Raw genomic sequence first — 72,089 nt, 5'->3', positions numbered from 1 at the left:
ACTTTGGATATTGAGGAAACTAGTCCTCTTGATATTAAAACTAGTAAACATTTAAATTCTATTTATAAACCACCTGTCCTGTGGTTACTCCAGAGGTTTTTCCAGTTACTGATATTTCTGGTATGATTTCAAAGGAATGGAATAGGCCTGGTACTTTTTATTCCTTCGTCTAGGTTTAAAAAGTTGTGTCCTTTGCCAGCAGCCAGATTGGAGTTTTGGGGGGAAAAATCCCCCAAGTTGATGGGGCTATTTCTACTCTTGCCAAACGTACTACTATCCCTATGGAAAATAGTACTTCCTTTAAGGATCCTTTAGATAGGAAACTTGAATCTTATCTAAGGAAAGCTTATTTATATTCTGGCTATCTTCTCAGGTCTGCAATTTATATAGCTGATGTTGAATCTGCATCAACTTTCTGGTTGGAAAGCTTACTGCAACAGGAAACAGATTCTGATTTTTCTAGCATTGTTCGCTTGCTTCAACATGCTAATCATTTTATCTGTGATGCTATTTTTGATATCATCAAAATTGATGTTATATATATATGTCTTTAGCTAGAAGAGCTTTGTGGCTCAAATATTGGAATGCTGACATGGTATCCAAGTCTCTCTCTTTCCTTCCAAGGTAACAATTTATTTGGTTCTCAGTTGGATTCCATTATTTCAACTGTCACTGGGGGGAAGGGAGTTTTTTTTTTTACCTCAGGAATCTGGTTCCGATAGGAAGCCTTCTTCATGTTGGAATAAATCCAAGCCTTTTAAGAAACCAAAGCCAGCCCCCAAGTCTGCATGATGGTGCGGCCCTCAGTCTAGTTCAGCTGGTGGGAGGTAGATTAATGATTTTGGACAGAATCTGCCCAAATGTTCTGGAAAAAATTTAGATTCAAAGCATTGTCTCAAGGGTATCGAATAGGATTCAGAATAAGACCTACTGTGAGAAGATTTTTTTCTCTCATGCGTTCCAGCAAATCCAGTGAAGGCTCAGGCTTTTCTGAAGTGTGTTTCAGATCTAGAACTTTCAGGGGTAATTATACCAGTTCTGTTTCAGGAAGAGTCTGGGGTTTTATTCAAATCTATTCATTTCCCAAAGAAAGAAAAATTTATTCAGGCCAGTTCTGGATCTGAACATTTTGAACCGTTTTGTAAGAGTGCCAACTTTCAAAATGGTGACTATAAGGACTATTTTGCCTTTTGTTCAGCAAGGTCATTATATGTTCATGATAGACTTACAGGATGCATATCTTCACATTCAGATTCATCCAGATCACTATCGGTTTCTGAGATTCTCTTTTCTAGACAAGCATTATCAATTTGTTGCTCTTCTATTTGGCCTAGCAACAGCGCCAATAATTTTTATCAAAGGTTCTCGGTTCAGCGTTTCCTTATTTGGACGATATCTTAGTACTAGCTCAGTCTTTACATTCTGCAGAATCTCACACAAATCAACTAGGGTTTCTTCAAAGACATGGTTGGAGGATCAATTTACCAAAAAGTTTGATGCCTCAGACAAGGGTCACCTTTTTAGGTTTCCAGATAGAGACCGTCATGGACACTGAATCTAACAGACAAGAGACAAATAAAATTGGTTTTAGCTTGTCGGAACCTTCAGTCTGAGTAATTCCCTTCAGTGGCTATGTGCATGGAAGTTTTAGGTCTCATGACTGCAGCATCGGACACGATCCCCTTTGCTCATTTTCATAAGACCGCTCCAGCTTTGTATGCTGAATCAATGGTGCAGGGATTATACAAAGATATCACAATTAATATCCTTAAATCCCAATGTTCGACTCTCTCTGACTTGGTGGTTAGACCACTATCGTATAATTCAACAGATGCAAGTCTTTCAGGTTGGGGAGCTGTCTGGGAATCTTTGACAGCACAAGGGGTTTGGAAATCTCAAGAGGCGAGGTTACCAATCAATATTTTAGAACTCCGTGCTATTTTCAGGGCTCTTCGGGTTTGGCCTCTAAGATGAAAGAACCATTCATTTGTTTTCAGACAGACAATGTCACAACTGTGGCATATGTCAATCATCAGGGTGGGACTCACAGTCCCCTAGCTATGAAAGAAGTATCTCGTATTCTTGCTTGGGCGGAATCCAGCTCTTGTCTAATTTCTGCGGTACATATCCCAGGTGTAGACAATTGGGAAGTGGATTATCTCAGCCGTCAGACTTTACATCCGGGGGAGTGGTCACTACATCTAGATTTGTTTTTTTAAGATTATTCAGATGTGGGGTCTTCCAGAAATAGATCTGATGGCTTCCCATCTGAACAAGAAACTTCCCAGGTACCTGTCCAGGGATACTCAGGCGGAGTCAGATGCGTTAGCAGTTCCTTGGTTTTACCAACCTGCTTATAATCTTCCCACCTCTAGTTCTTCTTCCAAAAGTGATCATGGAACATTTTTTTGTGTTTCTGGTAGCACCAGCATGGCCTCACAGGTTCCGGTATGCGGATCATGTTCGGATCTCCAGTTGTCAACCTTGGCCACTTCCTTTAAGACAAGATCTGTCTCAAGGACCGTTTTTTTCCCATCAGGATCTCCAATCATTAAATTTGAAGGTATGGAAATTGAACGCTTAGTCATAGAGGTTTCTCTGACTCAGTGATTGATACTATGTTACAGGCTCGAAAATTTGTTTCTAGGAAGATTTTTTATCGAGTTTGGAAGACTTCTATTTCGTGGTGTTCTTTAAATAAATTCTCCTGGCATTCTTTTAGAATTCCTAGAATTTTACAGTTTTGTCAGGATGGTTTGGATAAAGGTTTGTCTGCAAGTTCCTTGAAGGGACAAATCTCTGCTCTGTTTTATTTTCACAGAAAGATTGCTTAACTTCCTGATATTCACCGTTTTGTTCAGGCTTTGGTCCGTATCAAGCCTGGCATTAAATCAATCTCTCCTCTTTGGAGTCTTAATTTGGTCTTGAGAGCTTTACAGGCTCCTCCTTTTGAGCATATGCATTCTTTGGATATTAAACTACTTTCTTGGAAAGTGTTGTTCCTTTTGGCTCTCTCTTCTGCTAGAAGAGTTTCTGAATTATCTGCTCTCTTTCTTGCGAGTCACCTTTTCTGATTTTTTTTCATCAAGATAAGGCAGTTTTGCAAACTTCATTTAAGTTTTTACCTAAAGTTGTGAATTCTAACATTAATAGGGAAATTGTTGTCCCCTCTTTGTGTCATAATCTTAAGAATTCTTTGGAGAGATCCTTACATTATCTGGATGTTGTAAGAGCTTTGAAATATGTTGAAGCTACTAAATATTTCAGGAAGACCTAGTCTATTTGTTGTCTTTCCTGGTTCTAGGAAAGGTCAGAAAGCTTCTGCCATTTCCTTGGCATCTTGGTTAAAGCTTTTGATTTATAAGGCTTATTTGGAGTTGGGTTAGGCCCCGCCTCAGAGAATCACAGCTCATTCTACTAGATCAGTCTCCACTTTGTGGGCTTTTAAGAATGAAGCTTCAGTTGATCAAATTTGCAAAGCAGCAACTTGGTCTTCTTTGCATACATTTACTAAATTCTACCATTTTGAATTATTTGCCTCTTCAGAAGCAGTTTTTGGTAGAACAGTTCTTCAGGCAGCCGTTTCATTTATCTGCTTATGTTTTAAGTTCTTTTCAATTATAAGAAAAACATTCTTTTGGTTGTGGATTTAATTTTTCAGCGGAAAATATTTTTATTTTATCCCTCCTTCTCTAGTGACTCTTCTGTGGAGTTCCACATCTTGGGTATTACTATCCCATACATCACTAGCTTATGAACTCTTGTCAATTACATGAAAGAAAACATAATTTATGTAAGAACTTACCTGATAAATTTATTTATTTCATATTGACAAGAGTCCATGATACCCACCATTATTATGGTGGTTATGTTTTTGTATAAAGCGCAATTATATTTCCAGTTCCTTTTTGATGCTTTCTACTCCTTTTTCTATCACCCCACTACTTGGCTATTCTTTAAACTGAATTGTGGGTGTGGTGATGGGTGTATTTAGACATTTTGAGGTTTGGGAAACATACCCCTCCTGGTAGGATTGTACATCCCTTACATCACTAGCTCATGGACTCTTGCCAATATGAAAGAAATGAATCAGGTAAGTTCTTACATAAATTATGTTTTTTATTGATGCCAATTGTGAAACTTTGTTTGCCTTAAAAAGGGACAGATTGCATTTAATTGTAAAATAAGCTTTTTTTGCAACAATATACTTTCATCACCAAAAATGCTTCTAGAAAAAAGGAAATTTATTCTTACGCAATAAATTTGTTTCTTTTTACGATACGATGAGTCTACGGATTTCATCCTTACTTGTGGGATATCGCCTCCTGTTCAGCAGGAGGCGGCAAACAGCACCACAGCAGAGCTGTATATATAGCTCCTCCCTTCCCTCCCACTCCAGTCATTCGACCAAAGTTAGGAAGAGAAAGGAAAAGCCAAGGTGCAGAGGTGACTGAAGTTTAACCAAATTAAAGACCTGCCGTGGACTCATCGTATCGTAAAAGAAACAAATTTATCAGGTAAGAATAAATTTCCTTTTCTTTTACAAGATACAATGAGTCCACAGATTTCATCCTTACTTGTGGGATACAATACCAAAGCTATAGTACACGGATGAAAGGGAGGGACAAGACAGGGCACCTAAACGGAAGGCACCACTGCTTGAAGAACCTTTTCTCCCAAAAACAGAGGCAAAAGTATCAATTCGTAAAATTTGGAAAAAGTGTGAAGAGACAACCAAGCTACAAGCTTTGCAAATCTGATTAACAGAAGCATTTTTGAATGCCCATGAAGAAGCCACAGCCCTAGTGGAATGAGCTGTAATTCGTTCAGGAGTCTGCTGTCCAGCAGTCTCATAAGCAAAAAACGGGTGATACTCTTCATCCAAAATGAGAGGTAGCCGTAGCTCTGACCCCTACGCTTCCAAGAAAAAAACAACAAACAGGGAAGACGATTGACGAGAACCCTTAGACGCCCGTAAATAAAACTTCAAAGCACGGACCACGTCCAAAGTATGTAACAGCCGTTCCTTCTTACAAGGATAAAGACAGGAAGGAACAACAATTTCCTGAGTAATAGCTTTGTTTGAAACAACCCTAGGAAGAAAACCCGGCTCAGAACGTAACACCACCTTATCTTATGGAAAATAAGATAAGGAGAATCACAATGTAATGCCGAGATAGCAACCAAAAATAAAACTTTCCAAGATAACAACTGAAAATCTATGGAATGCATAGGTTCAAACAGAACCCCTTGAAGAACATTAAGAATTAAATTCAAACTCCATGGAGGAGCAATAGGTCAAAAAACAGGCCTGATTCAAGTCAGAGCCTGACAAAAAGATTGTACCTCTGGAACATCTTGCCAGACGCTTGTGTAATAAAATAGATAAAGCAGAAATCTGTCCTGATAAGGCAAAATCCTGGGAATCCTAACCCTACTCCATGAGTAGCCCTTGGATCCACACCAAAAAAGATATTTACGCCATATCTTAAAGGTAAAGATTTCTAGGAACAGGCTTACGTGCCTGAATCAAAGAATCTATGACCGAATCAGAAAACCCTCGCTTAGATAAAATAGAGCGCTCAATCTCCAAGCAATCAGCTGCAAAGAAACTAAATTCGGATTATGGAAGGGTCCCTGAATGAGAAGGTCTTTCCTCAATTGAAGCCTCCATTGTGGCTGAGATGACATGTCCACCAGGTCTGCATAGCAAGTCCTGCGAAGCCATGCAGGAGCAAAGAGGCCAACCGATGCCCTCTCCTGTTCGACTCGAGCAATCACCTGGGGAAGGATAGCAAATGGAGGGAACACATAAGCTAGATGAAAGACCAAGGAACTGCCAAGGCATCTATCAGCTCGGGCTGGGGATCCCTGGCCCTGTATCTCGGAAGCTTAGCATCCTGATGAGACGCCATTCCAACTCCGGTCTGCCCCATCTGAGAATCAAGTTGGCAAATACTGCCGGATGGAATTCCCATTCTCCCTGATGAAAAGTTTGTCTGCTCAGATAATCTGCTACCCAGTTTACCACACCTGGGATGTGAATCGCCAACAGATAAGAGCGAGACTCCGCCCACCGAATTATCTTGACTACTTGTCATCGCCATGGAACTCCTCGTTCCTCCCTGATGAATGATATAAACAGTCATAATGTTGTCCGACTGGAGTCCCGATGAATTTGGCCGAAGTCAACTGAGGCCAAGCCTGAAGTGCATTGAATATTTCTCTCAACTCTAGAATATTGATGGGAAGGAGAGACTCCGTTCGAGTCCATACACCCTGGATCCTCGGGGAGTCCCAGACAGCTCCCCATCCTACCAGGCTGGCATCTGTTGTCACTATCACCCATGAAGGGCTGCGAAAGCATCTCCCCTGGGATAGATGATCCAGGGACAACCATCATAGAAGAGAGCCCCCTTGACTTCTGATCTAGATATATTTGAAAGACAAATTTGTACAATCTCCATTCCCCTGTCTGAGAATGTTCAGTTGCAGAGGCCTGAGATGAGACTGAGCAAACGAAATGACGTCCTCTGACTGTTCGGCATGTGTCCAGAATCTTTAAATTTACTGACCTCCGTCAAAAAGACTTTTATGGATAGAAAGTCGATCAGAGTTCACAAGAAAGGGACCCGTGTCTTGTGGAACGAACCCTTTTACAGATTTACCGTCCACCCATAAGCCCTCAGGAAGGCTAGAACAATGTCGGTATGAGACTTTGCCCTCTAGATAAGGCACCACTGTAATGCCTTGCAGTCGTAGAACCGCCAGCAGAGACCCCAGAACCTTTGTGAAATTCAGGGTGCCGTGGTCAGACCAAAATGCAGAGCCACGAACTGAAAACGTTTGCCCAGAAAGGCAAACCTCAGGAACTTGAGATGATCCCAGTGGATAAGGACATGAATATATGTATCCTCTAAATCCACGGTAGTCATAAATTGACCCTCCGGGATCAATGGAAAGCTACAAATAGTTTCCGTCTCGAAAGATGGAACTCTGAGAAACTTGGTTAGACTCTTGAGATATAGATAGGTCTGAAAGTTCCCTCTTTTGGGAACCACGAACAGATTCAAATAAAAACACCCCGTCCCTGAATTGGAACGGGACCAATTACTCCCATGGAGGAGATGTTTCTTACAGCGTAAGAACGCCTCTTCCTTTATCTGTAAGAAAACCTTCCTCTGAGGGAAGAAGTTCTGAATTCCAGCTTGTATCCCTGAGATACTATCTAATGCCCAGGGATCTTGAACATCTCTTATCTAAGCCTGGATTGGAAAAAAAAAAAAAAAAAAAGACAGTCTGCCCCCACTAGATCCGGTCCCGGATCGGGGGCCAACCCTTTATGCTGACTCGGGAGCAGCAGCTGGATATTTGGATTGTTCACCCTTGTCCAGGTAGATTTGACTTGCAAATAGATACCTACTTGTTTAGAGGAAGGGGAAGTTCCTTTAATTGTCGAAAGGCACGGAAATTACTCTGTCACCCCCTCAGATTGGATTTCTTATACCGAGGGAGGGAATGACCCTTACCTCCCGAGATGTCGGAATTAATCCCTTGTAGGGAAAAGCCAAAAACTTAAGATGTAGAGGACACATCCGCAAACCAAGATTTCAACCATAAGGCTCTGCGTGCTAAGACGGAAAAATCCGAACTCTTAGCCGCCAACTTGGTAATCTGCAAGAATTTCTTTAACTGAACTAGCCAAAATAGAACTTTAATTCCTTTTATATCTTAAAGGAAACTCCATAGCTGTGTGCTTCTGTTCCATCCTAAGTCACAAAGGAGGAATGCACACCAAGGAACAGCAGTAATGTCCTAATAAAAATGACTGTCACTTTAACTGTTAAAACTGAGGCTATGTACTTTAGTTGTATAAAAGCAAATGATATGTGCGTGCAATATTGCATAACTTAGTCACCCTTCAGGAATTTACATGCAAATCTGGGCGCCTGCCAATCTAAGGATGTAGGTGAGGAGTCAGTAAAAGGGCACCCATCGCGAAACACTTGACTAAAAAGTGTTACTCATTTGTGCCATGTTTTATTGTAAATAAACGTGTAATTTATCTGCCCTTATGAAAAGGTACTAGAGGCAAGCATTGTATTAAATATTTGCAAGTATCAGAATGCTTGAAGCATCTAATTCTGAAAGATTTCCCTTAAAACAAAGGGAACAGAACAATCTGAGAATGAGCCATATAGAATCAGGACATAACACAGAAGTAATGTGTAGGACAGGTGCCAAAAATGAATGTACTGCTTTATGCAACTGAAAAACAAACAGTTAAACCTTTCACGGTTTCATATAACTCAGGAAAGACCAGTTGACAGTTTCCATTAAGAGTTCTGTCTATACCGAAATAGGACACTGACAATAAGCATAAAAATGGAAAAATGTCCTAAATACTGCGTGCTTGTGACGTCTCACTGCCTATTTATGTGACAGAGAAAGCTGTATACACCGAGGAGACATCCGGCGTTCCGTTTGAAAAACTACCTAAACAGCGCGCACACAATGGCGCGTAACGAAGCTCTGCCCCTTCCGTGGGTGTATCGAGCTCAATCTGCAAAGACAAAATGGAGCTGCCGGAAGATCAATACTCAGCCAAATGGCGCGCAGACAATAGCATGAAACGAAGCTCCGCCCATCGTGGGTGCATCAAGCTCAATCTCCCGTGTGGACAAACATGGGAAATGGCGCCGCCGGGAAAATAAAATGAACAAAAACCAGTATTCAGCTCTCAAACCGATAGGTACAAATCTCCCTGCCGGCTGCCCTCTCAAAAGTGCCCCCAACATGTTAGTTAAATACAGTTATTGGTACTAAGAAGGCAACATCTCCCTGTCGGCTGATTATTTTTAAAAAGAAGCCGTAGTGATAAGGGGTACCGGTAGGAAAAGGAACAATCCTGTATATCTTACAAAACAGGATAACTAATTCTGTCAGTTCCGAAAGCTATCCTCTAAAAAGGATCACCCTGCCTGTCGCCATCCAAGTTTCAATAGAAAGCAAAAGTAACGGAGTATCGTGCATAAAACTGTAATCCTAAGATCCCATACCTTATTTTAGGTAATATATAGGATAACCCTCCCTGTCGGCTGTTAAACTAGAGATAAGCCGCTGGGAGTCAGAGACATGTCGCTTACAGAACTGCCTTTGAACACCACATCCCCAGTCCAGGTATATATCAATATATAGAACTTCAGTCCCTGGTACACATTAGGTAATGACCTGTAGGGAGCCCTGACAGAAACAGTTCATTTCCCCAGACATGTGAAAAGAATAAACTATAGTGCCTGATGACATGATACATGACAACCCCACACTATGTAAGAGAGGAAAGCCCTTTCCAGAGAGACTATGATCCCAAACAATTGAAAGTACAGCAATTTCTGAGGTAGTATGGCCCATAAAATTAAAGACTGCACTTACCTCTATGCTGAGCGACAGCATGAGACGTCTCACAGGATCAAGAGGTCTTCTCCCTCCAGCAGTTCTGTGGACACAGAAAGGGCCTTAGTTACCATTTGCTAAGACCATCAGACCAGAAGGGCAGCAATAGTATGGAAGGCGCAGTGAGGGTAAAACCCCACCAGTTGCCATTGCTTTAAAGCCACCTGTATCTCTACTCTAGAGACTGACAAGGAATACAGCTACACCCTGTAGTAAAATAGCACACTTTAGCACCATTTTAAAAATAAACTCTTGATTGAATAATCTAAACCAACACCTCACTTTACCAATTCCTATCACCAACACAGGCAAAAAGAATGACTGGAGTGGGAGGGTAGGGAGGAGCTATATATACACAGCTCTGCTGTGGTGCTCTTTGCCTCCTCCTGCTGACCAGGAGGCGATATCCCATAAGCAAGGATGAAATCCGTGGACTCATCGTATCTTGTAAAAGAAACAAAAAAGTTATTACGGTTTCTCTGTGGCATATACACATAGCCAGTGAGGGCTCATGCACCAATATTCAAATACCATGCCTGCTCAAAAAGCTGGTGGTGGTGGTGTGTATTGCTTCTAACATAGTTTCATACAAGCAACTATTAAACCTCTTAGAAGGTGTGGGGTTTGCATACTGGTGTACAGGCCACTAGATAAAATCTTTGCTGATGAAAGTATATTACAAACATGCTTAGGTTTCAAATGAAAATGCACATTTCATTTTTGACCTTTCCCTTTAAAAAAAAACAAAAAACACACAACTCAAAAAAACTTTCATGATTCAGATACAGCATGCAATTTTAAATAACTTTCCAATTGACTTCTATTAACAAAATGTGCACAGTCCGAGCATGTGCAAGAATTCCCAGAATATACATATATGCATTTGGGATTGGCCAGTTGCGGTCACATGATGCAGTGGGAGTGGAAAGAGATAACTGAAATTTGTCTGGGGGAAAAAAAAAAAAAAAAAAAGGATATATAATAATTTGAAATTCAGACCAAGTGCTATTGCTTTGTCTTGTAATCATGCATTTAGCCACCAATTAGCAAGCACTATCCAGGTGCTGAACCAAAGATGGATTGGCTCGTAAGCTTACATTCCTGCTTTTTAAATAAATAAAGATAAGAGAACGCAGAAAAATGGATAATAGGAGTAAATTAAAAAGTTGCTAAAATTGCATGCTCTCAATCATGATATAAAAAAAAAAAAAAAAAAAAAGCCGCAAAACATCACCATTCCAAGTAAAATATAGCAAGCTTAAAAGATTGTTCGTATTTTTGCTTTTTCAAAATGATATACCAAGTCACTTTGGAAACACAAAGCATGAAATATTGCATGTGTATTTTTATGGCTTTACACAAATTAACCAACAAGACTAGTTTATCAAGCTGGGCCACTTGAATTTGGGGGGGGGAGAGAAATACTTAACAGGAGACAAACGGGCATATTAAAAAAGGGACAGTATACAATGATTTATACCAGCTAAAAAGTATAAAATGTAAGAGAAGTTGCTTATTTAGGTGCATTTATGTATATGAAAAAGCTGGTTTGGCTCTTTGATACCACAACCCATGAAAATGGGTTGAGCTTGAAGGGAAATCAGATCTCTTTATGTATATACAAATGTTTCCTTATCTTATTTCTGTTTGTATACCAAATTGCAATACTTACAGTCCCATGATCTAAAAGGTCTCTGGGCTGAAAAGAATGCGCACCAGTACTTCCTGGTGGAATGATCTAAAGCTACTTTTACCCTGAAAACAGGGTTGCTAATGGGCATATACTGCATTATCGTATGTTACATGCACAAAATCTGAGCGAGAATTCATGGGTTAGTTCTAAAACTTCTGGGGTGCCATGGTTATATATTTAAAAAAAAAAAAAAAAAAAATTTTATATATATATATATATATATATATATATATATATATATATATATATATATATATATATATATATATATATATATATATATATATATTTTATTCTTGCAAAGCCATTGCTGTATTTTGCAGTCATTTTTAATATTGATGTGAGCCTTTAACAGGTCATGTCCAATTTTAACTTCAATAAAATAAATACATCTTGCAAAGCCATATCTGATTTACTATCAGCTTTCAATAGACAAAAAAAAAAAAAAAAAAAGTAAAATTATGTGAACCATAAAATAGGTTTAGCCAATGTCCATATGTTTTATTTTACATTTTCGGTTGACTTACAACTGGTTTAAGAGACTCCTCCATACAAAATACGGACCTTGTGTCACAATATTGCAAGTAAGCAGAAAATAAGGGTTTGGTTTTCCTCCCCATTACAGATTTAGGCACGGTAACAGGACAAAAAAAAATATAAAACCCTCATTGCCATAGAAAAAAAAACATGCACGTGTTGCAGGCTCATCTGGCAGTGAAGGAGTTAATACTGAAACTGCACAGTTGCAAACCTCATAGGAACTACATGGGAGATCTGTTGCAAAACTACAATAAATTAGCAACCCTAAAAACAGCAGCTATGGTTCTACTCTTTCCATACTTTTTAAATTAGAGAGTAAATTAATTCCATAGGCAGAAATGCAGTCTTAAATGCACATTTAATAGATGACAGCATCAGATCCTCATCCAGTGAGAGTCCCCGGAAGACAGAATCCAAGTGTTTATGAAATTAGAGTATTTTTCCTGGTTTGCAAGAATTCATTCAAAATAAAAAATATAATTTTTCTTTCAGTGTGCAATATCTAAGATCTATAAAGAAGATTAAAATTGCATTTATGTGAATGTCCAAGTCTACTTTGGAAATCTTAAGAAAAATAAAAGCTTCCTGATAAAGAGCGTGTAAGGCACGTATTAAACTGTGTTACTGTTAAAAACAGAAAATAAAATCCACACAATTCAATCGGCAACATTTAACTTGTCTGAAATGTGACCGGTCTCCACAAAACCAGTCATTTTTTGAAATTAGATTAAAAAATAAAAATTAAATAAAATCCTAACCAAAAGTTACGCATGGGACGAATATGTAGCATCAGTGTCATTGGTTGAAAGTATTCACCCCAGTACTAGAGGGATAGAAAAAAAAAAAAATTATATATAAAAAATGTTTTTTTTTTTTTACAAAAAAAAGTCTCATATGTGGCTTTCATCTTCTTTCAATACATCATCTGAATTTTGAGGAAGGACTGAAAGTTCATTATTTGCTTTTAGCTCAGACTCCGTCTTTCCTTCTTGACTTTTCAGTCTTTTCTCCTCAGCTTTCTGCTCTTTTGCAGTAAGCCTATAGTGAATGGTCATTCCAACAAAGAGGTAGGCAGAAGCAACTAGCAGGACAATGCCACAAGCTTGATAGGTGTACTTGTAGTCACCATAAATATCATTTAATCGCCCTAAAAAAGCAAACACACAAAGAATGAGTAAATAAAAAAAATATGGAACACACCACACATCGAAATCTAGAAGCGTTAGAAAGTGAAACATTTATGTTCTGCTATCAGATTGCCTCACATTATGGCAATAATATTTTCCCCCATAAGAACTCAAAAGGCACTATTTTACAGCAAGAAGATGTTAAAGGGATAGTCTAGTATAAATTAAACTTCCATTATTCAGATAGGACTTTTAATTTTAATCAACGTTCCAATTTACTTTTATCATTAAATTTGCTTTATTCTCTTGGTATTCTTAGTTTAAACTAAAAACATAGGTAGGCTCATATGCCAATTTCTAAGCCTTTGAGGGCTGCCTCTTATCACATGCTTTTTAAATCTCTTTTCAACACAAAGACAGAAAGTACACGTGGGCCATATAGATAACACTGTGTTCAGGCACAGGGGGTTATTTAAGATTTAGCACAAAACAATGCTAAATTTAAAGACAATAGATAATAAACAGTCAGTCATGTGATCAGGGGCTGGAAGAAGGTTCTTAAATACAAGGTAATCACAGAGAAAAAGTATATTAATATAAAACTGTTTATGCAAAACTGGGGAATGGGTAATAAAGGGATTATCTATCTTTTAAAACAACAACAATTCTATGGTAGACTGTCCCTTTGTCTGCATTACATGGATCTTAACCCCAACCAGGGACAGGCTTGAGAACACTGGATTAATGCGTATTCCACAGTATTTAATGACATGATTAGACCTACAAAATACATACCCATCTATTAGATCTATACAGACACACACTCCAAACCATCAAAAAGGTACACTAAACACCTTGTAATTAGAAGATATTTATATGGTCTTGCTACAGACTAAAACAGCCAAGAGCTTAACCCCCCCCCCACACACTACAATTATTATTTTTTTTAACAGCTGGCCAAATACCACCCACACTTGCCTTATTTGAAGGAGCCAATCCAAATTGGTTAATAAAAAGGTGACAAGGCTAGCCATGATTAACTTAAAGGGACAGTCTAAGGGATTATCTCTTTTAAAACAATACAAATTCTGGTGTAGACTCTACACCAGAATTTTTATTGTTTTAAAAGATAGATAATCCCTTTATTACCCATTCCCTAGTTTTTGCATAACAGTTATATTAATATACTTTTTACATCTGTGATTACCTTGCAACAAAACCTCTGCAAACTGCCCCCTTATTTCAGTTGTTTTGAGAGACTTTTTTTTTGAGAGGCATTTTAGCCAATCAGTGCTGGCTCCTAGGTAACTTCATGTGCGTGAGCTTAATGTTTTCTATATGAAACATGAACTAATGCCCTCTAGTGGTAAAAAAAAAAAAACTGTCAAAATGCATTTACATTAGAGGCGGCCTTCAAGGTCTAAGAAATTAGCATATGTACCTCCTAGGTTTAGCTTTTTTTGTGTTTAAATAGTTTTTATTGGCATAAGGTTCACTGGGTTACAACAAATCAAAATACAGTTTCTTAACATAACAGACAAATAAGTAGAGTTACATTATCATCAAATTGAGCATTGTCAAATATCAGTAAACCAATGGCCCAGCTTTTTTGTGGGTGTCAAGGGAGGGGGAGGTAAAATAAGTGAGAAATGAAAAAAGAAAATTATAAAGTTTTAGAAAAAAGAAGAGGGAAAGACAATCTGAATTGAGTGAGTTATAATACTACTACGTAGCTCAACAGTTTGTCAAAGGAGAACGGTGGGAATTAGATTGTTTAATCCCGTAAAGAGAGGTTATAGGGGAAGGAGAGTCAAGTCATACATCAACAAGTTTATATCATTAAAATTGAAAGCTATAGCGATGGTCTTATGGCCTAACTAGCAACTAACAGTTTGCATATTCATCTTTCAAACCCAATAACTCATTCAAATTGTTCGTATTCTTGTGCTATAATTATTTTAAGGGGTATTATGGAGTCTTCGCTCCCAGATAAACTGCACATTAGTTATCTCTTGTTTACCTAGGTAACAGTAGTGCATTTTTTCTAATAGTATCACGTGATTGACCTCCGCTACCCATTGGGCTATTGTGGGAGTTTCTACTGACTTCCATAACCTGTGGATTAATCTCTTAGCACATGTCAACATTATCAGAAATAATTTTTTCCTATAGGCACAAGGGATTTTTGGTGCATGGTTAAGGAGGATGGCATGTGGATTTAGCGCGATTTCTGTGTTTAGCGTTTTGCTCATATTTTGTGTCACTTGTTGCCAGAACATGGTTAAGCTCGGACAAGACCACCAAATGTGTGTCATGGTGCCCATCTCACCGCATCTTCTCCAACAACTAGACGAGGCCGTCGGCTAGATAGCTCGTAGGCGATGTGGGGTTAAATACCAACGGGCCATGATTTTATAGTTTAATTCTGATAATAATTGGGAGGTTCCTAGGTTTAGCTTTTAACTAAGAAAACAAAGCAAAACTTGGTGATAAAAGTAAATTGGAAAGACGTTTAAAATTACATGTCTTATCTGAATCATGAAAGTTTATTTTGGACTAGACTGTCCACTTAAACTGAATTGCTTTGCAGCTGGTTATCGAATAATCTAAGGCCAATTAGAGTTAGCCTTGATATGTCTGCAGTGTGTATTTTCAGTTACATTACAGGAAATGGAAAAGTGATTTTGCTATGCATAATTAAAATTGCTAAGTGTTTACTTTCCCTTTAAGGCCAACCTAAAACCAACAGCTCCCCCCTCCATAATTGTTAAAACCCACTAAGAGGGGGGTGGGGGTGACAAGCACACAGCCTTCTGGAGTTAACCACATCTTGTTTTCTATAAGTTAGATTGTCAAATACATAAAAGTTGAGGTAAGTTACCTAGCAATGGTGGTCCCAGTAGCACAGGGCAGCACTCCACAATGGTCACCAATCCAACAGCACTTGAAAATCGTTGTGCCCCAACCAGATCCATCAAGGTTTCAAAGAGGACAGAGCTTAGCCATCCAAAAGCAAATCCAAAAAAGCCAGCATAAAGACAGAAGCCAGTGAAGTCTGTGGACAGGGGTGCCAGGAGGTGGCATACTCCATTCAGTGCCACAGATGCAGCAAAGAAATACTGGATCCTAGGTCTTACCAATTTGGTGTTGGCTACAAGTCCCATGGATGGTCTTGAAACCATATCCACAAATGCAAGGATAGAAAGCAGAAAGGCAGCAGACTCTGGAGATATCTGCTTGCTCTTGGCATAGTTGCTAAGGAAAACCAATGGTGCAAAAAGTCCAAAAAACATAATCATGTGTCCAGATAAGTACAGCAAGAAGCCTCTATGAGTGAACAGAGTTAGGTCTAAGAACTTGTTGATTGTCTGGAAGAATGTTGGTTTAGTTTTCGCCTTTCCATCTATAAGGTCTTTATTGGCATCACCATCTTCTTTAGACTGGCATTTTCCAGCCTCCTCAAGCACCTCTTTAGTTATTTTCTTTTTTGAATCAACTGGCTTTGGTCCTATTGGGCGCATCAAAGATCCCGCCACACAGCAGTTAAAGAGGAGTCCACCAAGGATTAGGAAGCTCCCTCTCCAGCCAAAGATGCTATAGAAGTATTGATTAAGTGGGGCCAACGTAGAAAGAAACACAGGGCTACCTGCCATAGCCAATCCATTGGCTATGGGTCTTTTCTTGAAAAAATATTTCCCAATCATGGTTAATGCTGGATTCAAGTTGAAAGCCAGACCAAATCCTGTTTAAAAATAAAATATATGTTTATTGAAGTAGTAGAGGTCTTCTCTCACACACTTTATAATTATAAAAATGGTATTCACATTTTAAATACACGCCATAAATAATATTTATGAATAAACCAGCTTTTTAAAAAAAATAAAAATAAATCTGTAAATACCTAAAATAAAAGCAAACTGAGCCACAGGTTTCAAGTTGCACTTTGGCTGAGAATGCTACCCAAACAATTTGATGCCATGTCAACCAAAGACAGGAGTTTCAGGTTATTTAAAAAGTGTTTAATTTAAAATTGAACAACCAATACAAAATAAAGTGTATTTTGTGCCTGAATATACAATAACTATACCTTTTACAGTGTTCTAGTCTCCTGCTTTACATCATTTAAAATGTATAGTACAATTTTAGGTTGTAAAGAAAGTTTCCGGCCAAGGATACATACCTCCAATGACACCTATGCAAAAATATAGTTCGGACACAGTGTTACAGAAAGAAGAGCCAATTAATCCAGTTCCAGCAAGAATACCACCAAAGATCATTACCGGACGACTCCCGTATTTGTTCACCAAGACACTACTTATGGGTCCTAGATTGGGGGAGGGGGAAAGAAAAGTGAAGATAGTTCTTGAAAACACAGCACTACCATACTTAGCTTAAAAGAAAAAGTTGAATTTAATGACAGTTACACGAGATAGAAGATAGAGACACACACTCCACTGTATCTCCCACTTGAATGTGAAGAGTTATACATGTCCATGCAGCAGTTTTAATACTTTGCAATATGATACAATTTTGTGTTTTTATAAAAGGTAATCTAATCAAAAGGGACAGTTATACACAAGAATTTTTATTTTTTAAAAATAGATAATCCCTTTACCCATTCCCTAGTTTTGCAAAACCAACAGTTATATAAATACACTTTTTACCTATGATTACCTTGTATCTAAGCCTCTGCAAACTGCCCCCTTATTTCAGTTCTTTTGACAGACATCCATTTTAGCCAATCAGAGCTGGCTCATTGGTACTCCACGTGCATGAGCACAGTGTAATCTATATGACACATGAACACCCTCTAGTGAAAAACTGTCAAAATGCCCTGAGATAAGAGATGGCCTTCAAGGGCTGAGAAATTAGCATATGAACCTCCTAGGTTTAGCTTTCAACTAAGAATACCAAGAGAACAAAGCCAAATTGGTGATAAAAGTAAATTGGAAAATGGTTTAAAATTACATTCTCTATCTGAATCATGAACGTTTGTGCATGTTTGGATAGCTTAAAGGGACAGTCTAGTCCAAAACAAAGTGAGGGGGGGGAACCCACACATAACTAGAGTTAAAGAATTTCTGCAACAATAACTGAAAACATTAGCTACATTTTTAGCTAGGAGTACAAAATGCTTTAGTTGTTTAAAAATGACATGAAAACCTATTTATGTTTTTATTCTCTTTGTATCCGTTACTGACGTGACAATGCACTACCAAGTGTGATTTAAAAACATTGTTTGAAGCAGCTCTCAGCCCCCGGCGCCTACCTGTTTATGGGATTCAAGAAAGGTTACTAAATGCAATATATAAAACACACAATATGCAGCAGGAGAGCACTCACAAAAAAAAAAAATCATAGTTAAACAAAAACAGGCTTGCACTCGCTGGACATTAAAAGATAAACAGGTGCCTTTAATGTGACGTTTCGGGGGAATGTATACCTTCATCGGTAATTGAATCCAAGGAGGAATGGTCAAAGGTCACCTTTTAAAAATGTATAACTAGAACATAGCAGGAACACATGGATGGGATGCTATTGGTCATGAGGTCAGAAAACTTGTATAGCTTCATTACAATCTTGCATCATTTAGGTTAATAGAGAACAAGCTAACAGGAAACGGATGTTGAATTTACATGGGTGACGCAAGGTCAAACAATCAGTGTATCTATGTTGAGTAACAGGAGAGGGGGGTGGGTGTATGTAAATGCATTAAATTATTTTGTTTGTTGCATCAAAGAGAGCATAATAAAGAGTTAAACGTCCCTTAAATATAGCTACACGTTACACACAGAGGCACACTGTAGCAAAGTCTGCTCTAGAAAGGTGTTGCACCCATGCACCTGAGCTGGGCCTGTCTGATGATTGTCATGATAGTTATGTGCATAGCTGCCAATCAGCCATGTTCAGCTCGAGAGGAAGTGCAATGCTGCTCCAGAGAATACTTTAACTATGTATTTAACAAAAGTTACATAGATACACAGTAATGCAATAGTAACTTTTTTTTTTTTTTTTTTTTTTTTTTTTAAAAAGAGCATTTAACTATTGAGCTTTTATGTCCTTTAAATTTTTTTTATTAAATTAAAACACCTTGTAATTGCAAGATATTTGTTGTGTTACTATCAGCCATGTCTTAAAGGGACATGAAAACCAAAAATGTTCATTCATGATTCAGATAGAGATTACCATTTTAAACATTCCAATTTACTTATTATTTAATTTGCTTAATTTTTTAGGTATCCTTTGTTGAAAAAAAAAAAAATTGCAATCCACATGGGTGAGCCAATCACACCAGGCATCTATGTGCAGCCACCATTCAGCAGCTACTGAGCCTATTTAGATATGCTTTTCAACAAAGGATATCAAGAGAATGAAGCAAACAAATTAGGTAATATAAAATAAATTGGAAAGTTGGTATAAAAATTGCATGCTCTTTCTGAATCATGAAAGAAAAAATAAAAATGTGGGTTTCATGTTCCCTTAAATTGTTTAAAAAGGATGTTTAAAAATACTTAGCCACCCCACCCATTTGCCTTATTTGGAGGAGCCAATCTGAGCTTTAGTCCACAGACAAGGTAGTTAGTCAGTTAGTATTTAAAAAAAAAAAAAAAAAAAAAAAAGTTTAGCAGTGGTTATCCAATGAAGTCAATTAGGGACTGATATGCCGCAGGGTTAGCCTGGAAAAGTCAGCAGCATTTCAACTTCTTAACATTAGGAATTGATCCATTTTCAGAGCCAAATTCCATGAAAAGAAAAATGGGGAAAATTGCAAAGTTGTTTCATTATGCATAACTAACATTTTTATATAAAAATATCAAGGCGTTTACTGTCCCTTTAAAACGCACCACTTGCAGAATTGTAAGTATAGTATCACTATAGTAGGCTGCAGACAGTTATCACATAAGACATTATACTCCGTAATGACTCAGTTTGTTGACAGAGCGTGGGGGGGGCTGCAGATTGAGGTAGGATTTATTTAGATTGTATACACATATCTTTAGTATATATCTCTACACACCTTTTTCTGTTTGACTACATGGTCAGACACTTACAGTGCCTAAAGTACCGAGTCATTTTAGCTTTAGGAACAGCCCATGACCCTAGGTCATAAACATTCTTCTGACACACACCATACAATCACAACGCAGTCTCCTAAATTGTATATAAAACTCGTTAACCCTTTCTAAGGCTGTATTTTGCTTTTGTTCCAACAGCTGCATACACTGCACCCTAAAACGATTCTACTGCTATTATACACTGTTATTAAAAGGGGCATGAAAACTATTTCTTTCCTGATTCACATAGAGCAGTGATGGCCAACTCGAGAACCTTTAGAGATTCTGAAGCTACATTTCCCATGATGCTTAGGCACTCTGCAGCCTAGTTTAGCATCATGGATGCTAAGTTTAGCCATCACTTAAGATGGCGCATGGAATTTTAAACACTATTCTAATTTACTTCTATTATCAAATGTTGTTCTTTTGAAATCTTTTGTTGAAAAGCAGGCATGCAAGCTCAGGAGTGTGCATGAGACTGGAGCACTATAGCAGTACTTCTCGTGCCATGCAGTGCTACAGACACCTAAGTAACTAACAAAGTATACAAAAAGGGAAGAAAGTTTGGTAATAGAAGTAATTTGCAAAAAAAAGTTGTTAAAAATTGCATGCTCTACATACATCATCAATACTGAAGACTCAGGCTTACCTCCAGCATACATAACAGCCAACATGATCGAAGAAATCCATGACACTTCACTGCTTGTTGCTCCAAAGATCTGCTCTATGTCCTTGAAAAAGACAGTAATGGATTTGGGAAAGGCATAGGAAAAGCCAATAGACACAAAGGCTCCGACAACAACCACCCAGCCCCAACCACCTTCTGGCGGGGTATAACCCACAGGTCCTCCAACTGCAGGTGCCATTGTCACGCGATAGAAAGTCTACACACAGCAAGTACCTGGAGAGAAAAATAAGGTTGTTTAAAGAGAATTCCATATTAAAATGCTTAAGCAGAAAGAAAAGCTTTAGTTGCAAACATAAGACTTACAAAAAGGGATAAAAGTCAATTACAAACACACACACACCAGACCACCCCCCCACCCCGTCAAATACTGTATTTATGTGAAACACATGGGCAAACCACCAAGCAAAGGAATACAAAACACACCAGGGGGGCAGCAAATACCCATTGAAGGAGCAAAACTATGCCCTACTGAAAAGTGAAGTGGGGACGAAATCTTAACGTGCCATAAAACAGGTTGAGATCTGTGCATACCCTAAAAAGGGATAATTAAAGGGACACTGAACCCAATTTTTTTATTTTGTGATTCAGATAGAGCATACAATCTTAAGCAACTTTCTAAATTTACTCCTATTATCAAATGTTCTTCATTCTCTTGGTATCTTTATTTGAAATGCAAGAAAGTTTAGATGCCGGACCATTTTTGGTGAACAACCCGGGTTGTTCTTACTGATGGGTGGATAAATTCATCCACCAATAAAAAAGTGCTATCCACAGTTCTGAAAAAAAAAAAAAAAAAAAAAAAGCTTAGATGCCTTTTTCAAATAAAGATAGCAAGAGAACGAAGAAAAATTAATAGGAGTAAATTAGAAAGTTGCTTAAAATTGCATGCTCTGTCTGAATCACAAAAGAAAAAAAAAACAGAATTTATGCTTACCTGATAAATTACTTTCTCCAACGGTGTGTCCGGTCCACGGCGTCATCCTTACTTGTGGGATATTCTCTTCCCCAACAGGAAATGGCAAAGAGTCCCAGCAAAGCAGGCCATATAGTCCCTCCTAGGCTCCGCCCACCCCAGTCATTCGACCGACGGACAGGAGGAAATATATATAGGAGAAACCATATGGTACCGTGGTGACTGTAGTTAGAGAAAATAATTCATCAGACCTGATTAAAAAACCAGGGCGGGCCGTGGACCGGACACACCGTTGGAGAAAGTAATTTATCAGGTAAGCATAAATTCTGTTTTCTCCAACATTGGTGTGTCCGGTCCACGGCGTCATCCTTACTTGTGGGAACCAATACCAAAGCTTTAGGACACGGATGAAGGGAGGGAGCAAATCAGGTTACTACCTAAACGGAAGGCACCACAGCTTGCAAAACCTTTCTCCCAAAAATAGCCTCCGAAGAAGCAAAAGTATCAAATTTGTAAAATTTGGCAAAAGTGTGCAGTGAAGACCAAGTCGCTGCCTTACATATCTGGTCAACAGAAGCCTCGTTCTTGAAGGCCCATGTGGAAGCCACAGCCCTAGTGGAGTGAGCTGTGATTCTTTCAGGAGGCTGCCGTCCGGCAGTCTCATAATGTCTGCTAAAATCATCTTCCTCTCACAAACAGAAATCTTCATCCTTTTCTGTTTCAGAGTAAATAGTACATACCAGCACTATTTTAAAATAACAAACACTTGATAGAAGAATAAAAACTACATTTAAACACCAAAAAACTCTTAACCATCTCCGTGGAGATGTTGCCTGTGCAACGGCAAAGAGAATGACTGGGGTGGGCGGAGCCTAGGAGGGACTATATGGCCAGCTTTGCTGGGACTCTTTGCCATTTCCTGTTGGGGAAGAGAATATCCCACAAGTAAGGATGACGCCGTGGACCGGACACACCAATGTTGGAGAAATTGGGTTACATGTCCCTTTAAGTAAAAATAGTTTGCATAAAAAAAAAAAAAAAAGTTGGGAAGTATTTTAAAATAATTTTCAAAAATAAGCAAAATTCATTAAGGACCAGTAAACAGTAGATTTGCATAGTCAACAAATGCAAGATAAGACAATACAATAGCATTTACTCTGAATGCTAGTGTACAATGTCCCAAAAAAAAAAAAAAAAAAAAAAAAAAAAAAAGTTTTAAATACACAGCTCCAGAGAAGCAGTGCATTACCAGGTGCTAACTGAACATACCTGGCAACCCAATGACAAGAGGTACGAGTGTGTAGCCACTAGCATGTGCATTTGTTTCACAAACAAATGACTAATATGGCCACACAGCATTTGGCCATTTATGGCACCGGGTTTATTAGTGTGAAAGTGCAACACATGAATAAATCCGGCACTGGAAATAGCCAAACGATGTTGCCATATTTAATATTAGTTTGTTAAGCAAATGAACATTCCTAGCAGCCACTGATCCCCAGCTAGCTCCCAGTAGTGAACGGTTGTTACAGCCTGCTTACGTATGCTGTACAACAAAAAAAGCATACTAAAGTACATTTAAAATAAAAAGTAAATTGAAACACCTCTTAACGAACAGCGCCATATCCTGTACGACAATGCTGCTGATAGTTGGTGGTGTGGGAGGGGCCTGCTACACTGCAGAAAAAAAAATGCAGCAAGCAGGGGGGACGGCAAGGTGGGGTAAATAACACCACACACACACACCATACTGGCAGGCAGTCTGCCAGTACTTAAAGGGACAGTTCACCCCAAAAATTTCTCCCCTTTAAAATATTCAATGATCCTTTTAACCTGCTAGAGTATTAAATTGGTTACAAGTAACTCCTTTACTCCTATTTCAGCATTTGAAATAGCCGATTTAGCCTGTGGTAACGCCACCTACACTGAACAAATTAATACTGGAGTATAGGCTATTGAATAGCCTAAGTATACACAGCCAGCAGAAGAGATTACACTCTCAGTGGGATGCAGGCTAGTTAAGTAATAAATGATAATTTTCCATTGTTCTCTATGTATTGGGCTTTGGTGTTCCAGCCAAATAAAAGATAAGGAAGCAAGTCTGTTTACACAAACTTAGAACATAATGAGATCTGATATCACCTTTAAGTTCAACCCATTGTAATAGGCTGTGGTTTCAAAGCACAAAATCAGCTACTTCATATACACAAATAAGCATGGAAATGGAATTTCTCAAATATTTTATACTATGCAGTTGGTATAACAAGTCATTTAAAATACATTAATGGAAAAACAATTTTACAGTGTACTGTCCCTTTAAAGGGACACTGAACCCACATTTTTTTTCTTTCGTGATTCAGATAGAGCATGTAATGTTAAGCAACTTTCTAATGTACTCCTATTATCAATTTTTCTTCATTATCTTGCTATCTTTATTTGAAAAACAGAATTTATGTTTACCTGATAAATTACTTTCTCCAACGGTGTGTCCGGTACACGGCGTCATCCTTACTTGTGGGATATTCTCCTCCCCAACAGGAAATGGCAAAGAGCCCAGCAAAGCTGGTCACATGATCCCTCCTAGGCTCCGCCTTCCCCAGTCATTCGACCGACGTAAAGGAGGAATATTTGCATAGGAGAAATCATATGATACCGTGGTGACTGTAGTTAGAGAAAATAAATCATCAGACCCGATTAAAAAACCAGGGCGGGCCGTGGACCGGACACACCGTTGGATAAATTAATTTATCAGGTAAACATAAATTCTGTTTTCTCCAACATAGGTGTGTCCGGTCCACGGCGTCATCCTTACTTGTGGGAACCAATACCAAAGCTTTAGGACACGGATGATGGGAGGGAGCAAATCAGGTCACCTAGATGGAAGGCACCACGGCTTGCAAAACCTTTCCCCCAAAAATAGCCTCAGAAGAAGCAAAAGTATCAAATTTGTAAAATTTAGTAAAAGTGTGCAGTGAAGACCAAGTCGCTGCCTTACATATCTGATCAACAGAAGCCTCGTTCTTGAAGGCCCATGTGGAAGCCACGGCCCTAGTGGAATGAGCTGCGATTCTTTCAGGAGGCTGCCGTCCGGCAGTCTCATAAGCCAATCTGATGATGCTTTTAAGCCAAAAAGAGAGAGAGAGGTAGAAGTTGCTTTTTGACCTCTCCTTTTACCAGAATAAACAACAAACAAGGAAGATGTTTGTCTGAAATCCTTTGTAGCCTCTAAATAGAATTTTAGAGCACGAACTACATCCAAATTGTGCAACAAACGTTCCTTCTTTGAAACTGGATTCGGACACAAAGAAGGCACGACTATCTCCTGGTTAATATTTTTGTTAGAAACAACTTTCGGAAGAAAACCAGGCTTAGTACGCAAAACCACCTTATCTGCATGGAACACCAGATAAGGAGGAGAACACTGCAGAGCAGATAACTCTGAAACTCTTCTAGCAGAAGAAATTGCAACCAAAAACAAAACTTTCCAAGATAATAACTTGATATCAACGGAATGTAGGGGTTCAAACGGAACCCCCTGAAGAACTGAAAGAACTAAATTAAGACTCCAAGGAGGAGTCAAAGGTTTGTAAACAGGCTTGATTCTAACCAGAGCCTGAACAAAAGCTTGAACATCTGGCACAGCCGCCAGCTTTTTGTGAAGTAAAACAGATAAAGCAGAAATCTGTCCCTGCAAAGAACTTGCAGATAATCCTTTCTCCAAACATTCTTGAAGAAAGGATAGAATCTTAGGAATTTTTATCTTGTTCCATGGGAATCCTTTAGATTCACACCAACAGATATATTTTTTCCATATTTTATGGTAGATTTTTCTAGTTACAGGCTTTCTGGCCTGAACAAAAGTATCAATGACAGAATCTGAGAACCCTCGCTTTGATAAAATCAAGCGTTCAATCTCCAAGCAGTCCGTTGGAGTGAGGCCAGATTCGGATGTTCGAACGGACCTTGAACAAGAAGGTCCTGTCTCAAAGGTAGCTTCCATGGTGGAGCCGATGACATATTCACCAGATCTGCATACCAAGTCCTGCGTGGCCACGCAGGAGCTATCAAGATCACAGATACCCTCTCCTGTTTGATCCTGGCTACCAGCCTGGGAATGAGAGGAAACGGTGGGAACACATAAGCTAGGTTGAAGCTCCAAGGTGCTACTAGTGCATCCACTAGTCGCCTTGGGATCCCTGGATCTGGACCCGTAGCAAGGAACCTTGAAGTTCTGATGAGACGCCATCAGATCCATGTCTGGAATGCCCCACAATTGAATTATTTGGGCAAAGATTTCCGGATGGAGTTCCCACTCCCCCGGATGAAATGTCTGACGACTCAGAAAATCCGCTTCCCAATTTTCCACTCCTGGGATGTGGATTGCAGACAAGTGGCAGGAGTGAGTCTCCGCCCATTGAATTATTTTGGTCACTTCTTCCATCGCCAGGGAACTCCTTGTTCCCCCCTGATGGTTGATATACGCAACAGTCGTCATGTTGTCTGATTGAAACCGTATGAATTTGGCCTTTGCTAGCTGAGGCCAAGCCTTGAGAGCATTGAATATCGCTCTCAGTTCCAGAATATTTATCGGGAGAAGAGATTCTTCCCGAGACCAAAGACCCTGAGCTTTCAGGGGTTCCCAGACCGCGCCCCAGCCCACCAGACTGGCGTAGGTTGTGACAATGACCCACTCTGGTCTGCGGAAGCTCATCCCTTGTGACAGGTTGTCCAGGGTCAGCCACCAACGGAGTGAATCTCGTCTCCGACGATACAAGTAGATCAGAGGACCAAAGTCTGTATAATCCCCATTCCACTGACTGAGCATGCACAGTTGTAATGGTCTTACATGAATTCGCGCAAAAGGAACTATGTCCATTGCCGTGACCATCAAACCTATTACTTCCATGCACTGCGCTATGGAAGGAAGAAGAACAGAATGAAGTACTTGACAAGAGCTTAGAAGTTTTGATTTTCTGGCCTCTGTCAGAAAAAACAGAATTTATGCTTACCTGATAAATTACTTTCTCCAACGGTGTGTCCGGTCCACGGCGTCATCCTTACTTGTGGGATATTCTCTTCCCCAACAGGAAATGGCAAAGAGCCCAGCAAAGCTGGTCACATGATCCCTCCTAGGCTCCGCCTACCCCAGTCATTCGACCGACGTTAAGGAGGAATATTTGCATAGGAGAAACCATATGGTACCGTGGTGACTGTAGTTAAAGAAAATAAATTATCAGACCTGATTAAAAAAACCAGGGCGGGCCGTGGACCGGACACACCGTTGGAGAAAGTAATTTATCAGGTAAACATAAATTCTGTTTTCTCCAACATAGGTGTGTCCGGTCCACGGCGTCATCCTTACTTGTGGGAACCAATACCAAAGCTTTAGGACATGGATGAAGGGAGGGAGCAAATCAGGTCACCTAAATGGAAGGCACCACGGTTTGCAAAACCTTTCTCCCAAAAATAGCCTCAGAAGAAGCAAAAGTATCAAACTTGTAAAATTTGGTAAAAGTGTGCAGTGAAGACCAAGTCGCTGCCCTACATATCTGATCAACAGAAGCCTCGTTCTTGAAGGCCCATGTGGAAGCCACAGCCCTAGTGGAATGAGCTGTGATTCTTTCGGGAGGTTGCCGTCCGGCAGTCTCGTAAGCCAATCTGATGATGCTTTTAATCCAAAAAGAGAGAGAGGTAGAAGTTGCTTTTTGACCTCTCCTTTTACCGGAATAAACAACAAACAAGGAAGATGTTTGTCTAAAATCCTTTGTAGCATCTAAATAGAATTTTAGAGCGCGAACAACATCCAAATTGTGCAACAAACGTTCCTTCTTTGAAACTGGTTTCGGACACAGAGAAGGTACGATAATCTCCTGGTTAATGTTTTTGTTAGAAACAACTTTTGGAAGAAAACCAGGTTTAGTACGTAAAACCACCTTATCTGCATGGAACACCAGATAAGGAGGAGAACACTGCAGAGCAGATAATTCTGAAACTCTTCTAGCAGAAGAAATTGCAACTAAAAACAAAACTTTCCAAGATAATAACTTAATATCAACGGAATGTAAGGGTTCAAACGGAACCCCCTGAAGAACTGAAAGAACTAAATTGAGACTCCAAGGAGGAGTCAAAGGTTTGTAAACAGGCTTAATTCTAACCAGAGCCTGAACAAAGGCTTGAACATCTGGCACAGCTGCCAGCTTTTTGTGAAGTAACACAGACAAGGCAGAAATCTGTCCCTTCAGGGAACTTGCAGATAATCCTTTTTCCAATCCATCTTGAAGGAAGGATAGAATCTTAGGAATCTTAACCTTGTCCCAAGGGAATCCTTTAGAATCACACCAACAGATATATTTTTTCCAAATTTTGTGGTAAATCTTTCTAGTTACAGGCTTTCTGGCCTGAACAAGAGTATCGATAACAGAATCTGAGAACCCTCGCTTCGATAAGATCAAGCGTTCAATCTCCAAGCAGTCAGCTGGAGTGAAACCAGGTTCGGATGTTCGAACGGACCCTGAACAAGAAGGTCTCGTCTCAAAGGTAGCTTCCAAGGTGGAGCCGATGACATATTCACCAGATCTGCATACCAAGTCCTGCGTGGCCACGCAGGAGCTATCAAGATCACCGACGCCCTCTCCTGATTGATCCTGGCTACCAGCCTGGGGATGAGAGGAAACGGCGGGAACACATAAGCTAGTTTGAAGGTCCAAGGTGCTACTAGTGCATCCACTAGAGCCGCCTTGGGATCCCTGGATCTGGACCCGTAGCAAGGAACTTTGAAGTTCTGACGAGAGGCCATCAGATCCATGTCTGGAATGCCCCACAGCTGAGTGACTTGGGCAAAGATTTCCGGATGGAGTTCCCACTCCCCCGGATGCAATGTCTGACGACTCAGAAAATCCGCTTCCCAATTTTCCACTCCTGGGATGTGGATAGCAGACAGGTGGCAGGAGTGAGACTCCGCCCATAGAATGATTTTGGTCACTTCTTCCATCGCTAGGGAACTCCTTGTTCCCCCCTGATGGTTGATGTACGCAACAGTTGTCATGTTGTCTGATTGAAACCGTATGAACTTGGCCCTCGCTAGCTGAGGCCAAGCCTTGAGAGCATTGAATATCGCTCTCAGTTCCAGAATATTTATCGGTAGAAGAGATTCTTCCCGAGACCAAAGACCCTGAGCTTTCAGGGATCCCCAGACCGCGCCCCAGCCCATCAGACTGGCGTCGGTCGTGACAATGACCCACTCTGGTCTGCGGAATGTCATCCCTTGTGACAGGTTGTCCAGGGACAGCCACCAACGGAGTGAGTCTCTGGTCCTCTGATTTACTTGTATCTTCGGAGACAAGTCTGTATGATCCCCATTCCACTGACTGAGCATGCACAGTTGTAATGGTCTTAGATGAATGCGCGCAAAAGGAACTATGTCCATTGCCGCTACCATCAACCCGATCACTTCCATGCACTGAGCTATGGAAGGAAGAGGAACGGAATGAAGTATCCGACAAGAGTCTAGAAGCTTTGTTTTTCTGGCCTCTGTCAGAAATATCCTCATTTCTAAGGAGTCTATTGTTCCCAAGAAGGGAACCCTTGTTGACGGAGATAGAGAACTCTTTTCCACGTTCACTTTCCATCCGTGAGATCTGAGAAAGGCCAGGACTATGTCCGTGTGAGCCTTTGCTTGAGGAAGGGACGACGCTTGAATCAGAATGTCGTCCAAGTAAGGTACTACAGCAATGCCCCTTGGTCTTAGCACAGCTAGAAGGGACCCTAGTACCTTTGTGAAAATCCTTGGAGCAGTGGCTAATCCGAAAGGAAGCGCCACGAACTGGTAATGCTTGTCCAGGAATGCGAACCTTAGGAACCGATGATGTTCCTTGTGGATAGGAATATGTAGATACGCATCCTTTAAATCCACCGTGGTCATGAATTGACCTTCCTGGATGGAAGGAAGAATAGTTCGAATGGTTTCCATCTTGAACGATGGAACCTTGAGAAACTTGTTTAAGATCTTGAGATCCAAGATTGGTCTGAACGTTCCCTCTTTTTTGGGAACTATGAACAGATTGGAGTAGAACCCCATCCCTTGTTCTCTTAATGGAACAGGATGAATCACTCCCATTTTTAACAGGTCTTCTACACAACGTAAGAATGCCTGTCTTTTTATGTGGTCTGAAGACAACTGAGACCTGTGGAACCTCCCCCTTGGGGGAAGCCCCTTGAATTCCAGAAGATAACCTTGGGAGACTATTTCTAGCGCCCAAGGATCCAGAACATCTCTTGCCCAAGCCTGAGCGAAGAGAGAGAGTCTGCCCCCCACCAGATCCGGTCCCGGATCGGGGGCCAACATTTCATGCTGTCTTGGTAGCAGTGGCAGGTTTCTTGGCCTGCTTTCCCTTGTTCCAGCCTTGCATTGGTCTCCAAGCTGGCTTGGCTTGAGAAGTATTACCCTCTTGCTTAGAGGACGTAGCACTTTGGGCTGGTCCGTTTCTACGAAAGGGACGAAAATTAGGTTTATTTTTTGCCTTGAAAGGCCGATCCTGAGGAAGGGCGTGGCCCTTACCCCCAGTGATATCAGAGATAATCTCTTTCAAGTCAGGGCCAAACAGCGTTTTCCCCTTGAAAGGAATGTTAAGTAGCTTGTTCTTGGAAGACGCATCAGCCGACCAAGATTTCAACCAAAGCGCTCTGCGCGCCACAATAGCAAACCCAGAATTCTTAGCCGCTAACCTAGCCAATTGCAAAGTGGCGTCTAGGGTAAAAGAATTAGCCAATTTGAGAGCATTGATTCTGTCCATAATCTCCTCATAAGGAGGAGAATCACTATCGACCGCCTTTATCAGCTCATCGAACCAGAAACATGCGGCTGTAGCGACAGGGACAACGCATGAAATTGGTTGTAGAAGGTAACCCTGCTGAACAAACATCTTTTTAAGCAAACCTTCTAATTTTTTATCCATAGGATCTTTGAAAGCACAACTATCCTCTATGGGTATAGTGGTGCGTTTGTTTAAAGTGGAAACCGCTCCCTCGACCTTGGGGACTGTCTGCCATAAGTCCTTTCTGGGGTCGACCATAGGAAACAATTTTTTAAATATGGGGGGAGGGACGAAAGGAATACCGGGCCTTTCCCATTCTTTATTAACAATGTCCGCCACCCGCTTGGGTATAGGAAAAGCTTCTGGGAGCCCCGGCACCTCTAGGAACTTGTCCATTTTACATAGTTTCTCTGGGATGACCAACTTGTCACAATCATCCAGAGTGGATAATACCTCCTTAAGCAGAATGCGGAGATGTTCCAACTTAAATTTAAATGTAATCACATCAGGTTCAGCTTGTTGAGAAATGTTCCCTGAATCAGTAATTTCTCCCTCAGACAAAACCTCCCTGGCCCCATCAGACTGGGTTAGGGGCCCTTCAGAAACATTATTACCAGCGTCGTCATGCTCTTCAGTATCTAAAACAGAGCAGTCGCGCTTACGCTGATAAGTGTTCATTTTGGCTAAAATGTTTTTGACAGAATTATCCATTACAGCCCTTAATTGTTGCATAGTAAGGAGTATTGGCGCGCTAGATGTACTAGGGGCCTCCTGAGTGGGCAAGACTTGTGTAGACGAAGGAGGGAATGATGCAGTACCATGCTTACTCCCCTCACTTGAGGAATCATCTTGGGCATCATTTTCTCTAAATTTTGTGTCACATAAATCACATCTATTTAAATGAGAAGGAACCTTGGCTTCCCCACATTCAGAACACAGTCTATCTGGTAGTTCAGACATGTTAAACAGGCATAAACTTGATAACAAAGTACAAAAAACGTTTTAAAATAAAACCGTTACTGTCACTTTAAATTTTAAACTGAACACACTTTATTACTGCAATTGCGAAAAAGTATGAAGGAATTGTTCAAAATTCACCAAAATTTCACCACAGTGTCTTAAAGCCTTAAAAGTATTGCACACCAAATTTGGAAGCTTTAACCCTTAAAATAACAGAACCGGAGCCGTTTTTATATTTAACCCCTTTACAGTCCCTGGTATCTGCTTTGCTGAGACCCAACCAAGCCCAAAGGGGAATACGATACCAAATGACGCCTTCAGAAAGTCTTTTCTATGTATCAGAGCTCCTCACACATGCATCTGCATGTCATGCTTCTCAAAAACAAGTGCGCAATACAGGCGCGAAAATGAGACTCTGCCTATGATTAGGGAAAGCCCCTAGAAAATAAGGTGTCCAATACAGTGCCTGCCGGTTATTTTACAAAATTCCCAAGATTAAAATAATTCCTCAAGGCTATGGAGTATAAAATATGTTTATATATAAATCGATTTAGCCCAGAAAATGTCTACAGTCTTAAAAAGCCCTTGTGAAGCCCTTTTTTTCTGTCTGTAATAAAAATGGCTTACCGGATCCCATAGGGAAAATGACAGCTTCCAGCATTACATCGTCTTGTTAGAATGTGTCATACCTCAAGCAGCAAAAGTCTGCTCACTGTTTCCCCCAACTGAAGTTAATTCCTCTCAACAGTCCTGTGTGGAAACAGCCATCGATTTTAGTAACGGTTGCTAAAATTATTTTCCTCTTACAAACAGAAATCTTCATCTCTTTTCTGTTTCAGAGTAAATAGTACATACCAGCACTATTTTAAAATAACAAACTCTTGATTGAATAATAAAAACTACAGTTAAACACTAAAAAACTCTAAGCCATCTCCGTGGAGATGTTGCCTGTACAACTGCAAATAGAATGACTGGGGAAGGCGGAGCCTAGGAGGGATCATGTGACCAGCTTTGCTGGGCTCTTTGCCATTTCCTGTTGGGGAAGAGAATATCCCACAAGTAAGGATGACGCCGTGGACCGGACACACCTATGTTGGAGAAAACAACTGCGCATTAGTGGCGCGAAAATGAGGCTCTGCCTATGATTAGAGAAGGCCCCCAGTGAAAAAGGTGTCCAATACAGTGCCTGCCGTTTCTTTAACATAATTCCCAAGAATAAAATAACTCCTCAAAGCTATAAACTATTAAAAATGCTTATAAATCAATCGTTTTAGCCCAGAAAAATGTCTACCAGTCTTTAAAGCCCTTGTGAAGCCCTTTATTCTTATTTAATAAAAATGGCTTACCGGATCCCATAGGGAAAATGACAGCTTCCAGCATTACCAAGTCTTGTTAGAAATGTGTCATACCTCAAGCAGCAAAAGTCTGCTCACTGTTTCCCCCAACTGAAGTTAATTCCTCTCAACAGTCCTGTGTGGAAACAGCCATCGATTTTAGTAACGGTTGCTAAAATCATTTTCCTCTTACAAACAGAAATCTTCATCTCTTTTCTGTTTGAGTAAATAGTACATACCAGCACTATTTTAAAATAACAAACTCTTGATTGAAGAATAAAAACTACATTTAAACACCAAAAAACTCAACCATCTCCGTGGAGATGTTGCCTGTGCAACGGCAAAGAGAATGACTGGGGAAGGCGGAGCCTAGGAGGGATCATGTGACCAGCTTTGCTGGGCTCTTTGCCATTTCCTGTTGGGGAGGAGAATATCCCACAAGTAAGGATGACGCCGTGGACCGGACACACCTATGTTGGAGAAAAGAAGGCATCTAAGCTTTTGTGGTTTATTTGATCGCATTTGGTGGTGAAAATAGTTGCATGAAATCGGCTTAGATCAATACTTTGTGTTTGGGGAAAAAAAAAAAACACACACACAAAGGCTCTATTTCTGTTTCAATGGAGTGATGGTAAACATGCTCTGGCCTTTTGGGGAAGTTTTAGTCTGAAATGCCCAGTCCTTAAGGGGTTAAATTGCTCTATAATGAAAGTTTAATTTTGACTTATGTCCCTTTAAACCATAAATGCAAGATGGGAGTGGAGCAAAACCCTTGGCACCCAGTTAAAAGATAAACAGCAGTGATGTCATCCTTCAAAGGGGACAAGAAAGTCAATTAAACTTTAGCGATTCGGAAAGAGCATGCAGTTTTATGAGACTTTCCAATTTACTTAAATAAATTTGTCAGGGGAAAAAAAAAAAAAAAAAAAATAATATTACCATTCATTTGAAGTTTAGACTAAGTGCTTTAAAGGGATACTGAACCCATTTTCTTTCACGATTCAGATACCCAATTTTTTTCTTTTTGTAATTCAGACAGAGCATGCAATTTTAAGCAACTTTCTAATTTACTCCTATTATCAATTTTTCTTCGTTCTCTTGCTATCTTTATTTGAAAAAGGCATCTAGGGCTTTTTTGGTTCAGACCTCTTGACACCGGACAGCACTTTATTGGTGGATGAATTTATCCACCCATCAGCAAGAACAACCCAGGTTGTTCACCAAAAATGGGCCGGCACCTAAACCTACATTCTTGCATTTCAAATGAAGAAAATTTGATAATAGGATTAAATTAGAAAGTTGCTTAAAATTCCATGCTCTTTATGAAATCAATGCCCACAGCTTATTAGATACAGAGCTGCCATCGCAATTGCAGTGTGCACAAACGAGAAGTGGAGCGAACAGATGCCCCCATAAAATAGTAAGAACAGCATTTATATAAATCCCCAAGTGACTTTTTTTTTTTTTTTTTTTTTAAGCATAAAGTTAGCGACTCTAGTAGTTATCTATATTAGTATCAGGCCTCTAAAACTGTATAAATTACCATCACTTTAAGACCTACCTAGGTGTCTGGTGCATTACATGTCAGGAAATAGTGCCACCACCTAGTGCTCTTGCAAAAGTTACCAATTGAATGAAGAAAATTTGATAGAAGTGCATTAGAAAGTTGTTTAAAAATGACTAGTTTTTCTAAATTGTGAAAGACACCAACTGATTTGGAGGGGAGGACTAAACCACATATCACTGTAGAATGTGTTAAGGATGGAATAAACATTTCCAGTTTTCCTATCACCGACTACCAGGCTTATTTCAATAGTTTTTGTCTACATAGATAAATGGCATTTTCAGAGAATATATATATATATATATATATATATATATATATATATATATATATATCCCTTTTGTAAACCATTATTAATCCTAACCAATTTGGTTTGGTAATCTCTAACTCAGAGCTTTAATCTGCATTTGCTGAACCTGGTCATCTTATGAACTAATGCCACTGATCAGACTTGTGATTCCTGTAAACTAGGCCTACTTTGTACATCATGAGTGCACAGCAAGCCTAGGTGACTGGCTGATCTACCGTTCACTGTTAAAGGGACATTATACACTAGATTTTTCTTTGCATAATTTTTTTTAGATGATCCATTTATATAGCCCATAAAGGTTTTCTTTTGTTGTTTTTTTCTAATGGATGGTTAGGAGTCTGTAAATCAGCAATTTTATTTAAAAATAAACAAAACTAAGCCCCAACGTTTGATAATACCAACATATACCTACTCCAGCTTGCTTCTGTTCGTGTAAAGGGTCTTTTCATATGAAAAGGGGGAGTGTCTGCATTTCCCACTTTCAGTGGGTGTTCCAGTTTAGCTCTGTTGAAAAGGTTACTGGAAGTTTCTAAGTAAGTTTTTAAACGGTTTTATACTGGATTTTTATAGCAGTATCTGTGCATATTCTTTATAGTAGTGTCTATTACATGTAGTTATATGAAAATTGGTGTATACTGTCCCTTTTAAAGGGTAGATCTGGTTTTTATTCATTTCCTGGCTGCATAATTATTGTAAATCTTCCCTCCCTTCCTCAATAGAGCCGAGTAACCGCCAGGCAGTATACAAACTGCTCTGCACGTCTGACACGTAGAATTCTTTGTAACAAAGCAGTGTCATCATGACATCACACAGATGCCACTTCTGGGAGCTCAGTTGTAAAGCCCTTACGTCTGAAGACTGACTAACTTTAGCTTTCTTTTGAAGGGAAGGGGGGGGTGTGGAAAATGATGATTCAGTCACACTGATGTATTTAACCGGAACAGTGAGTGAGGTTTCATTATTGGGTTGAATAAAATTAAAGGAATAAGGAAGAACACTTAAACTGTAACAAGTGTGCAATTTTATGTACTAAATTTCCTTGATGTAACTAAGGTTTCTCTAGTTTTATAAGCATGCAATTGTACCTCTACTAAGGTCAGTTAGGGATAGTTATAAATAAGTTACTTGTCTCAGTTTTTAATGTCCCTCTTTTTTTAAAGGGGTGTTAAAAGTCAAATGTCACATAAGTTTAAAAATACTTAAAAATTTACATTTTTGTTCCCGTTAATTTTGCTTCTTTAAAGGGACAGTAAAGTCATAATTAAAGGACCAGTAAACATAGTAGATTTGCATATTCAACAGATGCAAGATAAGACAATAGCATTTACTCTGAATTTCAAATGAGTAGTAGATTCTTTTCTAACACATTTCAAAGTTATGTATATTTCCACTCCCCCTGTACCATGTGATAGCAATCAGCCAATCACAAATGCATATACGTATAGTCTGAATTTATGCAAATGCTCAGTAGGAGCTGGTGACTCAAAAAGTGTAAATATAAAAGAATGTGCACATTTTTTTTTATAGAAGTAAATTGGAAAGTCGTTTAAAATGACATGCTGTATCTGAATCATGAAAATTTAATAAAACCTTAGTGTCCCTTTAAACATTCCTGATTTAGACCGTGCTTCCTTCTGTAGTTACCCTTTGCTGATTTAATTATCTACGAAAGCTCAGTTTTAGAGGCCTGATGTTCGCTCCATTCCCTTGTTTTTCCTGGTTTTTGCACACTGCAATTGCGATGGAAGCTCTGTATGCAACAAGCTGTGAATTTCTCAAAACGGTTTGGAAAACAGCACACCTGTCCTTTGTCTTATGGGGCACGGAATAAAGGACCTGCCACGCCCCAAATCAGCAAAAAAAAGTTATTCCAGCCTCAAAAAAAAAAAAAAAAAAAAAAAAAAAAAAACAAAAAAAAACACACACACACACCTTTGTTTCACATAGGGTCCATGGAAAAGAAAATACAACGTTTCAGGCCTGCTATAGGCCCTTAGTCATGTAGTCTAATGAGCTGTGGGCATTGATTTCTTTAAAATAAAAATTGCAAATGCATTGCTGGAACGCTGAAAAGATCCACAATGTAGTGAATGCATGCGGAAAAAAAAAAAAAAATTCTAAATGAAAAACATGCCAAAACTATTATTGGACAACACAGCAGATAGACACACACAAAACAAAAAACACAACTTAGTGGCGGGGCTGCAGCGCACAACACATTCAGAGCGGTTTGTTTTAAACTAACAGTAAATTGGATTATTGAAACTCATTAATGTCTGCAGCTGCATCGATTGCACAGCCTTTTTGATTTTACCATCACTTTAAAGATTACAATGAGAGCGAAGCATATTTGTTAATCGAAAAAAAAATAAAAAATTTAAAGGGACAGTCAACACCAGAATTTTTGTTGATTATTACACATTCCCTAGTTTTGCATAACCAAGTTATAATAATACACGTTTTACCTCTGTAATTACCTTGTATCTAAGCTTCTGCTGACTGCCCCATTAATTCAGTTCTTTTGACAGACTTGCATTTTAGCCAATCAGTGCTCACTCCTAGGTCACTTCACGTGCTTGAGCTCAATGTTAACTATATGAAACCGATGAACTAATGCCCTCTAGTGGTCAAAATGCATTAAGATTAGAGGCAATCTTCAAGGTCTAAGAAATTAGCATATGAACCTCCTAAATTTAGCTTTCAACTAAGAATACCAACAGAACAAAGCAAAATTGGTGATAAAAGTAAATTGGGAAGTTGTTAAAATTACAGTCCCTATTTAAATCATGAGTTTCTTTGGGATTTTTGGGACTTGACTGTCCCTTTAAGTTATGTGCTCTAAACTGCAGTCTCAAAACAAGTTTTACATTAGGTGCTATTTACCAGTAACAAATTATTCTAACCCCAAGATTTATCGGCTGGCTACTAAATTTTGAATGTATTACATGGAAGCCTAAGTCACTTCTGTGTATTAACCCTTTCGTGACTGGTACATAAAGTCTACATCGGAACAACCGTTACGCTAAACAAATTGAAATCATGCGATCGTGAGATTTCAATTATGGGATCGGGTCTGGAGGGCGTCCCTATGACGCTAGGAACGCCCTCCAGACCACGATCAAATCCTGCAAGCGCAGTAGGCGCTTGTATTCCGCCATAACGGCTTTAAAGCCCAGCACCGTTGTTATGGAACGGCATCAAAAAGGTTAAAGAGGGCAACTTAAAGTGAATGTAAATTTTTACTGTTTTGAAAACATAATTTATGCTTACCTGATAAATTCCTTTCTCCTGTAGTGTAGTCAGTCCACGGGTCATCATTACTTATGGGATATTAACTCCTCCCCAACAGGAAGTGCAAGAGGATCACCCAAGCAGAGCTGCTATATAGCTCCTCCCCTCTACGTCACACCCAGTCATTCGACCGAGAACCAAACGAGAAAGGAGAAACTATAGGGTGCAGTGGTGACTGGAGTATAATTTAAATTTAGACCTGCCATAAAAAACAGGGCGGGCCGTGGACTGACTACACTACAGGAGAAAGGAATTTATCAGGTAAGCATAAATTATGTTTTCTCCTGTTAAGTGTAGTCAGTCCACAGGTCATCATTACTTATGGGATACCAATACCAAAGCTAAAGTACACGGATGACGGGAGGGACAGGCAGGATCTTTATACGGAAGGAACCACTGCCTGAAGAACCTTTCTCCCAAAAACAGCCTCTGAAGAAGCAAAAGTGTCAAATTTGTAAAATTTGGAAAAAGTATGAAGAGAAGACCAAGTTGCAGCCTTGCAAATCTGTTCAACAGAGGCCTCATTCTTAAAGGCCCAAGTGGAAGCCACAGCTCTAGTAGAATGAGCTGTAATTCTTTCAGGAGGCTGCTGTCCAGCAGTCTCATAGGCTAAACGTATTATGCTACGAAGCCAGAAAGAGAGAGAGGTAGCAGAAGCTTTTTGACCTCTCCTCTGTCCAGAATAAACGACAAACAGGGAAGAAGTTTGACGAAAATCTTTAGTTGCCTGTAAATAAAATTTCAGAGCACGGACTACGTCCAGATTGTGTAGAAGCCGTTCCTTCTTTGAAGAAGGGTTAGGGCACAGTGATGGAACAACAATCTCTTGATTGATATTCTTGTTAGTAACTACCTTAGGTAAGAACCCAGGTTTAGTACACAGAACTACCTTATCTGAATGAAAAATCAGATAAGGAGAATCACAATGTAAAGCTGATAACTCAGAGACTCTACGGGCCGAGGAAATAGCCATTAAAAACAGAACCTTCCAAGATAACTTGATATCAATGGAATGAAGGGGTTCAAACGGAACACCCTGTAAAACGTTAAGAACTAAGTTTAAGCTCCACGGTGGAGCTACAGTTTTAAACACAGGCTTAATCCTAGCCAAAGCCTGACAAAAAGCCTGAACGTCTGGAACTTCTGACAGACGTTTGTGTAAAAGGATGGACAGCACTGAAATCTGTCCCTTTAAAGAACTTGCAGATAAACCCTTTTCTAAACCCTCTTGTAGAAAAGACAATATCCTAGGAATCCTAACCTTACTCCATGAGTAACTCTTGGATTCACACCAGTGTAAGTATTTACGCCAAATCTTATGGTAAATCTTTCTGGTAACAGGTTTCCTAGCCTGTATTAAAGTATCGATTACTGACTCCGAAAATCCACGCTTTGATAAAATCAAGCGTTCAATTTCCATGCAGTCAGCTTCAGAGAAATTAGATTTTGATGTTTGAAAGGACCCTGAATTAGAAGGTCCTGTCTCAGAGGCAGAGACCAAGGTGGACAGGATGACATGTCCACTAGATCTGCATACCAGGTCCTGCGTGGCCACGCAGGCGCTATTAGAATCACCAATGCTTTCTCCTGTTTGATCCTGGCAATCAAACGAGGAAGCATCGGAAATGGTGGAAACACATAAGCCATCCCGAAGGTCCAAGGTGCTGTCAAAGCATCTACCAGGACCGCTCCCGGGTCCCTGGACCCGTAGCAAGGAAGCTTGGCGTTCTGGCGAGATGCCATGAGATCCATATCTGGTTTGCCCCAACGCCGAAGTATTTGGGCAAAGACCTCCGGATGAAGTTCCCACTCCCCCGGATGAAAAGTCTGACGGCTTAGGAAATCCGCCTCCCAGTTCTCCACTCCTGGAATGTGGATCGCTGACAGGTGGCAAGAGTGAGACTCTGCCCAGCGAATTATCTTTGATACTTCCATCATCGCTAGGGAACTTCTTGTCCCTCCTTGATGGTTGATGTAAGCTACAGTCGTGATGTTGTCCGACTGAAACCTGATGAACCTCCGAGTTATTAACTGAGGCCAAGCCAGAAGGGCATTGAGAACTGCTCTCAATTCCAGAATGTTTATTGGAAGGAGACTCTCCTCCTGAGTCCATGATCCCTGAGCCTTCAGGGAATTCCAGACAGCGCCCCAACCTAGTAGGCTGGCGTCTGTTGTTACAATTGTCCAGTCTGGCCTGCTGAAGGGCATCCCCCTGGACAGATGTGGCCGAGAAAGCCACCATAGAAGAGAATTTCTGGTCTCTTGATCCAGATTCAGAGTAGGGGACAAATCTGACTTAGCATGCACAATTGCAGCGGTCTGAGATGAAGGCGTGCAAAGGGTACTATGTCCATTGCCGCTACCATTAAGCCGATTACCTCCATGCATTGAGCCACTGACGGGTGTTGAATGGAATGAAGGACACGGCAAGCATTTTGAAGCTTTGTTAACCTGTCTTCTGTCAGGTAAATCTTCATTTCTACAGAATCTATAAGAGTCCCCAAGAAGGGAACTCTTGTGAGTGGTAAGAGAGAACTCTTTTCTTCGTTCACTTTCCACCCATGCGACCTTAGAAATGCCAGTACTAACTCTGTATGAGACTTGGCAGTTTGAAAGCTTGACGCTTGTATCAGAATGTCTAGGTACGGAGCCACCGAAATTCCTTGCGGTCTTAGTACCGCCAGAAGAGAGCCCAGAACCTTTGTGAAGATTCTTGGAGCCGTAGCCAACCCGAATGGAAGAGCTACAAACTGGTAATGCCTGTCTAGGAAGGCAAACCTTAGATACCGGAAATGTTCTTTGTGAATCGGTATGTGAAGGTAAGCATCCTTTAAATCCACTGTGGTCATGTACTGACCTCTTTGGATCATGGGTAAGATTGTCCGAATAGTTTCCATTTTGAACGATGGAACTCTTAGGAATTTGTTTAGGATCTTTAAATCCAAGATTGGTTTGAAGGTTCCCTCTTTCTTGGGAACCACGAATAGATTTGAGTAAAACCCTTGTCCGTGTTCCGACCGCGGAACCGGATGGATCACTCCCATTAGTAAAAGATCTTGTACACAGCGTAGAAACGCCTCTTTATCTGGTTTGTTGACAACCTTGAAAGATGAAATCTCCCTTTTGGGGGAGAGGCTTTGAAGTCCAGAAGATATCCCTGAGATATGATCTCTAACACCCAGGGATCCTGGACATCTCTTGCCCAAGCCTGGGCGAAGAGCGAAAGTCTGCCCCCCACTAGATCCATTCCCGGATCGGGGGCCCTCACTTCATGCTGTCTTAGGGGCAGCAGCAGGTTTTCTGGCCTGCTTGCCCTTGTTCCAGGTCTGGTTAGGTTTCCAGCCTTGTCTGTAGCGAGCAACAGCTCCTTCCTGTTTTGGAGCAGAGGAAGTTGATGCTGCTCCTGCCTTGAAGTTACGAAAGGCACGAAAATTAGACTGTCTAGCCCTAGGTTTGGCTCTGTCTTGAGGCAGGGCATGGCCTTTACCTCCTGTAATAACAGAATTTATGTTTACCTGATAAATTACTTTCTCCAACGGTGTGTCCGGTCCACGGCGTCATCCTTACTTGTGGGATATTCTCTTCCCCAACAGGAAATGGCAAAGAGCCCAGCAAAGCTGGTCACATGATCCCTCCTAGGCTCCGCCTACCCCAGTCATTCGACCGACGTTAAGGAGGAATATTTGCATAGGAGAAACCATATGGTACCGTGGTGACTGTAGTTAAAGAAAATAAAATATCAGACCTGATTAAAAAAACCAGGGCGGGCCGTGGACCGGACACACCGTTGGAGAAAGTAATTTATCAGGTAAACATAAATTCTGTTTTCTCCAACATAGGTGTGTCCGGTCCACGGCGTCATCCTTACTTGTGGGAACCAATACCAAAGCTTTAGGACACGGATGAAGGGAGGGAGCAAATCAGGTCACCTAAATGGAAGGCACCACGGCTTGCAAAACCTTTCTCCCAAAAATAGCCTCAGAAGAAGCAAAAGTATCAAACTTGTAAAATTTGGTAAAAGTGTGCAGTGAAGACCAAGTCGCTGCCCTACATATCTGATCAACAGAAGCCTCGTTCTTGAAGGCCCATGTGGAAGCCACAGCCCTAGTGGAATGAGCTGTGATTCTTTCGGGAGGCTGCCGTCCGGCAGTCTCGTAAGCCAATCTGATGATGCTTTTAATCCAAAAAGAGAGAGAGGTAGAAGTTGCTTTTTGACCTCTCCTTTTACCTGAATAAACAACAAACAAGGAAGATGTTTGTCTAAAATCCTTTGTAGCATCTAAATAGAATTTTAGAGCGCGAACAACATCCAAATTGTGCAACAAACGTTCCTTCTTTGAAACTGGTTTTGGACACAGAGAAGGTACGATAATCTCCTGGTTAATGTTTTTGTTAGAAACAACTTTTGGAAGAAAACCAGGTTTAGTACGTAAAACCACCTTATCTGCATGGAACACCAGATAAGGAGGAGAACACTGCAGAGCAGATAATTCTGAGACTCTTCTAGCAGAAGAAATCGCAACTAAAAACAAAACTTTCCAAGATAATAACTTAATATCAACGGAATGTAAGGGTTCAAACGGAACCCCCTGAAGAACTGAAAGAACTAAATTGAGACTCCAAGGAGGAGTCAAAGGTTTGTAAACAGGCTTGATTCTAACCAGAGCCTGAACAAAGGCTTGAACATCTGGCACAGCTGCCAGCTTTTTGTGAAGTAATACCGACAAGGCAGAAATCTGTCCCTTCAGGGAACTAGCAGATAATCCTTTGTCCAATCCTTCTTGAAGGAAGGATAGAATCCTAGGAATCTTAACCTTGTCCCAAGGGAATCCTTTAGATTCACACCAACAGATATATTTTTTCCAAATTTTGTGGTAAATCTTTCTAGTCACAGGCTTTCTGGCCTGAACAAGAGTATCGATAACAGAATCTGAGAATCCTCGCTTCGATAAAATCAAGCGTTCAATCTCCAAGCAGTCAGCTGGAGTGAAACCAGATTCGGATGTTCGAACGGACCCTGAACAAGAAGGTCTCGTCTCAAAGGTAGCTTCCAAGGTGGAGCCGATGACATATTCACCAGATCTGCATACCAAGTCCTGCGTGGCCACGCAGGAGCTATCAAGATCACCGACGCCCTCTCCTGCTTGACCCTGGCTATCAGCCTGGGGATGAGAGGAAATGGCGGGAACACATAAGCTAGTTTGAAGGTCCAAGGTGCTACTAGTGCATCCACTAGAGCCGCCTTGGGATCCCTGGATCTGGCCCCGTAGCAAGGAACTTTGAAGTTCTGACGAGAGGCCATCAGATCCATGTCTGGAATGCCCCACAGGTGAGTGACTTGGGCAAAGATTTCCGGATGGAGTTCCCACTCCCCCGGATGCAATGTCTGCCGACTCAGAAAATCCGCTTCCCAATTTTCCACTCCTGGGATGTGGATAGCAGACAGGTGGCAGGAGTGAGACTCCGCCCAGAGAATAATTTTGGTTACTTCTTCCATCGCTAGGGAACTTCTTGTTCCCCCCTGATGGTTGATGTACGCAACAGTCGTCATGTTGTCTGATTGAAACCGTATGAACCTGGTCCTCGCAAGCTGGGGCCAGGCCTGGAGAGCATTGAATATCGCTCTCAGTTCCAGACTATTTATCGGTAGAAGAGATTCTTCCCGAGACCAAAGACCCTGAGCTTTCAGGGATCCCCAGACCGCGCCCCAGCCTATCAGACTGGCGTCGGTCGTGACAATGACCCACTCTGGTCTGTGGAACATCATCCCTTGAGACAGATTGTCCAGGGACAGCCACCAACGGAGTGAGTCTCTGGTCCTCTGATTTACTTGTATCTTCGGAGACAAGTCTGTATAGTCCCCATTCCACTGACTGAGCATGCACAGTTGTAATGGTCTTAGATGAATGCGCGCAAAAGGAACTATGTCCATCGCCGCCACCATCAAACCGATCACTTCCATGCACTGAGCTATGGAAGGAAGAGTAACGGAATGAAGTATCCGACAAGAGTCCAGAAGTTTTGTTTTTCTGGCCTCTGTTAGAAAGATCCTCATTTCTAAGGAGTCTATAATTGTTCCCAAGAAGGGAACCCTTGTTGACGGGGATAGAGAACTCTTTTCCACGTTCACTTTCCAGCCGTGAGATCTGAGAAAGGCCAGGACAATGTCCGTGTGAGCCTTTGCTTGAGGAAGGGACGACGCTTGAATCAGAATGTCGTCCAGGTAAGGTACTACTGCAATGCCCCTTGGTCTTAGCACCGCTAGAAGGGACCCTAGTACCTTTGTGAAAATCCTTGGAGCAGTGGCTAATCCGAAAGGAAGCGCCACGAACTGGTAATGTTTGTCCAGGAATGCAAACCTTAGGAACCGATGATGTTCCTTGTGGATAGGAATATGTAGATACGCATCCTTTAAATCCACCGTGGTCATGAATTGACCTTCCTGGATGGAAGGAAGGATAGTTCGAATGGTTTCCATCTTGAACGATGGGACCTTGAGAAATTTGTTTAAGATCTTGAGATCTAGGATTGGTCTGAACGTTCCCTCTTTTTTGGGAACTATGAACAGATTGGAGTAGAACCCCATCCCTTGTTCTCTTAATGGAACAGGATGAATCACTCCCATTTTTAACAGGTCTTCTACACAATGTAAGAACGCCTGTCTTTTTATGTGGTCTGAAGACAACTGCGACCAGTGGAACCTCCCCCTTGGGGGAAGTCCCTTGAATTCCAGAAGATAACCCTGGGAGACTATTTCTAGCGCCCAAGGATCCAGAACATCTCTTGCCCAAGCCTGAGCGAAGAGAGAGAGTCTGCCCCCCACCAGATCCGGTCCCGGATCGGGGGCCAATATTTCATGCTGTCTTGGTAGCAGTGGCAGGTTTCTTGGCCTGCTTTCCCTTGTTCCAGCCTTGCATTGGTCTCCAAGCTGGCTTGGCCTGAGAAGTATTAACCTCTTGCTTAGAGGACGTAGCACCTTGGGCTGGTCCGTTTTTACGAAAGGGACGAAAATTAGGTCTATTTTTTGCCTTGAAAGGCCGATCCTGAGGAAGGGCGTGGCCCTTACCCCCAGTGATATCAGAGATAATCTCTTTCAAGTCAGGACCAAACAACGTTTTCCCCTTGAAAGGAATGTTTAGTAGCTTGTTCTTGGAAGACGCATCAGCCGACCAAGATTTCAACCAAAGCGCTCTGCGCGCCACAATAGCAAACCCAGAGTTCTTAGCCGCTAACTTAGCCAATTGCAAAGAGGCGTCTAGAGAGAAAGAATTAGCCAATTTGAGAGCATTGATTCTGTCCATAATCTCCTCATAAGGAGGAGAGTCACTATCGAGCACCTTAAGCAGTTCATCGAACCAGAAATATGCGGCAGTAGTGACAGGGACAATGCATGAAATGGGTTGTAGAAGGTAACCCTGCTGAACAAACATCTTTTTAAGCAAACCTTCTAATTTTTTATCCATAGGATCTTTGAAAGCACAACTATCCTCTATTGGAATAGTGGTGCGTTTGTTTAAAGTAGAAACCGCTCCCTCGACCTTGGGGACTGACTGCCATAAGTCCTTTCTGGGGTCGACCATAGGAAACAATTTTTTAAATATGGGGGGAGGGACGAAAGGAATACCGGGCCTTTCCCATTCTTTATTAACAATGTCCGCCACCCGCTTGGGTATAGGAAAAGCTTCTGGGAGCCCCGGCACCTCTAGGAACTTGTCCATTTTACATAGTTTCTCTGGGATGACTAAATTTTCACAATCATCCAGAGTGGATAATACCTCCTTAAGCAAAATGCGGAGATGTTCCAATTTAAATTTAAATGTAATCACATCAGATTCAGCCTGCTGAGAAATGTTCCCTAAATCAGTAATTTCTCCCTCAGACAAAACCTCCCTGGCCCCCTCAGATTGGGTTAGGGGCCCTTCAGAGATATTAATATCAGCGTCGTCATGCTCTTCAGTAACTAAAACAGAGCAGCCACGCTTACGCTGACAAGGGTTCATTTTGGCTAAAATGTTTTTGACAGAATTATCCATTACAGCCGTTAATTGTTGCATAGTAAGGAGTATTGGCGCGCTAGATGTACTAGGGGCCTCCTGAGTGGGCAAGACTCGTGTAGACGAAGGAGGGAATGATGCAGTACCATGCTTACTCCCCTCACTTGAGGAATCATCTTGGGCATCATTGTCATTATCACATAAATCACATTTATTTAAATGAATAGGAATTCTGGCTTCCCCACATTCAGAACACAGTCTATCTGGTAGTTCAGACATGTTAAACAGGCATAAACTTGATCAGAAAGTACAAAAAACGTTTTAAAATAAAACCGTTACTGTCACTTTAAATTTTAAACTGAACACACTTTATTACTGCAATTGCGAAAAAACATGAAGGAATTGTTCAAAATTCACCAAATTTTCACCACAGCGTCTTAAAGCCTTGAAAATATTGCACACCAATTTTGGAAGCTTTAACCCTTAAAATAACGGAACCGGAGCCGTTTTAAGCTTTAAACCCCTTTACAGTCCCTGGTATCTGCTTTGCTGAGACCCAACCAAACCCAAAGGGGAATACGATACCAAATGACGCCTTCAGAAGTCTTTTATAAGTATCAGAGCTCCTCTCACATGCGACTGCATGCCATGCCTCTCAAAAACAAGTGCGCAACACCGGCGCGAAAATGAGACTCTGCCTATGCTTGGGGAAAGCCCCTAAAGAATAAGGTGTCTAAAACAGTGCCTGCCGATATTATTATATCAAAATACCCAGATAAAATGATTCCTCAAGGCTAAATATGTGTTAATAATCAATCGATTTAGCCCAAAAAAAAGTCTACAGTTTAAATAAGCCCTTGTGAAGCCCTTATTTACAATCGTAATAAACATGGCTTACCGGATCCCATAGGGAAAATGACAGCTTCCAGCATTACATCGTCTTGTTAGAATGTGTCATACCTCAAGCAGCAAGAGACTGCAAACTGTTCCCCCAACCGAAGTTAATTGCTCTCAACAGTCCTGTGTGGAACAGCCATGGATTTTAGTTACGGTTGCTAAAATCATTTTCCTCATACAAACAGAATTCTTCATCTCTTTTCTGTTTCTGAGTAAATAGTACGTACCAGCACTATTTGAAAATAACAAACTCTTGATTGAATAATGAAAAACTACAGTTAAACACTAAAAAACTCTAAGCCATCTCCGTGGAGATGTTGCCTGTACAACGGCAAAGAGAATGACTGGGGTAGGCGGAGCCTAGGAGGGATCATGTGACCAGCTTTGCTGGGCTCTTTGCCATTTCCTGTTGGGGAAGAGAATATCCCACAAGTAAGGATGACGCCGTGGACCGGACACACCTATGTTGGAGAAATCAACGATAATTTCTTTCAAACCGGGCCCAAATAAAGTCTGCCCCTTGAAAGGTATGTTAAGTAATTTAGATTTAGAAGTAACATCAGCTGACCAGGATTTTAGCCACAGTGCTCTGCGTGCCTGAATGGCGAATCCGGAATTCTTAGCCGCAAGTTTAGTTAAATGTACTACGGCATCAGAAATAAAAGAATTAGCTAGCTTAAGGGTTTTAAGCTTGTTTGAAATCTCATCTATTGGCGCTGAGTCAAGGGTCTCTTCCAGAGACTCGAACCAAAATGCGGCCGCAGCCGTGACAGGCGCAATACATGCAAGGGGTTGCAATATAAAACCTTGTTGAACAAACATTTTCTTAAGGTAACCCTCTAACTTTTTATCCATTGGATCTGAAAAGGCACAGCTATCCTCCACCGGGATAGTGGTACGCTTAGCCAGAGTAGAAACTGCTCCCTCCACCTTAGGGACCGTCTGCCATAAGTCCCGTGTGGTGGCGTGTATTGGAAACATTTTTCTAAATATAGGAGGGGGGGAAAAAGGGTACACCGGGCCTATCCCACTCCTTGGTAATAATCTCTGTAAGCCTCTTAGGTATAGGAAAGACGTCAGTACTAGTATCTATCCAGCCTACATAATTTCTCTGGGATTGCAACCGTGTTACAATCATTCAGAGCCGCTAATACCTCCCCTAGCAATACACGGAGGTTTTCTAGCTTAAACTTAAAATTTGAAATATCTGAATCCAGTCTATTTGGATCAGATCAGTCACCCGCAGAATGAAGCTCTCCGTCCTCATGTTCTGCAAATTGTGACGCAGTATCTGACATGGCCCTAGTATTATCAGCGCACTCCGTTCTCACCCCAGAGTGATCTCGCTTACCCCTAAGTTCTGGCAATTTAGACAAAACTTCAGTCATAACATTAGCCATGTCCTGTAGAGTGATTTGTAATGGCCGCCCTGATGTACTTGGCGTTACAATATCACGCACCTCCCGAGCGGGAGATGCAGGTACTGACACGTGAGGCAAGTTAGTCGGCATAACTTTCCCCTCGTTGTCTGGTGAATGATGTTCAACATGTACAGATTGATTTTTATTTAAAGTAGCATCAATGCAATTAGTACATAAGTTTCTATTGGGCTCCACCTTGGCTTTTGCACATATAGCACAGAGATATTCCTCTGAGTCAGACATGCTTAACACACTAGCAATTAGACTAGCAAGCTTGGAAATACCTTTCAACTAAATTTACAAGTAATATGTAAAACGTACTGTGCCTTTAAGAAGCACAGAAAAAACTATGACAGTTGAATAACAATGAACCGGATTAGTTATAAACCAAATTTTTCCCAGTAAAAGCATAAAATTAGCAAAGGATTGCACACATTAGCAATGGATGACTAACCCTTAATATCAGAAAAAAACGTATAACATTAAAATATAAGCGTTTTTATTACAGTCAAAGCACAATCTCACAGGTCTGCTGCGAGTGATTACCTCCCTCAAAATAAGTTTTGAAGACCCCTAAGCTCTGTAGAGACGTTCCGGATCATGCAGGGAGAGAAGATAGACTTGTGACTGAATTTCTGATGCGTAGCAGAAGCGCCAAAATAGGCCCCTCCCACTCACACACAACAGTGAGGGAAGCTCAGAGAAACTGTCTTTAATTTAAAATAAACGACAGCCATGTGGAAAATAACGCCCAAAACAAATTCTCACCAAGTACCTCAGATAATTAAACGATTTAACATGCCAGCAAACGTTTAAAATCTAATTATATGAAATGTCATTAAAAAGCCTGCTGCTGGGGGGGCGGAGCTTGGCCGTTCTGGGAAATGGCTGCGTGAAGAAATAGCTCCTAGGCCCTAAGTCTCTAAACCCAGCAGCCATCCACGACCTCAACCTCTATGAACCCTTAACTGCAATGGTGATGGTCCCCTGACCCTGGTGCAACACTCCAACGGCTGCAAACCCCTAAGAATCGGACCGTGCGCGCTCATATCATCAGGCGCCGCACGGGTCTGAGGGAGACATCGCGCCCCTGGGCCTTATTAACATCAGGGCCGGGCCCGATTAGATAAGAAACTACGCACGGACCTAACAGCCGCTGTTCCCCACCAAAGACCTTCTAAAATCGCCGCCGCGATCACAGCCTCTTACCGCCTCACAAGATTGGAGCGCGTTCAGGGCGCAGTGCACGCTTCTTGGCCACGAGGTGAGATAACCTACAGTGGGGGCCGCGAAAACTAACATCCCAAGCTACTTACCGCTCTGCTGCTTAGACACCCATCGCAACTCAGGGGGGCTAGGCGAGCAGACACCTCCCAGGGGAAAACATAGTTTAATATCTGCAGCGGGAGAAAGGACACCCCCGCCACATTCAGATAAGCGGTGAGATAGCAGGCACTATAAAGTCACATCGTACAAATACCGCCAGCGATCAGATCAGTATATGGGGCTTGCATCACACAACTCACAACAGCCTCTGTGAAGCTCCCACGCTGCACACATCTTGGGGTTACATCTTCTTACCACAACAAGCAGCACCACCCTTCACTCCCAAGACAGCCACAACTCCTGGAAAGTCTCAGTGCTGCGCTGCTGTAGGAGCAGATCACTTGATTATAACTTCTGGCTGTGTATAGAGGGAACCAGCCCAAACCTCAACCTAAACATATTTGAACTTTTACCTATACCTCCAACCCATAATAACCCAAAAAGGGCACACTCTCACCACTAGCACCAACTCCCACCATTCCATATAAATATGCCAGGGAAAAAAACAGCCAAGCTGGATAACGTCTTACAACCTAGAACTATGCAGCAGTTCCTAAAACAGCCTGAATCCACTCCAAAACAAGCTCAACACATCTCTGACAGCACCATGATCGCCCCCAACCCCCAGCCTGGGGCCCAGGTTGCTAACCCCGACCCTGCTCCTGCCAATAATTCATCAATCACTAAAGAAGATCTAAAATCTTTATGCACCAAAGATGATTTCAAAGAGATGCTCACTGAAGTAAAGGGCTGGTATGGTGACCTCAAAAGGGACTTAACAAGGGTGACGCAGAGAGTTACCAACTTAGAAGAAAATCACAATACCACCAGTAACGACATCACTCATATGTCCCGCCTCCTATATGATCAAGAAGAAACCATATACAATCTGCTAGAGAAGGTTGAAGATCTCGACAACAGGGGCAGGAGGAACAACCTGAGAGTGCGGGGAATTCCGGAATCTATTCACCCAGGAGCCCTGGAGGGTTGCCTTCAAGCTTTGTTCCGCACGTTAAAAGGGGATGAAAATGCTCCAGAGGTAGCGATTGAAAGAGCACACAGAGCCCTCAGGGCAAAGCCACCACCTAAAGCACCTCCCAGAGATGTAATCCTAAAGCTACTGCATTTCAAAGACAAGGAAGACATTCTAAAACACTCAAGACAGAAACCAGACTTCACACATGCAGGCATCCGCATCCAGATCTTTACAGACCTGAGCCCTTCAACACTCCAGAAATGGAGGGACTTGAACCATATAACCACAGTGCTCAGAGAGAGGAAGATCGCCTACCGCTGGGGATTCCCGGTCAGCATCATCGCCACCAAAGGCAACACCACGGCTATCTACAAAACCCAAGATGATTTACCTCACTTTTGTGAGGCCCTGCAGATACACATCCAGACAGATGTCTCAACAAAAGATGGCACAGCCTCGAGGCTTCCTTCGGGGAGCCGGACGAGATCTACACCCACAACCTCTGTTGAGCGGGGCTCCCATAAACACCCCTCGCTAGTGACTGTTGCCGATGATGTGGAAGAGCCACATCAACAAATGGACTGCTCGCTCCTACAGCCCAGGTCAGGGAACAGCTCCTGAATCCAGGCGACAGGTCGTATGTGATATAATGTAATGTAATGTTACTCTTAAAGTTTACTTTTTCAAATGCTGGGTTTATTGACGGGGATACTACCCTACTTGTCTAGTTACTCATTGTCATTGATCACTGTTTGTATAGTTTTATAGAGTTGAATATACTTATCTAACATTAGCTCACACGGCAGAGTAGCCGAATTGTAAGTATATTATAACTGTTTGCAACTTTACTCTCCCCCCCACCCTTTCTAAACCTCCCCCTCCTCCTCCCTTCCTACCCCCCTCCACTCCTCCTATCTCCGACCCACCTTCCTCCTACCATTGCACATCGAAGCAGAGAGACCTAGAAACTACACACCCCACAGACTTACAAAAGAGTAGCGTGCGTAAGGTAGCCAGACTTTGTCCAGCCCCAGGCACACTCGCACACAAACAGACAGATAGCGAATACTTGCCGTGCCCTGATACTGCCTAATTAGATTCATTATACCTCAGCAACATGCAGCCGCACCCTATTAGATTCATAACAATTAATGCAAAAGGGCTCAATAGCCCTGAAAAGAGATCAATTGCTTTCACACAGTTACATAGGGCCGGAGGGGACATTATCTGTATCCAAGAGACACATTTCAAAAAAGGGAGGGAACCCAGAAACATCCCACAAAGATATAACACCTTTTACCTCGCTTCGGGCTGCTCAAAAAAAGGCGGAGTGGGCATTTTCGTTAAAAATACGATCCCTTTCCAACCAACCCAGGTTCTTAAAGACCCCAACGGAACATACTTGTTAGTGGTGGGAACGCTGTTTGGCTCTTACATCACAATAGCCAAACCAGGGTCAGCACACCACATTCAAACAGCTGACACAATTAATACTGTAACATACAAGGGGCATATTAGTTCTAGCAGGCGACTTTAATCTCCCATTGGTCCCTTCCCACGACACCTCATCAGGGAAAACTAATATCCCACACAGAGTAATCAAAACCGTCAATTCGCAACTTCGCTCATTAAAACTACACGACATATGGAGGACATTACACCCAGACACCAGAGACTACACCTTCTTCTCACACCCACACCATGTCTACACCAGAATTGACTACCTCATAACTGACCAATTGGGCCTTTCTCTGGTCAACAAAGCTGATATACTGCCAATCACTTGGTCAGATCATGCACCTGTGCAATGCACATTTGAGTGGCCAGATGTTCCCATAAAGCCATATAAGTGGAGACTTGACGAACACACATTAGACAATCCTTTGCATAAACTGGCAATTGACACAACCCTAAGACACTACTTTAACGAAAACCCTTTGGACGCCCTACCCACTTCCTTGACTTGGGAAGCACACAAATGTGTGGCGAGGGGCGAATTCATAAGGCTTAAAGCCATAGAAACCAAACAAAAACAGACAATTTTTAAACTCGTCCCTATCTCAGATACGTTACTGGGAAACTGAACTAAAAAAGAACCCCTCATCTCCCACTATCTTAAAATCCCTAAACACAGTAAAGATAGATTTGAATAACCATCTTATCAAAGAATACCAGAGAAGGGCATCAATGCTTCGAGATGAATGACAGAATAGGCTCCTCACTAGCTAAGGCGCTGAAGCGCAAACAATTAAGCACACACATATACTCGTTAACAGATGCATCGGGACATATTCAAAAAGAGAGTGAGAAAATAGCCGAGACATTCCGACGATATTATGAGACACTGTACAACATCACGAACAACAGCACACAATCAAAAATAGACACATACCTAAGAGACATACATCTTCCCACACTCTCTCAAGAGGACTCTGAGCAACTTGACAGACCGATAACAACTGACGAGGTTAAACTAGCCATCAAGAGCATGCCAAATGGAAAGAGCCCCGGGCCCGACGGACTGGGGGTAAAATACTACAAAGACTTCATACATCACTTACTAACCCCTCTCACACTCCTGTTTAATTCACTGTTAAAAGAGGGCGGCTTCACAGAACAAATGCTTGAAGCAAACATCACTGTCCTCCCCAAACAGGGTAAGACCCCGGATAGGCCAGAGAACTTCCGCCCGATCTCGCTCCTTAGCGTGGACGTAAAAATCTACGCAAAGGTATTAGCTAACAGAATCAATCGGATCTTGCCCACGCTGATACACCCAGACCAAGTGGGTTTCGTACCCGGGAGAGAGGAGCGCGATAACACACTGAAGGCGTTACAGCTCGTATCTCACGCGCAGCATCAGCATACACCCCTTATACTGGTCTCGACGGACGCCGAAAAGGCGTTCGACCGAGTTCACTGGGCCTTTCTAAAAGCGGTACTGGCTAGAATGAAGTTTAGCGATACCTTCATTAAACAGATTTTTACTCTCTATGAAAACCCCTCCGCTAGGGTAAAAGTTAATGGCCTTCTATCAGACAGATTTCATATTAGAAATGGGACCAGGCAGGGATGCCCACTTTCGCCGATTCTCTTTGCTATTTCAATCGAGGCATTGGCGCAGAAAATTAGAGAAGACCCCCAAATATCGGGAATTAAAACTAAATCAAACATACACAAATTGGCTCTATACGCCGACGACGTCCTCTTGACACTTACTGACATAGAGACTTCCCTCCCTAGGGTAATAGACACTTTTAGTGAGTATGGACAACTATCCAACTTCCACCTTAATGTAGCCAAATCAGAAATATTGAACATCACATACAACATAGAAGACTTGACTACAACATTAGGTGCTTGCCCCCTGAGACTCAAACGAGACAGCCTGAAGTATCTGGGGATTTACATCTCCCCGGATGCTCAGACTGTATTCCGAGAAAATTACAAGAGCTTAGAAACCACGCTGATGGCAGATCTGTCTAGATGGAAGAATAAATCCATCTCTTGGCTAGGACGAATAAATGTCGTCAAAATGAACGTGCTACCCCGACTGCTTTATATCCTCCAAACAACACCAATCCCCCTTCCAAGGAACTTTCTGCAAAAAATGCAAAATTTAATCGAACAATATATCTGGGGAGGGATCAGACCAAGGGTTGCCAGGAGAACTCTGTACTTACCTAGGGACAGGGGGGGCTTGGGGGTCCCAAACATACTAACATATAAACAAGCAATCACACTGGGTAGATTGCTGGACTGGTGCTCGAATGACCCCAACAAAGAATGGATACGACTGGACTGCGATATTTTAAACACAACCAACGCAGGCCTAGGTGCCTGGCTACTAGAAAAGGATAGGCACACAGCCACAAAAACGTATCCCCTCTTGGCAGATTTCTATTCCACCTGGGACAAGATAATAAACACCACCATGCATATAACAACTAAACATTCCCCACTAACCCCTACTTATCACAATGCTGCACTACCATGGAATTACCCTGATAATAGAGCCACCGCTGACACTCCCTTAAATAACTACGTCATCAAGTCACTGACAGACGGACACAAGCTCAAGACATTAGCGGACATCCTGATGGACCATCCTCATTTGGAGATGAACTGGTACTCCCACATGCGGTTAAACCACTACATTGCGACACATAAACACAGACCTTGCTTCACCAGGGCGCCCACCACCTTCGAGACCTTGTGCCTGAAGGACTCACCAACTGCTCATGCAATCTCACTACTCTATAAACTACTACTGTCTGATGACGCCCAGACGCCCCCTTCCTACACGAAAATGTGGGAAAAGGAATGGCAAACTGAGATTGACCATGGGGACTGGCAGAGCGCCTTTTTAGTGACCAAGTCAGCCTCAATCTCCATGAGAGTGCAGGAATCCAGTTTCAAATGCCTAGCAAGGTGGTATCTCACGCCCAGCAGGCTACAGCAGATTTATAAACAGGCCTCAGGCAAATGCTGGAGGGACTGTGGCGCAACTGGCACACCAACACACATATGGTGGGAATGCCCCAAGCTAGATGATTTTTGGGTTGGCGTCCTTAATCACATGGAACTAGTTCTGGGGAAACCTCTGCAGAATAGCCCAAAAACATTACTATACCTCTCATTGCCCAAATTGCCTAGTAAAGCCAGTAGAGCACTATTACTGATTATGCTGAATGGAGCCAAATTGCTGATCCCAAGGCATTGGAAATCCAGCACCACTCCGACATTTAAGGAATGGCAAGAACAAGTAGATACGCTGCTACACCTAGAAAGATATCACCACATTCAGCATGGGACTGTGGACACACACGAGATGATGTTGGAAAACTGGGCGACACACAGACAACGGACAGTGTAGGGAAACTCTGACTTCTGCACGGACCTCTGATCCATCCACTGACCCCCACCCCCCTCCCCCATCCTTTCCCCTCCCTCATACTTACCTATCCCCCCCACCTAATCTTCATGAGATCTGCACAAACGAATCCCAAACAATTTCCCCCTTCTCTTTCCCCCCCCCCCCTCCACTCTCTGCCTCCCACTCTCTGGTGATCCTAGATTATGTATATATAACTTAGTAGGAATGGCCGTAAAACACCAGGAAAAGTGCACTGCTGGACTTTTGGACTTTTTAACATACAAGTGCACATTGACCTGTGTTCTGATCTTTTTGGAGCTAAAACTCCATATGTTTTATGAGTGGCCAGTAATTTATCATGCTTAGGGGAGCCAGGGGGAGTATGGTTTTCACATGTTATTGTTAGACATCGCAATTTTGCAATGTATTGACCTCATAACTATGTTTTCACATGCATTTCTGAAAAACTTGTAACCTTTTGAATACCTTTCAATAAAGCTTTTTTGAAAAAAAAAAAAAAAAAAAACTGCAAGTTAGGCTAAAAGTAATATGCATACAGTATTGTCCCAGTGAAGTGCCATTCCCCAGAATACTGAAGTGTAAACATATATACATATCAGCCTGATACCAGTTGCTAATACTGCATTTAAGGCTGAAACTTACATTATATCGGTATTGGCAGTATTTTCTCAGTCAGTTCCGTTCCTTAGAAAATAATATACTGCAACATACCTCTTTGCAGGTGAACCTGCCCGCTGTCCCCTGATCTGAAGTTTACCTCACTCCTCAGAATGGCCGAGAACAGCAAAATGAATCTTAGTTACGTCCGCTAAGATCATACAAAACTCAGGTAGATTCTTCTTCAAATTCTGCCTGAGAAGAAACAACACACTCCGGTGCTGTTTAAAATAACAAACTTTTGATTGAAGATATAAAAAACTAAGTATAATCACCACAGTCCTCTCACACATCCTATCTATTAGTTGGGTGCAAGAGAATGACTGAGTGTGACGTAGAGGGGAGGAGCTATATAGCAGCTCTGCTTGGGTGATCCTCTTGCACTTCCTTTTGGGGAGGAGTTAATATCCCATAAGTAATGATGACTCGTGGACTGACTACACTTAACAGGAGAAAGTATAATTATATAGCCAATAAGTATATTAACCATACCGTCACTTTTATTTTTTCATAAAATGTGTAATATAATTTTTATATTCATTTCTAAATATCGTTGTTTGACTATACCTGCTCCTCCCACTCTCAACTTCCTTATTCTCTTCAATAATACGTATACAGCGGTCCCACCCGCTGTTTACGTAGTGGCAAGCAATGCGCGCTCCCGTCTCAGTTAAACAATGCGCATGCGTCAAAACCCAATTCCACTGTCAATCAACATAGTATTCAGTGAATCAGTACATTCACTGAATACTATCGTTGGGTAGCGAAGCAAACGTTCTCATCCTCCATCCCGTAATATTGCAAGTATATTTACTTACCGAGCGGTATAGTATCTCTATAATGAATGAACTCCGTGAAGTTTTCTATTGCGCATGCGCTAAATGTGAACGAGCTTATGATAAGAATGGTGGAAGAGCTGTCTAGCGCAAGCGCAATACGGATGCGTGACGACATAGAAATGGGTTGGGTCCCCCCGTGGTTAAAGCTGTCATTGGTTATAAGGATAGTGCATAGAAATTACAATGAATGATAGCAAATGCCGGGCGGAGGATTATAATGACGGGTGCAAGGCTATAAACATAAAAATTCACGGTAATTAGTATTATTTCAAAACTTTGATGAATTAAAGTCATGTTATTTAAACATCACTGTTATGCCGAACTATAGAGAGGAAGCAGAGTTTACATTCACTTTAAGTCAAAATTAAAGTTTATTTGAAACATAAGAGAATAATCTCCCCCCCCCCCCCCCCCCTCTCAATTTTATATGCACACTGAGGCTCTAGCTCATACTGAGCATATGTAACGTGCGTTTGGCTGATGGCTGTCACATGATACAGGGGGAAGAACAAGATGTTTTAACTTTTACATTTTCCAGAAATTATTTTCCTGCTCATTTCAAAGTGCTATTGCATTGGCTTTTTAGTGTGTATCTAGCATTATAAGCAGAGTTTTTCTTAAGGTCTGCATTTTTTTGTCCCACACTCCTTAGAAACGGCAAAAAGCCAACTAGGGCTGCAACTAACTATTATTTCCACAATCTATTAATCGGCCGATTAATCGGATAAAAAAAAAAAAAGAGAATCAATAATAGTTTTCTAGGTTTTAAATAAAATCCACATAATGGAGTGTTACAAATATAAACTTCAGACTAAAACTTTACATTAACACAACTGTTTCTTCAATTTTTAAGCAGCAGAGCACAGTTTTATAATAAAACAAAACCACAAACTGTTTGAAAAGAGGTAGAACTAGAAAGAGACTATCACTGTTAATAACATTCTGTTATTCACTCTTTCAGAAACTTTGCATTCAAATGTCCACATGCTTCTGGCTAAGGCTGGTTCTCTGTTTGCAGCTATATTTCCTGCAGCAGAGAAAAGGCTGTTGAGGTGTATAAGTAGGGTTTTGCCAATTTCACCAAAGTGGGATGTTTATCTTTGTTAGCTCTTCACCAATGCTAAGTGTTTTCTACTTTGGCAAGGGGCCTCTCAATAAAGTAACCCTTGACTTCATTCTAACATAAAAATATCTTGAATATCTATATGCAATGGTAAATAACCAGCAATAAGGTTAGGGGAAATATCTAGTCCGCTCTAAAAATAACGAATATATACTTATAAAGGTTGAAAAACCAACTAATCGATTATGAGATTCGTTGACAACTATTTTCATAATCGATTATGACGATTAGTTGTTGCAGCTCTAAAGCCAACCCTAACTTTGGAAGAAGAAAAAAAAAACCCACACACTGGAAAACCAACTAGCATGTTTAGTCAATTTGCATTATTTAAACCAATAGTGAAACCCAATTTCAATATAACTGCATGTAATAGATACTACTATAAAAAAAAAAAATATGCACAGATACGGATCTAAAAATACAGTATAAAAATCTTACTTAGAAACTCCCAGTTTAGCACTGTTGATGAGCTTAGGCTGGGACACCCAGTGAAAAGGGATGAAGAGAAAGCAGATCTCCCCCCTCTCCTGCATATGAAGAAAGAAAAAATAGATTGCACAAACAGGAGCATGCAGGAATATGTAGACTTCAGTCTACATCTCATGCTTTGGGGCTTGGTTACAAGTCTGAAAATCAGCACAATGTTACAAAAAAAAAACACAAAACTGCAAGATGGGCTATATAAATTTATATACAAAACCTTTTTTCAAAGAAAAAAAAAGAATCTAGTGTACAATGTCCATTTAAAAAGGTTAGATTTTGTTTTTTGGCCTCTCTACACAAAAGCAACAGGTGCTTCTTAGTTGCTAAAACTATCAAAAATGGTAAATGATGCAGACTTTCAATCCAATGGGTTAATAAAGCAGCGAGCTATGTTAACATGCCCACTTACTCTCTGCTAATAGGAGTCAAGATATTTAATCTTGCTGGCCTGTCATTAAAATAAATCACTATATTAACTTAAAACATTTACTAGAAACAGCAGGATTAGCTGACCAAATAGTAAATAGCCCCAAAGAATGTGTAGCACATAGGACATTTGTTAGCAGTGAAGATAGTCCTTAGTGGGCATATCTAAAGGTGAAAATGAATGATCCAGCAGCCTCAGAGATCTAAAATAGATCACACAAGATAAGGTCAAAAGGAAGCAGTGTCAAGGTAAAATAAAATGTAAACTTATTTCTCCTCAGGAAAATTTAAACATTGTCCATTCAGTAAAGAATTTACCAGCATCTTGTTCAGTGTATTGTAACATTTTCTCCCCTTTAAATTGTCCGAATTATCCATTTTACCTACTGGAGTATATTAAAGTGAATGCAAAGTCATGCCTATTACTTAACGCAATATTGTTAAGCTATTCAAATAAGGGGGAGTTTAATTCATCAATTTTAACAATCTTGGCAATAAATCCAAAAATATACCTTTTAAACTATTTTTATGCAGCACTTCCTCCACCCGCCATGTTGCCCCTCATTATTGAAATGAATGACAGCTACTCTAGCTAATCCGCGTTTCGCCCCCGGGGCGTTCAACCCCTTTTTCGATATGTCATGCGCTTCTTCAGCGCATGTGTTTGAAAATGTTATCCCATACCAGAAGCAATACGTGTTCATGGAACGTGCATGCGCTTCTGCAAAAAAAAAAAAATTATCTGAGCAATTATTTAGGCTAAAGAGCAAAGATGGGTGTAATTTATGTTTTGTTTGGATTCATGAATTTAATAGATCGAAATTATGTGCATGCTCAGAAAAAAAAAAAAAAAGCTGAACGGGTGCGCGCTTCACACATACGTATAGTACGGTTGGGACCGCTCTATATGTCACATGTGAAGAATAAGGAAGTGCCGGGTGGGAGGAGGACGATAGAAATCGGAAAAAAAGTAAGTAATTCAAATATATAATCAATCAATTTTTCTAACAGACAGGGGGAAAAAATAAAAATAAAAAGCGGTTATGATACAGATGGGTAAAACAGTAATAAGGAGGCAGCTGATGTATTTATATATCTATATAAAATTATTAATACATTCACTTTAACTTACAAGCCAAAAGAAAGACAGCAATCATTGTTAACTTACAAATAGATCCTTTACTTTTATTTTTGGTTTTGAAATGGATGTCAATTGCGGTATCCCCACTTATACAGAAAGCTTCAATATATAATTATTGGTTTTAGAAAATCATTTTAAACAGAGCTAGCATAAGAAAGTACACTCCATGTGGGAGGTAGGAGAGATAAGTAATAGAATGTGAATTTTCAATTGTTCTTAGTATTAGGCTTTTAAAATGTCTGTGAAAGATGTTCCAGAGTAACGGATTCAAGTTTCAAACAGGGAACAGAGCTTTACAATTGGTTTCCTCATGCTTTCTCAGTCCTAATTGCTTCTTTGGACAAGATTTGGTTTTCAGTGTGAAGGGGAAAAAAAAATAAATTAGGCAAGTGCACAATGGCAGTGGGAAACCAGAACAAACTGTCTACTGTTCTTATAAGCACTAAGTCTTGTGACAAGGACAAACTTGCCAATGGCAACTTAAAGCTACAGAGCTGGGAAAGATCTTACCAGCAATCAAGACACAGCTTGGGAGCCGTTTCTGCAGTAATTTTACCAAAGGCAAATCAGGACTGAAATACCAGCATATGTTATTGTGCAGACAATTAACCCTGCCCCATTGACAAAAAAAAAAAAAAAAGTGCTTTACTTATGATGTACTTGCAATATCTGCCTTTTGGCTGGGCTGTCCCTCTCTTAAAAGGGATGCTCTAGTTTTTTGTATTTTAACTATGCAAATGCTTGCTGTTAACAGGTTTAGTGTATTCCTGCAAAGCGATTAATCTTGTGTTTCCATCCAGAGGCATTTCTATGTATGAGCAGGACACAAAAAGTGACTGACAATCAAATACTCCTTACTACCTCACTGGGCGTATCCAGTGTTAAAAAAAAAAAAAAAAAAATAAAAAAAAAAACACACACCACGCGATTTAAATAGGGCATTTTAAACAACTTTAAAATTTACTTTTATCACCAAATTTGCTTTGTTCTCTTGGTATTCTTAGTTGAAAGCTAAACCTAGGAGGTTTATATGATAATTTCTTAGACCTTGAAGGCCGCCTCCAAGATGAATGCATTTTGACCACTAGAGGGCATTAGTTCATGTGTTTCATATAGATAACATTGAGCTCATGCACGTGAATTTACCAAAGAGTGAGAACTGACTGGCTAAAATGCAAGTCTGTCAAAAGAACTGAAATAAAAGGGCAGTCTGCAGATGCTTAGATACAAGGTACTTGAATTATTACAACTGTGTTGACTATGCAAAACTGGGGAATGAGTAATTAAGGGATTACCGGTATCTATCTTTTAAAACAACAAAAATTCTGGTGTTGATTGTCCCTTTAAATTTTAGTAAGAAATGAGTGTGCCTGAACTATGCATAGAGTAACAACTGAACTTGATTATGAACAGTTTTTCCCTACATATTAGTAACCATCTCAGTTACACATTTAATAATCTTCCATATCAGAGTGACAATGTATTTTAGCTCCCTAAACAAAAAAAATATAGAAATTCTTACAACTCCCTCCTCCCCCCACAGTGGGAGTGTAATGTTGTCAGCTGGTTCTTGTTTACATTTATGTACCAATTAATGCAGTATTGAAATTCTCAGTATAGGTGGTGGTTCAAGTGGAAAAGGCAACTACATCAAATGGCAAAATAAAGGGAAAATTTGTAATCAATAAAAATACTGGGATGACCCTTAACATGGTTTTAACATGTGGAGCTGTTTGCCAGCATCTGACCAGCTGTAAAGGGAGGCCTTGCTTTTCTACGCATGTAACAGGTGCCATCACAAAACAAGGTTATGTCCCTAATAAAGAGGTCACATGAAAAGACAGTTATACACTGCTACAACACGAATTTAAAGGGATCTAGGGAACTGGAAAACCCTCAAGTTAAATACCGGGGGGGGGGGGGGGGGGGGGGGGATCATTGACCCCTGTAAAGGAATTAGTCAGTGCCAAAGCAGCACTGGGAGCTAGTTGAACACATCCCTTAAGTCTGACATGAGGCATGTGTGCACAGCCACCAATCAGAAGCTAGCTCCCAGTAATGCATTGCTGCTCCTGAGCCTACCTAGATTTGCTTTAAAAAAAAAAAAAAAAAAGTCTGAAAACATAACTGAAAATTCTCTGAATAATGAAAGTTTATTTTTGACCTTCATGTCCCTTTAATACTCTACACACCACTTGCCACATACGCAAGCAGTTTATTGATGCAATTTTGTGACAGTAATTCAAGATCTTTGCCCCAGCACCTGATGTTTACAGACAACTAGAAGAGGGAGTTTATGGAATTGTTTAGTATTAAAACAAGTTAGCAAACCTGTGTTTATATTTATTGGCCATTAAACAAATCCAATTGGAAGCTTTTGTATTGACACCTTGAATGTGGCCAATTAACACTTTATTCTCCTCCTCTAACAATTTTTATTCAGATGATTGAGAATTTACTATGAAATAAGATTTCAAGGGGCATAAGGAAGCAATAAAATGCTATGTGATCTACAGCCATCATAAATTTAAGGCACATTTATGAAACATTCCTATCAAAATGCTTGCACGTGTGGGCATATTTCTTTTGTAGAATTACATACATGGGATATAAAACTCAGTAAATATAGTCTCTACACATTAAACATGTCACAAATTACATGAAAATGTATTTGTGTGACAGTTAATCTCATTTTCTTTACGAAAATAGACATTTTTGTAAAAGCATCCTGTGCATCCCCATGCAGGACTTTAACTATGTGTTTAGCCTATTAGTATATAGGCTCACTAAAGCAATAAGTATATTCTCTAAAAAGGTGAAGAAAAAAAAAAAAAATACAAAATAAAAATGGGGCTTAGGAGGAGAGATTAAAGTTCTATCATATGCATAGTAAAATGTGTTCCTCCAGAACACAGAATTGAATGACTAATATGGCAACAAGGGGTTAAAAGCCTAGACAGCAATATTTCCACAGAACTGTCCTTTCACACCCGTCAGTTACCAGGCGACAAAGACGCTTTTCCATAAGCCTGTCATGCAGCAGCACGCGCACACCAGGCACACGTTTTTAACAGCTGATCTTACGTTTGCAGGAAAAACAAAAATTGCACAACAGGAGTGGGAGGAAAAAAAAAACACCCACACCACGTTATTCTTGGTTAAGCTATACAATGAAGTGTAGCGTGTTTTGCCCCATTAAAACAAATATATTTTGACAAGATAAATGTCAAAAACATATAAAGCTAAAACTTTTGAAAACATATCTATGTAGGTACAATTGTAAATGCACCGTTTGCAAAATTTTGACGTATAATTTGTATAAGATACAGGAAGTATTATCAAAGGACTTACATCCCTAACCTTCAAGTCAAGAAGTTTTAAAGAGATAACATAAGTTGCGCATAAAATCAGAAAAGCTTTTAAAGGGACACTCAGGTTAAATTAAATTTTCATGATTCAGATACAGCATGTAATTTTAAACAACTTTCCAATTTACTTCCATTTAAAAAAAAAAAAAAAAAAAGTTCAGTCTTTTATATTTACACTTTTTGAGTCACCAGATCCTACTGCGCATTTGCAAGAATTCACAGACTATAAGTATATGCATTTGTGATTGGCTGATTGCTATCACATGGTACAAGGGGAGTGGAAATATACATAACTTTCAAATTTGTTATATATAAAAAAAAAATAAAAAAAAAATCTACTACTCATTTGAAGTTCAACTTCAGACTAAGTGCTATTGCATTGTCTTGTTATCTTGCATTTGTTGATTATGCAAATCTAATGTGTTGACTGGCCTTTAAAGATATGCAGCTCAGTTTCAAAGAGTGGCCTCTAAATTGAAATGCGCATGGGTGCATTTAAGTTCTGAATAGAAGCATTTTTGCAATATACATGTATTAGCAAAAAACGCTTCTAATAAAAGCTGTAGCCGTTTCAAAAGTGTATAAATATGTACCGTGCACCAGCATTAAACACAGCACTTGCTCAGAGAGGCCAAGGTGCTTGCACCATCTGGTAATGATACAATTTGTTAATTGCTGACATGATACAAGCCCCACTGGTGATCTGAGAAGCTGCAGAATTTAAAAACGCTGGTGCACTAAGAAACTCTAGCTATGTGTCACATGCACAAGAAAAACGTCAACATAACACTAAAACAGTTATTAACTTCGACTAGAAACATTTTTGCTAATTCATGTATATTGCAAATTTGTTTCTATTCAGATATATCATACGCCTATGTGCATTTCAACTTTGAACGGAATGTCCCTTTAAAATACTAAGATGTTAAATATAAATGTTTTCACATGCTCAATAGGAGTTGGTGCCTCAAAGTGTACATGTAAAAAGGACTGCACAATTTGATAATGAAAAGTAAATTGGAAAGTCTCTTAACAGCATGCTACTTCTGAATCTAAATAGTTTAAAAGGATGGTAAATCCTAGAGTTTTTTTAAAAAAAAACAAAAAAAAAACAAACACCTCACTGTCATACAGCTAGCACGGGTATTGGCAAAAAAGTGGAAACATCACCTCGTTGGAAAGAGGGGAAATATATATATATATATATATATATATATATATATATATATATATCTGTGTAAACCCCGAAACGTTAACACTAAGTGTTTTGGTTGACCCACTACTGAAAAGTCCTGCGAGTGCTTTCTTCCACTGAGGTATACATTTTCTATGAAAAAAAAAAACAAACAAAAAAAAAACACAAGATATCTATCTATCTATCTATCGATAGATATAGATAGATATATACATACACACATATACATACACACATATACATACACACACAATAAATAATATTGTAGGTCACATATTTCTAACAATGATAAATACTAGCGTTTTTTGAAACGCTAGGATTTAACAACACTATTTTGACTAGTGTCCCTTTAAAAGGACACTCAAGTCAAAATTAAACTTTCAAGATTCAGAGAGCAGGAAATTTTAAACAACATTCCAATTTACTTCCATTAACAAAATGTGCAGTCTTTTTTACAATTTCATTTGAGTCACGATTTCCTTCTGAGCATGTGAAAGAATGCACATATATGCATTATTTGTGATTGGTTGATGGCTGTTACATGATACAGGGAGGGAATGGAAATAGACATAAAAACTTTATAAATTTGTCAGGGGAAAAAATATAAATTATAATTTACAATTCACTTGAAGTTTAGACTAAGTGCTTTAAAGGGATACTGAACACATGTTCTTTCATGATTAAGATAGAGCATGCAATTTAAAGCAATACATAAAAAATATGCTTATGAGCCAGCTCATTTTTGGTTGAGGACCATGGATAGCACTTGCTGATTGGTGGCTGCATTTAGCCATCAATCAGCAAGCACTACCCAGGGTGCTGAACCAAAGATGAGCCGACTTGTAAGCTTACATTCCTTCATTTTCAAATAAAGATACCAAGAGAGCAAAGAAAGATAATAGGAGTAAGTTAGAAAGTTGCATGTTCAGCATCCCTTTAACTAGTATGTTTATTACAAAACATCTGAAGCTACAGTACTCAGTTTGGTAAAACTTGCCTTAGATAAAGACCTCACCGTTTTCTCTAGTGAGGCGATAGATATATATATATTTTTCTTCTTCTCTCTCTCTCTCATTAGGGGGAGATAAAAGGCGGTTTAAAATCCTCCACTACGCACAAAATATAGAAAGAAATAACTCATTGTGTAATTCATTAACAAATCTAGGCAGGCCCAGAGGCTTGTTTTCCCACAGAAAACCTCTGAATTACATTGTTTCCAATGCAGCAAAGGATTCTGGGTAAGATATGCCAATTAAGTACACAAAAAAAAATATATATATAAAAATATATAAATTTAAAGGCATTTTATATAAGCAAAATCCTACATGTTTTAACACATGCCAAAGGCAACCCCATTAAAAAGCAGTGTACTGTAAAATGTTCTGCTGTAATGTGTTCCCCATTATCCATTTTACCTGCTGGAGTAAATTAAATTGCTTACAAATAACTTCCTTAGCTTTATTTTGTCATTTGAAATTCCTAATTTGCAGGTTTTATCCCCATCTTTACTGAACATTTCAATATGTAAATTATTCCCCATGGAAAAGCTATGCAAACAACCAGGATAATGTATTGCACTCACAGAGAGTGGTTGTAGAGATAAGAACTCAAATATTTATTTTCAAATTAAAGTTGATATCGCTGGTAAAACTAAACCCATTTAAATGGCTTGTGGTAACAGAGATAAAAAAAAAATGCTAGTTCATATATAAGAATGGAACAAATGTCCAATTCATTTTATACTCTTCAGCTGGTATACTATCCCTTTAAGCTTCCCATGTCAGAATGAATAAATATATATATATATATATATATATATATATTTTCATATAAAAAGGGATGTTTACAACATCACTAAATTCAGAGCAGGCAGGCTTAATAAACCAAGTCATCAGATACACTACGTGGTGTGATCATTCTGATGCAATTCAAAAGGAAGTACCACGTTACCTGCATTAAACAATCAAACACCTCATGAATGTTTAAGGCTATTATTTCACAAAGTGAACAAACTGCTTTGAAACAACGTTGATAAGTGTAGTACTGAGTGGGTTTAAATTATCTACAGAATATATTTAGAAAGAAAAACTGCAACACCAGGAATATACGTAGCCAAGATGTAGCATCACTGTATAGTGTAGAGGGCATTGAAGGTTTTAGATGCAATGGATCCCTGTAGGGCAGGAACATTCTTTCAAGGCCACAGAGAATGTGAATGTCTGGCTTCAATACTGAACATTGAATTGGAGATTATATATATATATATATATATATATATATATATATATATATATATATATATATTTTATTGCATAATAGTGTGTGTGTGTACTATCCTACCTACACATATTTGTATAAAATGTAATTCTGGACAACTACAGCCCATGCTTTTTGATCTCTGTGTTGACAAGTTAAAGCTGTAAAAACTGGAGATACTTGATACCTAGAATTTGTAGCCCTAGAAAGCTAAACACCAATTTCAATCTAGATTGTGCCCTATAAACTGCATTAGAGAAATAAAGAGGAGCAGTACAAGACCCAGCATGGGAAACCTGCCCGCAGTCTAATGAATGGGCTCTTTATTTACAGCACTGCTGGCTCAAGCTACAGAGACGAACACATAGCTAAGAGTTCAAGCCCTAAAAGGTGAAGGTGTTGGTGCTGCAACAACCTGGTTTAAAGTCAAAGTAATAAACTACACATTAGAAAAACCTGATATTTTTATATCTTGTAATTCATGAGGACAAGGAAGCGAGATGATCCACGGTCCCCAATCCCCACAAACCTTTCCTTGCACGCTCCTATAAGGTGTCGTGTACTACTCGTCGCCCACACGTAAGGTTGCCACACGTGCCCAAATTAAGTCCACCATAGTTTTGGGTAACGGGTATCGCGTCATTCATTATAAGAACTATTATCACATTCGTTTTTAAAACAACATCACGGATAAAATACATTCACCAATAGGTTCCTACAGTATAGCCATACAGTCCGTGCTATCCCACCCTGGAACAGCACCCCCCCATATGCGACCAAGCTGTGCAATTCGACATCCACACGTGTGAAAAAGAAAACAGCGGTTGAGTCCCTGTTTCCTTTCCGTAGACACCACAACACTTACCCCAAGCTGAGCCTTGTTGTGATCCGGTCACTCACGCGGTGTTACGGGGCAGCAATGGCCCCAGTGACTCTGGACTGACCAGAGGACAATCTATCTACCCTACAGTATTACACACACACTCCTCTCGTAGCTTTAATACGGCACCATGTGCGCATGCGCGTCTCCTCCCACTACTAGCTAGCAAGGACAAAGGGCTTGATATTAGATAACGCTGCTTGTTATAATTACACAAGTTAATGAACTGTAGATTTGAAGCCAATGAGGGGTGCCCGACATTGTCAGAAAGTGTCTGTACAACTAAAGGAATTTAGTTTAAATAGCTGGGAAGTTCCCTTGTTAAACTTCCACAGTACATGCAAAAAAATAGAGGTTTGGAAAATAAATGAAAGACAGTTGGATTCTTTTTAGCCCTTTGGATAGTGCGCACAACATTTATGAATAGAAAGTAGAAATAGCGACAGATATAGTGACTATGTTGAATATAACGATATTAAAGGGACTTTAAACCATGTTAAATAGTTTAACTTTGCTTTAGCCCATACAAAAACAGTAATCAGCCACTAATTGTCCTTAGCAGAAGGGGGTTGGCTAACAGAAACCTAGGTTCTAACATAGCAGCACCGATTACTTTATAGAAGCTTGGCCAATGAGCATGTTTAAAGGGACAGTACACACCAATTTTCATTTAACTACATGAGATAGACACTACTATAAATAATAATATGCACAGATACTAACATAAAAATCCAGTATAAAACTGTTTAAAAACTTACTTAGAAGCTCCCAGTTTTTCTGTTAAAAAGGTAGCTGGAACACCCACTGCAAGTGGGAATTTGCAGACATCCCCCTTCCTCTGCAAATGAAAAGACTCTTTACACAAACAGGAGCAAGCTGGAGTAGGTATACATCAGTATTCTCCTAAAACTTTGGGGTTTGGTTAGGAGTCTGAAAATCAGAGCAATGCTATTTAAAAATAAGCAAAACTATACATTTTTAAAAAAAATGTATGGGCTATATAAATGGATTATCTGCAAAACATTTATGCAAAGAAAAACCTAGTGTATAAAGTCCCTTTAAGCCTGGGGCAGCATATGTGCGTAGCCGCCAATCACTGACTAAGTTCAGCCAGTACTGATTGTATCTATGGTGTTCACACCTTTGCATGGGTTAAACACATTGGTCTCTTTAAGAAATAGTTCAATAAGAGAATGTTCTTGTACAGTAAATCATTTTATTTTTGCACCTTTATTGTACACTAGATTTTTCTCTGCATAAATGTTTTGTAAATGATCCATGTATATACTGTAGCCCATACAGTTTTAAAAAAAAAAAAGTACTGTATAGTTTTGCTTATTTTTAAATATGGTGCTAATTTTCAGACTCCTAACCAAGCCTACAAGTTTTAGAAGTAGACTGTTGTCTACCTTCTCCAGTTTGCTCCTGTCTGTGTAAAGAGTCTTTTCATATGCAGGGGGTTAGGTTAGTGACTGCTCTTTTTGCTTTTCAGCCCATTTCAGTGGGTGTCCCAGCCTAACCTCACCAACAGTGCTAAACTAGGAGCTTCTAAGTCAGTTTTTAAAAGGTTTTGTACTGGATTTTTAGATCAATATCTGTGCATATTATTCTTTATAGTAGTGTCTATTACATGCAGTTATATGAAAATTGGTGTGTACTGTCCCTTTAACAGTCAGCAACTGTAAATAAAAGTTACATAAAGGAGCAAAAATAAAGTGCTGTAATGTGCTAGTACATTCTTTTATTACACTACTAGTCCTAAAGCCCGTTCACACGGGCCATTTTTTGCAGTTCAGAGGTCCCACCCCTTGCGCTCTCTCCCTCCCCCTCTCTTTTGCTCTCTCTCTCCCCCCTCTCTTTTGCTGTCTCTCTCCCCCCTCTTTTTGCGCTCTCTCTCGCTCCACCTCTCTTTTGCTCTCTCTACCCCCTCTCTTTGGCTCTCTCTATCCCCCCTCTCTTTTACTCTCCCTCCCCTCTCTTTTGCTCTTTCCCCTCTCTTTTTGCTCCCTCTCTCCACCCTCTCTTTTGCTTTCTCCCCCCCTCTCTTTTGCTCTCTCCCCCCTCTCTTTTGTGCTCTCTCTCTCCCCTTTATTTTGTGCTCTCTCTCTCCCCCTCTCTTTTGCTCTCTCTCTCCCCCTCTCTTTTGCTCTCTCTCCCCCCTCTCTTTTGCTCTCTCTCCCCCCTCTCTTTTGTGCTCTCTTCCCCCACTCTTTTGTGCTCTCTCTCTCCCCTTCTCTTTTGCGCTCTCTCTCCCCTTCTCTTTTGCGCTCTCTCTCTCCCCCCTCTCTTTTGCACTCTCTCCCCCTCTCTTTTGAGCTCTCTCTCTCCCCCCTCACTTTTGCAATCTCTCCCCACTCTCTTTTGCGCTCTCTCTCTCCCCCCTCTCTTTTGCGCTCTCTCTTCCCCCTCTCTTTTGCACTCTCTCTCTCCCCACCCCTCTATTTTGCTCTGTCTCTCTCCCCATCCCTCTCTTTTGCTCTGTCTCTCTCCCCATTCCTCTCTTTTGCTCTGTCTCTCTCCCCATCCCTCTCTTTTGCTCTTTCTCCCCCTCTCTTTTGCGCTCTCTCTCTCCCACCTCTCTTTTGTGCTCTCTCTCTCCTCCCTCTCTTTTGCACACTCTCTCTCTCCCCCTCTCTTTTGTGTGCTCTCTCTTCCCCCTCTCTTTTGCGCTCTCTCCCCCCTCTCTTTTGCACTCTCTCTCTTCCCCCTTCTCTTCTGCGCTCTCTCTCTCCCCCTCTCTTCTGCACTCTCTCTCTCGCCCTCTCTTTTGCGCTCTCTCTCCCCCTTCTCTTTTGCGCTCTCTCTCCCCCCTCTCTTTTGCACTCTCTCCCACCTCTCTTTTTCTCTATCTCTTCATCCCTCTCTTTGGCTCTCTCTCCCCCTCTCTTTTGCTCTCTCTCTCTTTCCCCCTCTTATTTTCTCTCTCCCCCTTTCTTTTGCTCTCTCTCTCTCTTCCCTTTGTTTTGCTCATTCCATCAATTTTGCTCTTTCCCCTCTATTTTGCTCTCTCTCCCCTCTCTCTTGCTCTTTCCCATCTATTTTACTCACTCTCCCTCCTCTCTTGCTCTTTCCCATCTATTTTGTTTGCTCCCCCTCTCTTTCTATCTCTCTCCCCTTCTCTTTCTATCTCTCTCCCCTTTATCCCTCTCGTGCCACGCCTCCGTCATGCCTGACCACCCCCCGTCACGCCTCTCACGCCCGGCCACGCTCACTTTCAACTGCACCGACTGTTCAGGTAGGGACTCTAAGGCCAGTTGTGTTTGTCCTTGCGCGCAGTCTGTACTGCGCATGACAGCTTCGGACAAACACACTTGGCCTTTTATTATATAGGATTACTTAAAGAGACCGTTTTTTAACTAATACAAAGGGTTAAACAAAATCATAAATGTTGTTGGATCCTGTTGTTAAAATACTGGGATTTCTGCCAGCTTGAAGGTTTGTTTTTGGCACAAACAGGAGTTAACATAGTAACCAAATGTACTCAGTAATAGTGAAGCATTTATACACTAAATTACAATTTTGCATACTGTACATATATTTATTGGAAAACACCCTTCTATCTGGAAGACACAGTGTATAAACATGGGAATCTGAAGTTCATGACAGGTAGGAACTACCCAATTCCAAAAGGTATAACCTTATTGTATGCACAATAATGTGTTTCAAATCTAATTCAACGCATTTTTGAATGCCAGATGCATCTGCAAAAATGATTATTTGAATAATTTTCACTGACACTAAACTAGACTGATATATTTGAATGTACACAACCACTGCTTTTTTGTGCCTCGTGTGTCCCAGTCATTCTTGAATTCCTTTACTGTATTAGTCCACATAACTCACTCCACTGGGCAGTCAACCTTTCTATAAAGAATTGTTTCTATAACCTATTTAAAGGAACAGTACACTGTAAAATTGTTTTTCCATTAATGTATTTTCAATGACTTGTTATACCAGCTGCAGAGTATAAAATATTTGAGAAATTGCATTTTCATGCTTATTTGTGTATATGAAGTAGCTGATTTTGTGCTTTTAAACCACAGCCTATTGCAATGGGTTATACCAGATCTCATTATGTTATCACTTTGTATACACACTTGTTTCCTTACCTTATATTTGCCTAAAAAAGCTAAAACTCAACACTTAGAGAGAACAGTGGACAATTATGATTTTATTACTTAAAGGAACACTCAAGTCAAAATTAAACTTTCATTATTCAGATAGAGCATGCAATTTTAAACAACTTTCAAATTTACTTTTGTGCACAGTCTTTTTATATTTAGACTTTTTTTTTACTACTCATTTAACGTTCAGACTAAATGCTATTATCTTGCATTTGTTGATTATGCAAATCTACTGTGTTGACTGGAACTTTAACTATCCTGCACCCCACTTGGAGTGTAATTTCTTCTGCTGGCTGTGTTTACATAGCCTTATCAATAGCCTAAACTCCAGTATACAAACTTTTA

General features: G+C 40.4%; 1 protein-coding gene across 1 annotated transcript; it reads right to left on the bottom strand.

The window, feature by feature from the left end:
• Window positions 1-11,622: 11,622 nt before the first annotated feature.
• On the bottom strand, window positions 11,623-67,740 carry SLC16A1 (solute carrier family 16 member 1). Its single transcript, XM_053706653.1, has 5 exons — window positions 67,606-67,740; window positions 20,518-20,769; window positions 16,994-17,137; window positions 15,695-16,555; window positions 11,623-12,833 (listed from the first exon to the last, which is right to left on the bottom strand). Exons 2-5 carry the CDS (start codon window positions 20,732-20,734, stop codon window positions 12,577-12,579), a joined length of 1,479 nt encoding a protein of 492 aa, XP_053562628.1. The 5' UTR covers window positions 20,735-20,769; window positions 67,606-67,740; the 3' UTR covers window positions 11,623-12,576.
• Between the last annotated feature and the right edge of the window lie 4,349 nt (window positions 67,741-72,089).

The sequence above is a fragment of the Bombina bombina genome, chromosome 3 (assembly GCF_027579735.1).
Source record: "Bombina bombina isolate aBomBom1 chromosome 3, aBomBom1.pri, whole genome shotgun sequence".
Classification (NCBI taxonomy): Eukaryota; Metazoa; Chordata; class Amphibia; order Anura; family Bombinatoridae; genus Bombina; species Bombina bombina.
The sequence above is the reverse complement of the archived record's forward strand: the minus strand, read 5'-3'. Positions and strand labels throughout refer to the sequence as shown.

Coding starts and splice junctions, on each gene's coding strand:
- SLC16A1 (XM_053706653.1), bottom strand. CDS start 20,734: ATGGCACCTGCAGTTGGAGGACCTGTGGGTTATACCCCGCCAGAAGGT. Junction 17,138..20,517: donor GGCTGTTATGTATGCTGGAG/GTAAGCCTGAGT, acceptor CCCCCAATCTAG/GACCCATAAGTAGTGTCTTG. Junction 12,834..15,694: donor ACTGGGACCACCATTGCTAG/GTAACTTACCTC, acceptor TTGCTTTTTTAG/GGCGATTAAATGATATTTAT.